The 72,089-nt window shown below is 38.5% G+C and overlaps 2 long non-coding RNA genes across 3 annotated transcripts; one reads left to right on the top strand and one right to left on the bottom strand.

Moving 5' to 3' along the window:
- Positions 1 to 29,203: 29,203 nt before the first annotated feature.
- On the bottom strand, positions 29,204 to 40,891 carry LOC131495837 (uncharacterized). Its single transcript, XR_009254149.1, has 3 exons — positions 40,709 to 40,891; positions 40,309 to 40,443; positions 29,204 to 29,441 (listed from the first exon to the last, which is right to left on the bottom strand). It is a non-coding gene; the product is annotated as an uncharacterized LOC131495837 (long non-coding RNA).
- LOC131495836 (uncharacterized) lies at positions 40,398 to 62,619 on the top strand. 2 transcript variants are annotated; one of them, XR_009254147.1, is made up of 3 exons: positions 40,398 to 40,439; positions 58,927 to 59,211; positions 62,361 to 62,619. It is a non-coding gene; the product is annotated as an uncharacterized LOC131495836 (long non-coding RNA). The 2 variants fall into 2 exon arrangements; XR_009254148.1 differs by having other exon boundaries at positions 62,350 to 62,619.
- Positions 62,620 to 72,089: the final 9,470 nt, after the last annotated feature.

Genomic DNA, 72,089 nt, shown 5'->3' with positions numbered 1-72,089 from the left:
GAAGCAGAGGGACTTTACTGGTAGGAATGTAGAAAGCAAGTTCTGCATGGATGATAAAAGGGAAAAAAATATTTGGGCTTATAAAATGAAGGTCATATTAGTAACCTCTGTGAGGTGTGTTTTTATACAGAAATGTTCTTTTCTTAACTAGTTGACAGGGGTTACATTTGTCTACCTTTTTAAGCAGTAGCAAGACCATGAAAAGTAACAACTGTTCCTGGGGTGTCACTCATCTGGTAGGAGGGATTAGTCTCTCAGTCAACTACTACTTCTTGTTACACTTATTATCCACTTTAGGAATATGGTGTAATAAGTGTACTACTCATTAGCACACTGTCAGAGCAGAACTAGGTTCTAGCGCCCTGACAGTTTATGAGAGCTTGTTAGGCCCACTCAAATCTTCAGCATCAGAGATGTGTGACTCTAAATAACATCTAAGGTTCCTTCCTACCCTAAGGTGTCATGGTTTCCTTTCCTTTCAGGTTTCATTTACTCTCTCCCATCCTGTCATTTATCTCCATCTCTGTAGATGGTACCCAAACTTGGATCACTGCAACTCAGAAGCAGACATCCATGAAGCTTTAAAAAGTTGTGGTCAAAAATAGATGAACAGAGGGAAGGGAAACAAAAATAAGATAAAAACAGAGAGGGAGACAAACCATAAGAGACTCTTATTAAATTCAGAGAACAAACTGAGGGTTGCTGGAGAGGTGTTGGGTAGGGGCCTGGGCTAAATGGGTGATGTGCATTAAGGACAGCACTTGTTTAGATGAGCACTGGGTGTTCTATGTAAGTGATGAATCACTATATTCCTGAAATCTTTATTACACTCTATGTTAACTAACTTGAACTTAAATAATAATAAAAATAAAAAGTTATAGTCAGGTAGAACACTAGAATATAAACTAATGTATATTATACGAATACTGATAGAATATTTAATAGTAATCCCTAGATTGAAAACACAAACAAGCAGATCTTTCATGCTTTTATTTGGTCTGCCACATACGAAGTTTGCTACAGGTCCAGGTAGTAGACTTTTAGAGGCTACTTTTCCAGAGTTGGTCACAGGCTAGTGACTCCTCCTGGTGATATGGCAGGTAGGAGGAGGTAGCAATGGTGTTATAGCTCTAAGACGTACCCTCCCAGCTTTCAGCTTTCTATCTTTGACCAGGTTGGGGAGCACATTGAGGTGGGGGTATATTTTTATTAGCAGCTTTTGAAGACCTTCTGATATTCTGACTTGGGTTGAAATTCTCAAGAACTACAGGGTTAAGTCTTAGATTTGTCTAATACTGAGGGGGAGAAATGGAAGTTATTTGCATTGGAAGCACTGTACAGATGTCTGTGGATTAATGACTTCTCTTTTTACCCTTTCTATTCCTCTTTCTGCCATTTCTTCATCTTCTACCCATTCCTCCAAGTAGAGTATTGTAATTCTTGTGGACAAGAACATGTGATTTATCTTTGTATCTAACAAAGCACCTAGTTCCGTGCCTGTAACATATAGATGTTCAGTATTTGCTTGTAGGATGGATGGATGGATGCCCTGAGACTGGACAAAGAAGTGGGGAGATTAAAAATCTCCTAACTATGTCTCTTACTAGCTCTGTGAATTAGGCAATTTGTCATCTTTAAGCCAGAATTCCATATTTTCCTAATTACATCCACCTTATGGTTTGTTATGGGGAGCCAATGAGATAACCCTCAAGTACTTTGCTAAAGTTCTTAGTGTTATTAACTTGCTCAATATATTTACCTAGCTGAGGGAAGATGTGAATAAACGTTAAGATTGAGAATAAGGAAACTCAGGGAGCTTATACTGGATAATGGCCGGATTCAAGCTAGGACTTAGAACTCTGAATTCTATAGGTTTGGGTCAATAATAACCCCCAACTCAGTGCCTAGTGAAGACAAGGTGAGTAAGGAAAAAGTTGAGAAGATTGAATCTGATCATGGGTGAGAAGGTTTGGACAAATACTTAATTATTGCCAAAAACAAATACACAAAACAACCAAAAGAAAATACAATCAGGAACAAAGGATAAAGCTCCTTACAATATAATTGGAAACAAGCCTTGTATTTTTAGGGGAATAGGCTTTGACCCAGCAAGTACTTGATGAATATATTGGATTACTATGTCATTATAAAGGGCTTCAAAGATAAATAAGAAGTCCATAGTTGCCAGTCTAACATATAAACAGCTTGGAAGTTGTCATTCTTGTCCCCATAAGAAGAAAGTAACTGAACTGAAAATCAATCACTCTTTTTAGATTGAAGACAGAATAGAGGTCACAAGGCAAACTGCCACCCTGAAAACTGGAGATGCCAGTAAATACAAAGAGCCACAATTTGCCTGGAACAGAGGCTGCTGCAGGAACCAGCTAGGAACACTTAAGAATAATTGCCTAGTTGATGGAGACAGAAGATGGACTATCTTGAAAGATGAATCTTCTGGGGGCCCAGCCTTAAGGGGAGAGTCCCCATACTTTCATGAGTATTACAGTCAGGAGTCCCACCAGGTTTTCGAGATGAAGACTCAAGAAAAGTTCCCCTAGGCTTCTGGCATGAAGACATAAAGCAGGCATCAAAACTAGACTCCATTATGGCAAAGACTTTGAAATTATCAGACTAGGAATTTAAAATAACTATCATCAGGGCACCTGGGTGGCTCAGTCGGTTGAACGTCCAACTTCAGCTCAGGTCATGATCTCATGGTTTGTGGGTTTGAGCCCTGAGTTGGGCTTTGTGCTGACAACTCAGAGCCTGGAGCCTGCTTCAGATTCTGTGTCTCCCTCTGTCTCTCTGTTCCTCCCCAACTCATGTTCTGTCTCTCTCACAAAATAAAGAAAATAACTATTATTATGTTAAGGGCTCTAATGGAAAAAATAGACAACATGCAAGATGGATACTGTAAGCAGAGAGATGGAAACTCTAAAGAATAATCAAAAGGAAATGCTACAAACAATTAGCATTGTAAAATAATGAAGAATGCCTTTGGTGATCTCATCAATAGACTGGACATGGCCAAAGAAAGAACCAATGATTCTGACAACAGGTCAATAGAAACTTCCCAAACTGAAAAGCAGGGAAAAGAAAGAAAGAAAGAAAGAAAGAAAGAAAGAAAGAAAGAAAGAAAGAAAGAAAGAAAGAAAGAAAGAAAGAAAGAAAGAAAGAAAGAAAGAAACAGGATTTCTAAGAACTGTGTAAAAACTATAAAAGACATCAACATATACGTAATAGTAATAAACCAGAAGACAAGAGAAAGGAAGAGTTAGAATAGTTGAAACAATCAGGCAGATAATTTTCCAAAATTAATGACTGATACTAAACTATAATTCCAAGCAGCTCAGAGAACATCAAGCAGGAAAAATACCAAAATTCTATACAAAATACCTAGTTGTATTGTATTCAGATTGCATAAAAGTCAAAGACTTTTGCAAGTCAGTCTTGAAGGACGTTAGAGGGGGAAATACATCTTAACTATGGAAGAAAAATGCTAGCAATTATATCATACTTCTCTTCAGAAGCTATGCAAGTAAGAAAAGGGTAGAGTGAAGTATTTTTAGTGTTGAAAGAAGCCCATAATCTAGAAAGGGAGAAGACATGTGAACAAAGGATTACAGTGTTTATTCAATGACAGGACAAAGAGACAACTGTTTATTCGTTGAAGTCAGTCATATGAGAGGATGACTGTAATAATAAAGGAGAAGAAAAGGAAATATAGGCCAAAAAAATAAGCTTGTAAAATGAATATAGTCATATAAGAGATGTTCTAATTCTTATTTTCTCCAGTCTTATTACTTTTTCCCCCATGAGGACCACCTCTATGAGACAACACAAAAGCCAGACTTCTACAGAGCTGTGGATACTTATGGAAGAGACTGTGACGAGCGGAGTGGGGTTCAATGTTAACCAGACAAAGGCCACAGGGTTGACCCTTTCACAGTCAATCCATTATTATCTGGGTTTTGTAATGCTAGTAGTTCTGGGGAATTCAGGGAGATACTATGTTTGAGAACTGATAAAGTGGGTCAAAGGCAAAGGGATCTTGGCAAACTCATGGTATACAGTGAGAAGATAGAGGAATAGGCTGATGGAATTAGGGTGATCAGGAGACTGACATCATGGTAGGGCACAGAATAAAGGAGGATATAAGAGAGGTTAAAAAATGAAGAGGTTACAGAGGGGATTTTAAGATTAGAAATGGAATAAATGCAATGCAGAGAGAGTTTAGTTTGTACACACTAGGCCAGGTATCAAAGGGCACAGGACAATAAGGATGTGTATGTTCAAATGCATCTGTTCTACTGAATGTATGAGTCAAACGGATCTTAGGGGGTAGAGGGCAAGTCTTGCTCTCTTTGTACATTTGCCTTTCATTGTAATAATTTTTAAATGCTATTTTGACTATTTTTATTATTTTTTTGAGAGAGAGGACAAGTGGGGGACTGGGGTAGAGGGGGAGAGACAGAATCTCAAGTAGGCTCCATGCCCAGTGAGGAGCCTGACTCGGGGCTCGATTTTACAACTGTGAGATCATGATCTGAACCAAAATCAAGAGTCACTTAACTGACTGAGCCACTCAGGCACCCCCTGTAGTACAGTAATTTTTGATCCTCTGGTATAGATACTTCCAGTCTCCATGTTTTATCTATTCATCAGAGTATGGGTATTGCTTTTTTATTTTATAGAGATTTATTTTGGAGTATGGAAAAAAGGAAAGGACTCCATAAATCATCGTGGTAAATTGTCTCATCACTTGGCTTAAAATCTCAATTTGCCAACTAGAAAGCTAGAACTCTCTGAAGCACCACCAGTTGAGCTGGGAAGGTCACTTCAGGAAGGAGTTGACCACTCAAGTGGCAGAGGAGGATGACAGGAGACCCAGTGTGTCTGGGAAATTTACATGGCTGGGAGCAGGATGGACAAGATGACAACATTTGATTATTTAGGACGAGGTTTGATTCTTGGCAAATGTGAAATAATAGGCCACACTAATCATTACCTCCTAGATTGGTACTGCCCTTGCATTTAGTTAGAATAGACCATTGCCTGTGTGGTATGGATGGAGGGGCATAATGAGGAAATGTCATCAAATCTTAAAATAGTATAACTGAGGGACCTTCAAGATCATCTAGTCTAGAAACTCCCCTCCCTTGTGTCATGAGGGTGCTTCAGCTCTCAGGGCAGCCTTGCAGGTCCCTATTTGTTTCTAGGGGTGACGCACAGCTATCATGTTCTATATGAGTTATGACGTGAAAAGATGTGGGAGGACTAATTGGTCCAACCTCATCATTTTCTATGTGAAAATCCTGAAGGTAATAAACTGAAGTAGATTGATCAGCTGTTCTGGGCAGAGCCAGAACCACAGTCCAGACTTCCCAAATCTAGTTCTCAACTCACCATGTCTTAGTTCTTCATGAGCTTGAAAGTTTTTCTGCATGTACAGTCGTTCTATTAAAGTAGGACATGGTCTTTTAAGACTTACATTAGATCATGTCCATTTCCTTCTTAAAACCCTCCAAAGGTATCCAACTGCGTTGCATAAAATCCAAACTTATTCTGGGCTACAAAGAGGTCCTGACCCCAGCATACTTCTCCAGATTTATCTTCTTTGTCACCACACCGCAGCCACACTGGCTGGAGCACCCTTCTCCAGACCTCGCTGCTTCTCTTCCTTCAAGGAAAGATTCAAATGTCCTCTTTTCAGTGAAGACTTCCCTGCTCGCTGCAGCTCACCAAGAACTTTCATGTCACCTCGGTTTCTTTTCTTCATAGAACTTAGCACTACACTAATGGCCTTGCTGGACTGTTTACTTCTTTTTTTTTTTTTTTAATTTTTTTTTCAACGTTTTTAATTTATTTTTGGGACAGAGAGAGACAGAGCATGAACCGGGGAGGGGCAGAGAGAGAGGGAGACACAGAATCGGAAACAGGCTCCAGGCTCCGAGCCATCAGCCCAGAGCCTGACGCGGGGCTCGAACTCACGGACCGCGAGATCGTGACCTGGCTGAAGTCGGACGCTTAACCGACTGCGCCACCCAGGCACCCCTGGATTGTTTACTTCTTATCTCTCTCTCCCACTAGCATGTAAGCAGAAACCTTGCCTGAACTCATCCCTAGAATAAGGCTTGGCACACGGTGGGAATTTCAGTAACTTTATGAATTCATGAGCTCTCTCCCATTAAGATGTGAAGCACCCTAAGAGAGTAATATGTGAAGTCATTATCAGTTATCAACAGTGTGTTGTGAATTTGTTTATCAGCTTCTTCCCAGGGCACCAGCCATCAGGCATTCATGACCATCTCCAGCAGCTCAGTGGGGAAACAAAAGAGGGTTCAACAGGACTACAGATTTGTAAAGAGGTTTTGTTATGGGGAGGTGAGGAAGAGAGGCTCAGCTGGGAGGCATGGTCTGAGAGAGGGTGCAGGCAAGTAGAGGACACCTGACAGGCTCCTGGAGCATTTACCATCATGATCACTTTCATGCTCCTGATGCTCAAAGCTGACCCCAAACAGGGAACTCAGAGAGGCAGGCAGAGGGGGCCTGGACGACATCAGGGCATTTGTTCCAACTTTCATGTGACCTGCTTTTAATGTCATTACCTGTGCAGCATACAGCACAAGCCTGCCTCAACCATCAGGACGCTTGTCCCTCTGTACCACTTGCTAAGAGGAAATTCAGAGAAACCACATAAGCAATTACTAGCTGTAAACTGGAAGAGGAATCAAAACCAATGGATTCCTACAAGTTCTGGAGGCCTGACTTGCTGGAGCCACTCATAGGGTGGAGCTAGAGATAGAAAAAAATGGGAAGGGAGAGTGAAAGGCCAGGAGAGAATGAGGGAGGGTGGCAGAGATGCTCCCTCAGGAATTAAAGAACCGTGATAAAGGCTTTGGGAAACAACAGCAGCAATGACAGCCTTACTCAGGCAGGAGAAATTCATAAATCTTAGAATCACCCCACAACACCTAGGTAGGAACTACTTAACAGGCAAGACTCTGAATAGATGGCACCACTCACAGCTGCACCCACGGAAAAGGCAAAGGTTGGATTTATCCGGAGTTTCTTAGCTCTCAAATTCTCTGCTGGATTTCTCTTAGTGGTTCTTTCGAAATAAGGCTGTGCCCTTCCCATCTAATTATTCTGCAGGCCTGTGGCACAGACTTACGTAAGACATATGCAAAGAAATAACAAGATTTCTGGGAAGCAGATCTTAAAGGCTTATTTTTTTAAACTGCATTGCTAAATTTAGGGAAATGATTCAGATGACACCCCCCTGCATCACATGCATACCTCTCTGTCTAGTGTTCTGTGCACGTTCCACTGTTCTTCTTGGCATTTTATTTTTTATCCAGTTTCAGCAAAGGGCCTTGCATTTGTCTGTAAAGGTTCTTTCCATAAGGATAGTTTGCCTTTTTTTTTTCTTTTGGTGAAGTAATCAGTTGGACTAACATGAATAAAATATAAAGCCAGGCATGACATCTCTCTACACAGATCGGAAATTAGGGAACTGCATGGTACATGAGGGAAAAATGTGTTCCTCCTCCCAGGAACTGGGGAGGTTTGGGGTCTTGACTGTCACAGAGCATCCATCTTCGAAATGTCACAGAGCATCTTTGAAAACAAGCACTTGACATCAGATTCATGCTATTGTCTCATTTATTTGGGTTTTTTTTTTCCCCCTACTGCCTAGACACAGGGGGCTATGTGGTGACCCCCCCCCACACACACACACACTCCGTGAAAAACCCAGAATAAAAAGAGGTCTATGTCCTAATCCCATGTGACAAATGATAAAGCAAATGTTTCCAAGCATGTCATTTCCTCCTTCGGCCTCGTCTTTCTCATCTACACAATTAATGGGTTGGGACGGCTCAGCCTTTCCCAAACTGATAACACAGCACCCTAGTGGGAATACACAACCTCGCTTATATTCCTTCTTTTTGTCTTTCACAAGGCTCAGAAGCACTTTAAAGACTTAGCATGTCCTGTAATAAAAAAAACAACTTTACTAGGGCACCTGGGTGGCTCAGTTGGTTAAATGTCCAACTCTTGATTTCAGGTCATGATCTCCCAGTTCATGAGATCGGGCTCTGCGCTGACAGTGTGGAGCCTGCTTGGAATTCTCTCTCTCCCTGTCCTTCCCCCACTCATGCTCACGCGTGTGCATGCGCGCTCTCTCTCTCTAATAAGTAAACTAAAAACAGAACTGTATTGATCACATTATTTTCCAAACTACTTTGACCATGGAACAGCCCTAGTACCTCCCTCTTCTCATGTTCCTTCTCCCCCTCCCTCAACCCTTTTAACCTCTCTCTCACTGAGCCCTAAGGAACCCATCTGGGGATGTCCTGAACTATAGGACTCTGTGGGTGACCTTGTAGGCTCCTTCCAGTTCCAGATGCAGTTCATTTCTGCCATGAGGGCCTACTTCTTGCCAAACATATGCTAGGTGCAATAGGAGATCTGAGTCCTGTCTACAATCTGCTTATAGTCATGGTTTATTTTAATCCATATGATACAGAAACAGGCTGCCTAATTAGCTGATGACATCACTTTGGAGGCTGAGCAGGATGTCCCACAAACAAAGGATTATTTATAGTTTATTGGTTGATAAACAACAAAGGAGTTAAGGCAAGCTCTAACTTGTGAGTTCAGAAAGATGTAGTTCACAATGAAATATCGACGGGAACCTACCACTGTTTTTCCAACTAATCCCCTAAACGCTGGGCTAAGGGAGCTCTCTCCTGGTTCTGGGGACAACCATGGTCAAGTGTTGTCAAATGTCATGCAGGTCTTGTTAGGAACTGCTGCATATCACAGTCATGCCTGAAATCATCTGAGAGAAATAAACTTGAATTGAGAACAGGAAGACTCTTGTTTAATGGTAGAACAGCTTAAAATCTGTTTCAGTATATTTTATCAAAACAGTTCTCCGATTTGGGATTCTCTCTTCTGGGCAAGGCAACTTTAAATCTGCCTCAAGCTTTACAGCTAATGGTACCACCCACCCAGTCTCCATATGGCCCCGTGACTAAGGACATTTATTGTAACTTTAAGGTGGCCCCTGACCGTGCACTATAGGCACAATAGTGCTGGAAATCATGTTATTAGTGATACAGGTTAGAGCAGAAGCTACAAAGGGAAAAAGAGCTGGCAGAAAAGATGCTGCTTCAGGACACATGGATGACAGATGGCTCACCTATGCTTGTGGAACATTTCTTGAACAACAAACAGCTCCCCTTTAATGAGCACTAAGACAGACCATTTCTGCTTCTTCTGATACAGCGTTAACCCAGATGACATCTGGTTGGAAGAGCAGTAAATGAAAATGCAAACAAGGACACAAAGATGTGGGGAAACTGTGGGAGGGGAGGAAGGTGAGGAGGATCACTTATGAGCGATAGGCTCAGATGATAAAACTGAGCAAATGTAAACTGGAGAGAATCTCAGGAGTATCGATGTGTCAGTTTCAAGGCAAGGGAGGGAAACAAAATGCCCACACCCCTTCCCCCCATATGTGTAGCAGCAGGCAAGAGAACATTGTTCTCTACAAACAGTGGGTGGGTAGAGAAGGAGAGAGAGAGAAATAGCAGTGACTGTGCCACTGGGTATCTTTTTTCATCCAAGACTGGACAATCACCTGAAGTCAAGGGTGGCAGGGAGCCCTGCTAAATCCACCTGCCCAGGGGATTCCATTTTCTACCGAGTCTTTCTCATCCATTTCTGTGAGGCAGGTGGGGTGGGCTGCTCTATGTCATGGGGAACTGGACAGGCGCTGCCCAGAGGTAGCACCAACACACTGGGTGTGTAAGTCCTAGGTCCCAGAGTGCCAGGAAGGACAACCAGCTGCTAAGTTGTAACTCCAAAGCCCCCTTTCTAACTCCCTCCCCCAGACCCACAGCCCCTCTCATCTGGGACTGTCTGTCAGCACTTTACACAACTTTGTGTTTGACTTTATGCTGTGATTGCTCTGCAAACTTCCTACCCCAAGGACCTCCAGCCATTTGTCACCTTTTTTCTGCTTGGATGATCAATTACTAGATAAAAAGCCAAAGATCTCTGCTTGGGCTGAGTCCTTGGGTATCCCTGGCATTCTTTTCCTGCAGAGGCTACCTGACATTGTCACCCCCTTCCTAATCCTTTCTTACTCACACTCTCCCCCACCCAGCTCCCCCTTCTGGGAGATGGCCTTACTTCCATCTGCAAAGAGGGCATATAAAAATTAAAACCAGGCAGTTGGATTTTGTCACATGTTAATCAGAATGCATACCTTGTTGAACCTGGATTTACAAAGGAAGGCTTAGACCAGCACAGGGGAGTAGGGGCTGGGAACAGTTGCTTGGCAGAACAGAATGAGAAAAAACAATCAGCATTCCCAAGGGTAACACAGTAGAGTGGGAATGAAGAGGAAAGGTAAAAGAGGAAGAAAAAGGAAGGAGCCAACAAGGTAGCTAAAGTGGGCTGACATCCTTGGGTGAAGAAGCCAGTGAAAAATCCCTGTGTGCAAAACTAAAAGGCTTTTAAGAGGAGTGAGCTGTGTTCAACTGGAAGTTGTTTGTGTTGCCAGGATAAATACCCCTCCCCCTTTGCTCCCCATCAAAAGCCTCTATAAAGTCTACCACAAATACAAGTGTTTTGTAGAATTTGAGGCATAGACAGCAGAGTGTCCACAGGACACAAGAGGATCTCAATTGAACCAATTCAGTGAAAGCCAGGATAGAGGCTCAGAGGAGCCTGTGAAAATTCCAGTCCCTGAGAATCTGTAGAAATCAGTGACAGACTTTAAAACCTTCACAAAGTTTAGAATGATATTAAGCCAATCTTATCTCAGTTTAGAGGGGCAGAGAGGATCTCAGTGAATGGATGTCAAGATTAAACAGGGGGGGAAGGGGGAGGGGGTGGTGCTTCAAGTGTAAATTTCTTCAGGTTTGCCTCCAGTCTACAAACATATCTGTGGCTCTACCTGTTTTACCTCAATCTCATTCATCTCAAAGATGTAGAGATGGTGTGATGTGGTAGAAAAATGAGGAATTTAGGTGACAGATTGGTTTTTGAATTTTGACTCTAATTTCATTGGTTGTGTGGCTTTGAACAGGTTGCTTAACCTCTCTGAGCCAAGGTCAACTTCCTCATCTGTAAACCGAGGAATAAATACAACTCTTGTAAGGTTGCTGGGTTTACATGACCCAGTGCATATAAAAATAATACCACATTTCCTTATTTTCTCTGAGGCTGTTTCACCAATCCTCATTTTTGGTTCTTCTTATTCTCTCCTTATCATTGACTAAATATGTTTAAAACTTACTTTCATAGGACTTGTGTTTCCTACTGCTCTATTTTTTCTTTTCCAAGGTAAACGTCTTGATATAATTATCTGAACTTCGTCCACTGTCTCAATGCCCAACCAGTCCCCAGGTCCGTTCCCACTGGCTCTGCCGCAGACCTCCATGAAAGTTCCCTTGATTGGATCACCAAGGACCTTCAGAATGGTCAGATCCAGAGAACTCTGTTCAGCCTCTTTTTACTCTCTCAGTGATATTTGCCACTAAGATCACTCCCTCTTCTCTTTGAGACAGGGATCACTTCCAACTCCAGCTGCTACACTACTATTCCAGAGTCTTTATTTTATGGCCTTTTAAAAAAGGTTGTGTCCCCCTCTCCCACCCAGAGTTCCATTGCACCCTTTAAAAATTCATATTCCATATAATCATCCTGGGATATATTAATCACCACCCAAATGCTGATGACTTTAAAATAATTATTTTTCTGAGAAAGCACTTTCCTAAGCACACATCCATTTTTTTCTGGCCACCTACCTCCTCAGGTCTGCAAGCATTTCTTAGAGTACTTACTATAAGCCAGGATCTTCACCAGGCATATAAAATGGAATGGAACACACCTCCCTGGGACATCAAGGGGATATTGCATGCTTGAATTCATTCCCAGTTTCCCCAGATATTCCCCCCTCCATTAATAGGGTAAGAGAGGAAACCTCACACTTTTGAAGCAGGGCCATCTCTCCTTAAGAAGGATAAGATTTATCTCTGCACTAGTACTAGGACTTTGGACGTCCTAATGGCCACAGACGAGGACCAAGATAGAGCCCCAGATACTCATGCCTCCATATACCCAAATGCTCACAGACTGACATTCACAACCTCTCACCAACATCTGTCTTGAGAGATTCATACCCAAAATATATAGGGAACTCACACAACTCATAGCAGAAAACCAAATAACCCGATTTTTAAAAATAGGCAAAGGATCTGAATAGACATTTCTCAAAAGAAGACCAATGGCCAACAGTACATGAAAAGGTGCTCAACATCACCAACGGTCAGAGAAATGCAAATCAAAACCACAATGAGATATCACCTCACACACGTCAGGAGGTCTATTACCAAAAATACAAGGGTTGGTGAGAATGTGAAGAAAGGGAAACTTGTGTACTACTGGTGGGAAAATAAATTGATATGGCCATGATGGAAAAACAGTATAGAGGTTCTGCAAAATTAAAGATAGAAGTACCACATGATCCAGCAATCCCATTTCTCAGCATATATCCAAAGGAAATGAAATCCAGATCTCAAAGAGATATATGTACCCCCGTGTTCATTGCAGTATTATTCACAATAGCCAGATATGGAAACAACCTAAATGTCTACCAACAGATGAATAAAGATGTAGTACAGATGTACAATGGAATATTATTCAGCCACGAGAAAAAAAGGAGATCCCGTCATTTGTGACAACATGGACGGAATGCGCAGGCATTATACTAAATGAAATAATCAAGGCCCAGAAATACTGCATGATCTCACTTATATACGGAATCTAAAATAATTAAAATTAGGGGCGCCTGGGTGGCGCAGTCGGTTAAGCGTCCGACTTCAGCCAGGTCACGATCTCGCGGTCCGTGAGTTCGAGCCCCGCGTCAGGCTCTGGGCTGACGGCTCAGAGCCTGGAGCCTGTTTCCGATTCTGTGTCTCCCTCTCTCTCTGCCCCTCCCCCGTTCATGCTCTGTCTCTCTCTGTCCCCAAAAAAAAAAAAAATAAATAAATAAATAAATAAATAAATAAATAAAATAAAAAAAAATAAAATAAAATAATTAAAATTATAGCAGCAGAGAGTAGAATACTGGTTGGCAGAGAGTGGGGGTGGGAGGAGGAGAGAAAATGAGGAGACAGTCAAAGAGTACAAAGTTTCAGTTATGCAAGTTGAATGAGTTCTGGAGAGCTACTGCACAGCGTGGGGCAGATAGTCAACAAAACTGAATTGTGTGCTTGAAATCTATTGAGAGATTTTAGAGTAAGTCTTTGGACTACACACGCACACACAAAATGATAACTATGAAGAAGTGATGGGTAAGTTACTTACCTTGATTGTGGTGATCTTTTCACATGGTTTATATATGTCAAAACATTATGGGTGAGGGAAATGAGGAGACCTTGGACAAACGGTACAAACCTCCAATAATAAAACAAGTTCTGGGGATTGAATGTACAGCATGGTGACTATAGTTAATTTGAAAGTTGCTAAGAGAATAGATCTTAAATGTCCTCACTGTCAAAATGAAATGGCAATTATGGGAGGTGATGGAGGTGTTAGCTAACACGATGGTGGAAATCATTTTGAAATATATAAGTGCATCAAATCAACACATTGCTCCCCTTACACTTACAAAACTATAGGTCAATCCTATCTGAATAAAACTGGGGTAAATGTACATTTTAAATATATGGTTTTTAATATGTCAAAGATCTCACTGAAGTTTTTTAAAAAATTAAACAACTGCTTTTGGTCCACCCAAAACAGTCTCCTTATGGCTTCAATCCCCCTGGTGTCAGTCATCACAAGAAGCCTCAGACTCCCAGGTCACCTCTCATTTCCCATCTTTCATCCCTATATGATTCTGTAACTCCAGTTCTTTTCCCAGATCCCACTTTTTCCAAATTCCCCAAACTATCTGCTGTGCACTCTTAAACTCATGGCCTATCATCAGCGAAAATCCCCTATGTCCCCATCCTCTTCTCTAAGCAGTCCTATCACATGCTTCCTCTAAAGAAAGCTTGGCTCCCCCCCCACCCCGCCCAACAAGGACAAACAAGTCCAGGAAAGGAGGGGCTGTGTTTCCTCCCACAGCCCTCAGACATCTGGACTTGAATGCGGGATAAGGTCCTCCTTGTTCTTCACTGCTACTTTCAGACCATTTTCCCCCTCTCCTCCCAAAATATTCCAGCTTGGAATCACATGTCATCAGACTAGATCACCCACTACCCCTCACGATAGCTATAACTTAATGATGTTGGGCTCCTTGTCATTTTCTACAGCGTTACTTTGGTCTTAATTTTTGCTGAGTTTAACACGCAAGAAAATGAAACTTCATGCATCCTGGCCACTCAGTTCACTAAATGCTTCTATTTTGATCATCCTGTCCTCCACCCTCCCTCAAGATCTCACTCCCATGTTATGTGTCAGTCACATAGCCTTGTCATAACAAATCGTTGCAACAATTCCACCATACCAACCCCATGCCACCCCCTCCTTCAGCTAGCTCCCTCTAGAGCCCCAGATGCAAAAGCTCCTCTGATCCCACCTGGACCTGTAATCCGTGATTCTGCTATCTTTTAACTGCCCTCGTCCCTTCATGTCCCCACCCCCTTTCCTCCTTAGCCAGCTAGCATTCTATAGTCAATCCTTAGTAATTTCTCTCTCTCTGTGTGTGTGTGTGTGTGTGTGTGTGTGTGTGTGTGTGTGCGCGCGCGCGCGCGTGACTTCCTATACCCCTCATCTCATTGCACTTACTTGGCTAAACTCAAATTTGATTATTTTGAAATGCCACACAGGCCTATGAACTCAGTGCAGCTGGAAGTGGCTAGAAACACACACACAAGGGTGTTGATTTATCTACATTATATTTGTGCCCCTAACCTCAAGGGGGTCCTTCAGGCTTCCCAGCAGCCACCCTGGACTCCCCCAGTATGTTCCCCCTCCCACCCTATGAGAGGATTCAGTTCATACCTTCTCCTTTCTCCTCACATGTCCAACACCTCTGCCCCCATACTCACTCTCAAGAGAGGACCTTGCTTCTTACTTTCCTGACAAAATTTGAAGCAAATTAGAAGAGTTTCCACAAACTCACACTACCTCATCTACCCACCTTCAACCATCTGTACCCATACATGCTGCCTTCTTCCTGTTATGAAAGATGAACTCTCTGTGCTCTTCTCTACAGCTGGCCTCTTCCTTGTGTCTTGAAGAGTATCTGACTGGGGAAGGTGTGGGGGGAGGAGCTGTGCATGGGTGGGTGTGGGTGTATTGTGGGTGGAGGCAGGGGCTATTTTCATTTTCTTGTTGTTACAAATAAGACTGTCATGCAGCTCTTAATGATTCTTAAATTTTGGATTTTTCCTGAGGATGGATTCTCAAGAAGTGTAAGATGGAGACAGACTTTATATTTTTACAGTGATATACTATAGGGGGAAGGGAGGGAGGATGAATCAGGGAAATAAGCAGCTGATAGCTCACTGTTGGAAATGAGGAGGAAAACTAACCTGATGAAACAGGAACTTTAAAAGAACCAACAAAACATACAATAAAAACATGAGCAACACTTATGAAATATGTCTGAGGTTATACAGTCAATCCAAGTAACTTTTATATCCATTTCTTTCTCAAAAAAAAGTCCATTTTTTCATGTTTGCAGTTTCGCTTAGAGAAATAAGCAAAGAATAAAGCAATAAAAAGCTAAAATATTAATTTCTGCTTGTACTATTTGTGCCAATTTCCAGGAAACACTTCTGGAAAAAGGTTTCAGTGTAGTTTTTTTCATCAATAAATTTTTGTGAAATTGAATTACGAAACCTTAACATTCCAAGAACTGTACAAGCACCTACATAACCCTGAGATCTTGGAAGATATTGGAGGGAGAGAGGGAGTGTTGGCATTTCCCTTTCATTATTTCAGATTCTTCTGTTATAAAAGCAATATATCTCCATCTACTTAAACAAAAACTCTTCTGTCCCTTAACACAATAAAGTCATAGTGAAGGAATAAAAATATATAAATCCACAAGGAACAAGAGAACTTAGAAGGAAACTATAGATAATATGATTTGGCAGTTTTGGAAGAGATCATTTCTCCTGAGTCCAAATACCAGATGGAGTTGCAGCGACAGACTTTGCAGAGTGGAGTAAGTGCCAGCCCACATGCCTGCAGAGCAAAAGGTAACCTGCCTAGTAGGTTCCTAGAAAGGCTTAGCATTTGGAGACCCAGGCGTTACTAAAGATGAAGGTGAGGCAGAGGACTGAAAATAAGGGGCTGGGTTGGAAGCTATAGAAGGAGCAGATGGATCCTCCCAGGTCCCCTTTCCAAAACTAGATAGCCAGATAACCAACCTCTGAGAGAGATCAGAAGTTGATGCTCTAGCAAAACTGAATAGGAGGGATCCCAAACATGGAAGCCCCAGTCACTGAAAACAGGAGAATTTGGAGAAAGTTTGCATTTGAACAATGGGAGTCTCAATTTCCTTTCCTGGTCTTGCTTATAGAACACACACATGTGTACCATCCCACTTTCCAGACAAAATACTGGAAGATACTTCTATTGGGATATTGAATAGCTCCAAAGACTTTCATATATGGACACATGTGGTTCTCTCAATGCAGAGTTAGCTCCTAATTCTATCATGGTGAAATCCAACAGCCTATAAGACCTATACATGCATATAAAACTTCTTACCAAATTTTTAGTACCTTGTTTTAATTAATTTGTTTTTAAGATTTACATCCAAGTTAGTTAGCATATAGGGCAACAATGATTTCAGGAGTAGATTCCTTAATGCCTCTTACCCATTTAGCCCATTGCTCCTCCCGTAACCCCTCCAGCAACCCTCTGTTTGAATGGTCAAAAAATGATAAGGCATTTAAGAGAACTTCTAACATCAAAAAGAGAAACAACAAATGAGAAAAATGAGTCAGAAAAGGAAAAAACACTACAAAGAACAGAAGAATTATTTACAGTATCCTGAGAGAGGAGAAAAAAAGAGCACCCCTGCATTCATGAAACAAGACAGAGTACTGTGGGAAGGGAACTGTACTCGTTAAAATGCAGTAAGCTCTACTGTAGCAACACATGCTCAGTTTTCAAGGACTTAGGACAACCAAGTTTATCACTCACTTATTATACCAAGTCCAAAGCACTTAGAAGTTGTTGTTCTTTATCTGCAACTCAGAGATCCAGTCTCCCTTCATTTTATGGCACCACCATCATCGCATGTAGCTTATAAGAACACCACATCAGGAGGAGAGGGATAGACTGAGGCACAGTAGCTTTTAACTGCCTCAGTCTGGGAATGACCTATGATACCCTGCTCACACACCATTAGCCAGAACACTAGTTCAAGTCTAAGTGAAGCTGGGAAAGAGAAGCACGTGGAATATTTGTTGAGCCTAATATCCCTGCAACAGGAACTATCAAGAAAGAGCTTTTCAGAATAGGGTAGCTGAAATGAAAAATTCTAGATAATTTAGAGGATAAAGTTGAGGAACTCTATCATGAAATTATTTTTTTAAAGACCTAGATAAGCAGCACTTTCAACAATAGCCAAATTATGGAAAGAGCCTAAATGTCTATCAACGGACAAATGGATTCCATTATATATACAATGGAATACAACTTGGCAATGAGAAAGAATGAAATCTGGCCATTTGTAGCAACATGGATGGAACTGGAGAGTATTATGCTAAGTGAAATAAGTCAGGCAGAGAAAGACAGATACCATATGTTTTCACTCATATGTGGATCCTGAGAAACTTAGCAGAAGACCATGGGGGAGGGGAAGGGGGGAAAATTACAGACAGGGAAGGAGGCAAACCATAAGAGACTCTTAAATACTGAGAACAAACAGGGTTGATGGGGGTGGGGGAGAGGGGAAAGTGGGTGATGGGCATTGAGGAGGGCACCTGTTGGGATGAATTTAGAGAAAGTTGGGTGTTGTATGGAAACCAATTTGACGATAAATTATATATAATAAATTACGTACATACATAAATAAATAATAAAAGACATAGATAAAAAGTTTAAAATGTCCAAAACACTTATCCAATTATTATCCAACATACATCCAATTATTAGGAATGCCTTAAAAAGTACAAAGAAAAGCAATGGAATTTTTCTGTGAAGTAATAACAGAAATCATCCACAAACTAAAACCTGCTACTCTCCAGATTAAAAGAGCCCACTGACATGGGCATTTATCCTTTGTGCAAAAAGTTGTGGTCAGGAGTGCTGTAATATTCAACAATTTGCGGGCAAAATAAAAGCCCAAGGAGGCATGGCTGGCATTTGGTTTGACAGAAAGGAACAATATGACTGGCAAGCACCTCACAGAGCCTGCTTGGTTCATTATGCAATAACTCTATTTCCATGACACTGGATTATCTTCACAGCTACTACACTGAATGGTTACAAATATTCTACAGAACAGATACCATATTTTACTTAACTCTTTTACTATTGACTTTAATGTTGTTTCCAATCTTGTTATAAGACTCTTGTGAATATCTTAATGTCTAAATTTTAATTTAAATTTTGGATTATTTTCATAGGATGGATGTTTCCTTAAAATTATTTCCAAAACTGTAAAAATGGGACCAAACCTTAATTTATATGTTCAGGACTCTTAGTAGATTTTACAAAAACCGACTTCCACAATTACACCAATTTATATAATGCATCCAGATGTACATGCCCATACTTGTCTAGCCATAGTTCACTAGCATTACAGATTCCCATGGGTATTTTATTTTGCTAACTTAGAGGAAGTAAATGCCTTTGTATATATCTTTCCATATATTTGTTTACAATGATTTCATTTTAGTGAATTATCACTCCAAAAACCACTTATTTTTCTAATGCTTAGTTCTTAATACTTTGCAGGACTTCTCTATATTAACCCTTTGATACTTGCCTTTTAGTTTATTTTTTAATATATCAAAGTTTAAAAAATCTTTATGCAATCAAATCTATTGACCTTTTCCTTATTAATCATAAGCACATCTTGATACAGAAAGTTGATAACCACCTAACTTCATGTTATTTTACTATGATTAATTTTTAGTAAGTCCATAATAAAATATGTTCAGTATTTATTTAACTAGTGCCTGTGTTGCAGCACTGGAGGGTCAAGATGTATAGAAGAGATCCCTGCCCTCCAACAGTTTAGTTGCTAATTCATCTCAGCACCCCTACCAATTGTTAGCCCATCTCAACACCACCACTATACAGAATGTGGTCTGCATATGGTCCACCAATGTCTCATATTTCACAAATTCTTATATGTAAATCTACCCTATCAAAATTCCAATGGAATTAGAAATAGAACAATCCGAAAATTAGTATTGAACCCCAAAAGACCCCAAATAGATAAAGAAATCTTGAGAAAATAAAACAAAGCTGCAAGCATCATACTTTCTGATTTCAAGCTATATTACAAAACTATAGTAATCAAAACACTATGGTATTGTTAGCATAAAAACAGACACAGATCAATGGAATAAGGAACCCAGAAATAAACCCACACTTTCATGGTCAGTTAATTTACAACAAAGGAGCCAAGGATATACAAAGGGGTAATTAAAGACTCTTCAATAAAAGGTGATGAGAAAACTGGACAGCCACATGCACCACCATCTTACACTATACACAAAAATTAACTCAAAACAAAGACTCAAATGTAAGATCTAGAACCATAAAACTCCCAGAAGAAAACATAGGCAGTAAGTTCCTTGACCTCAGTCTTGCTGATGATTTTTTGGATTTGACACCCAAAGCAAAGGCAACAAAAGCAAAAATAGACAAGTGGGACTACAAAGTCAAAAGCTTCTGTACTACAAAGGAAGCCATCAGCAAAATGAAAAGGCAACCTACAGAACTGGGGAAAATATTTTCAAATCACATAAACTATAAGAGGTTAATATAAAAACATGTATAAATAGTTTATATAATTCATAGCACAAGCAAAAATCAAAACTGAACAATCCAATTTTAAAAAATGGACAGAGAATATATTTTCACTCATATGTGGATCCTGAAAAACTTAACAGAAGACCATGGGGGAGGGGAAGGGGGGGAAAGAAGTTACACAGAGGGAGGGAGGCAAACCATAAGAGACTCAAATACTGAGAATAAACGGAGGGTTGATGGGGGTGGGGGAGAGGGGAAAGTAGGTGATGGGCACTGAGGAGGGCACCTGTTGGGATGAGCATGGGTGTTGTATGGAAACCAATTTGACAATAAATTATATTTAATTTAAAAATGGGCAGAGGATCTCAATAGACATTTTTCTCATAAGGACATATAAATGGCCAACAGGTACATAGAAAGGTGCTCAACATCACTATTCATCAGGGAAATGCAAATCAAAATCACAATGAGATACCACCTCCCATCTGTTAGAATGGCTATCATCAAAAAGACAGAAGATAACAAGTGATGTTGAGGATGTAGAGAAAAAAGAATCCTTGTATACAGCAGATAAGAATGTATACTGGTGCAGCCACTATGATAAACAACAAAAGTTTCCTCAAAAATTAAAAATAAAACACCATCTTGATTCACCAATCCCTCTTCTGGATATATATTCAAAAGAAATGAAAGCAGGATATGAAAGATATTTGTACCCATGTTCATTTCAGCATTATTCACAGTAGTCAAGGTATGGAAACAACCCAAGCATCCATTGGTAGATAAATTAATAAAGAAGATTCAGTGTGTGTATATACACACAACATACATACACAATGGAATATTATTCAGCCATGAGAAAGAAGGAAATCCTGCCACTTGAAACAATTATGTTTCCAACATAAATAGAACTTGAGGGTATTATGCTAAGTGAAATAAGGCAGAGAAAAAATGTCCAGTGGTATCAGTTAGGTATGGAGCAAAAAAAAAAAAAAAAGCAAACTCACTAAAACAGAGTAGAAAAGTTGTTGCTAGAAACTGGGGGAAAATAGGGAAATGTTGGTAAAAGGGCACAAAATTTTAGCTATAAGACAAAATCTAAGGATCTAATGTAAAACATGGTGACTATAGTTAATACCACTCTATTGCACAATTGGAAGGTGCAATTGTTTTATCTTCTTGATGAGTTGACCCCTTTATCATTATATAATGACCTTCTTTGCTTATTAGCATTTTTTACTTAAATTCTATTTTTTCTGAAATAAGTACAGCCACCCCTTCTTTCTCTTAGTTTATACCTGCATGGAATATATTTTTCCATCCCTTCACTTTGAGCCTGCCTGTGTCCTTAAATCTGAAGTGAGTCTCTTATAGTCTCTGGTTACCATTCTGACCTTATGCTTATTATAGTCACCCTGGCTTCCAACAGTTAAGGGCTGCCATCTGGCCTCTGCTTTTTCCAGAATCTGATCCCATTGCTATGAGGGAGTCCAGATATGTGACCATCAGTTCTAACCTACAAAAGACAGCTACTACTGAGATTCTCAAATTTATTGACGTCCCCCTCACCAGTATATTCCTTATTGCCTCACTAAATGGAGTGACCTCTGGTCCCTCCTGAGAATTTGGGCAGCTAGTGGGTTTTCTGATCTTATATAGCAGATCCAAATCAACATACCCACCTTCTCTGAGCTTTCCAATTTTTCCTCCATCATTTGCTACAGCAGTTCTCACATTTTTACTACCCTTTGTGGAGGTCATTGCTTTTTCCAATCTTCTGAAAGATAACGCAACAATTTGGAGTCAACTTCTAGGCTCTTGATAGGGTATTGATTTATGGCTGTGACGAAGTGCTCCCATATCCACAAACTTTCCCTTAAGCAATTTTATATTCTGTTCCCCCTCGATCAAGCATCCTCAGGGTCCTTAGACACACTCTCCCAGCTTCTGCCAATAAATTTTCATTAGGTCCTGAGGCCCTTTCAATATATAATATCATCTCTCCCTTGGCTAGCCCAGCACTTTTCTGACCAAGCTATGCTGAGATTTGATGTTAGTTAGGAGTCTGATGTCCAGGAGGGTAATTGGGAGCATATCCTGAAAAGGACCCTGCACCATTTTATAAGGCCTTATTTGAAGTCTCTTTGTAGTCTTCAAGCAAAGTGGGGGTAGGAGTCTCTATCTTTGATAATGAGAAATAGGCCGCTTCTGCAGAATCAAAGTGTTTAGAATAATCAAAGTTCAAAATGCATCTACGAGGACATCTCCCTCCCAAGTCTCAGGATTACACTGTCTCCCCATTAAGTCCCCATTGTTGGCTTAAAAAACTTGCCGAGGCTGAAAACTCAGTCTTTTCAAAGTTTGGGCACAGGACCTAATTGCAATAGTGCAATCTTCAGCTGTTTTTGCCCCAACTCCATCCCAACTACAGGAATTAAGGCCTTCTAACTCATGTTTTACTTTAAATTTTTGACCAATAAATCTGAGTCTGTAATTTCCTTTCTTCAACTACCCATCCAGTTCCAGAGACCTTATGGTCATTTTTTTCTCATGCCTCTCGAGGAGAGACATTGCACCAATTAGCACATCTCCTTCCACCTGAATCCCATCCCAGCTCATTACAGATGAAAATCTTAGCAATCACACTGTGTAGCATAACAGGGAAGATCAATTCTTCACCTACCTTCAGCTGTGGGGTGCTCATTGCCCTCCAGCCAGCAAGGGAGCCAACCCCAGAGTTCCATTCCTGGGGTTGGCTTCCTAAAACCATTTCTGATGTCAGTTGTCTTCAGTTGGGTTCCCGAGTAGCCAGGACTGAGATGAAGTTTCTTTTAAGTGACTGGGAAAGTGCTCTCAGGATAAGAGGTGTAAAAGCATAGTAGGACAGAGGTAGAAAGCTTAAACAAGAGACTGGTACCTCTTGTTTGCGGAAGACTAGTTTCAGTTTAATTCTACAGAGGGACTGAAATTGCACCACAAAGTAATCCCACCTTGAGGCAAAGAGGCCAGCCTTTTATGCCATGAAGCCTGTTGCCATTGGCTGAGACCTGCCCTGGGCAGTAGGGGGTGTTGTCTCCTGGGCAAGAAGACTGCTGTTTGGCTGAGGAGGGCTATTTTCAGGAGTGGGGGCAGCTGTGAATTATTATCAGTCAACACAGGTGGCAGCTAGGGGGTGGGCACATTGCCTGTAAAGAGGATCCAGGTGGGGCACTAAAAGAATACATTACGCTGACATTTAATGAGTGTATATGGTATGCTAAGTCCTTTTTCATTTACAGTCTCATTTAAACTTCAGAATAACTGTAGAAAGGAGGTATTAAGATTGTCTCCATTTTACAGTTCGGAGAAATTCATCTTGAAAGGTTAAATGATTTTCTCATGGCCACAAAATGAGGGTCTGTGTTTTCAGGTGTAATAAACTTGTAGATAAAAAGGAATGCCACGGCTTACGTATTTCTAAAATGGGTGCACACAGAACCCATTTATGTCCATATCTTTGGAAGTTTAAAGTAGGGTCTCTGGAGTTAGCCAATTGAATTCAAATTCTGCATTTTAAGTGCTTTGCAATACTGTTGCCTCTTGCATACAATTGTGAATCTTATTCCTTAAATATTCTAGGTCTTGTATGTTGAGTGTGTGTGTGTGTGTGTGTGTGTGTGTGTGTGTGTGCATCAACTCAGGTACTCATAATATTCAATCGCTTGAAACACCCCATTTTCCAACTCATTTGAATAATAGGTGTTAAAAATTACGAAGAAATTCTCTGTTAAGTAATGGAAAAGCCAGAAAACAGTCTAGATATGTGATTGATAATCATATATTTAGCTTTTGGCTGTATGTTAAGCACTTTATAACCAATTTCTCATTATGAAGCAAGTACTGGTATCATATCCCATAATAAAGAAAGATAAGAAAACTGAGAATCTGGGAGATTTATTAACTTGCTTCAAATTATAGAAGTAGGAAGGGGTGGGTCTAGAACTGAACCAAAACCATCATCTGACTTCAAAACCACTATTGGATGTTAATGAGAAAATGGCACATCATAGATTCACATATAGAAAGACAATCAGTGATACAGACCTCAGTATGAGTAAAGGTAATTTTCCACCTTCTCAACTCTTTCACAAGAGCCAAATCTGAAAGCTATGAAGGAGACGGAAAATTTCAAAAAGCACTCATTCACCCAGCATATCACTGAGAAGAACACTTCTGAGACAAGAAAGAATAATCATTAATAATGACCTGCTAAAATAAAAAGTATTTTTCTAGAGGCAGTGCCCCGAGCTGACACAGGATTGAGTGGCTGACTCCACAGCTTGAGTGAAATCATCAAATCAGTTTCTCTGGCCAAGAGGAGATTGAGGTTTTGTGGCAGGGTTGGTACCTGTTACCATGGAAACCAAGCCAGCCACTTGCCCTGCAAAGTGGCCTCTGCAGAATGCTTCTGAAGCTTTCTTTGTTTCCTCTCCCTATTCACACCTCCCACTTCCAATGAATAAATCACTTGCTGAGTCCCTCTATGCTCTGTTCCCTGGGATCACTCTAAAAAAAAAAAAACAAAAAAACAAACAAACAAACAAAAAAAAACAAAACAAAACAAAAAACAAGAAAAACAAAGTTGTCCCACTGTGGGCAGAAGGACATTTCTGTGGTCCTCTCACAAGTTACTTAGCTTTTCTAAGCATCAATTTCCTCATTTGTGAGATAAGAATGACCCCCTTCCTTGGATTGTTGTGTGGGGAAATATTCATTTTATAAATAAATACATTGTATGTGCACATGTGTGGGGGTGGGGTGGGGATATGTACCCATCAGCCTAGGATAAAAACATTTCTGAATAAGTTCAGGTACCTTCCCCACACCTCACCCTATTAAAATGATAAAGAACTGGGGTAAGTGAATATTACTTCCCTGTTCAAAATTCACACTGGCTTTCTAGGACCTGTGAGATGAAGAACAAACCCTGCCTTTTATTCAAAACCTTCCACAGTATGGCCCCAAAGTCCCTCTCAGCCACCTTTCCCATGATACTTCACCTCTCACTTGTCACTGAACATGATGTGTATTTGCTCACTTTTATGCTTTTCTCATGCTTCTGTCTCTATTCCTCCTGCTCCCTCTCAATTTTGCCAAAATCTCATCCATCACTTTAGTCTCAGAGAGCGTGCAAATTCTATGCAAAACAAATCTCAGGAAGTTACAGAAATTGTGTGTATTCCATTCCTTCAGTGTATCTTATCATTTGTTGTGGGTGGAACTCCAACTTAAAAATGTTCCTTAATGTTACAAACTATCTATTTTAAGTATACAACTTGATGGATTTTCATGAAGTACACACACCCAAGTAACTACTTCCCCAATCAAGAATTAGAGTATTCTAGGAGTACCTGGGTGCCTCAGTTGGTTAAGTGTCACTTTGTTTCAGTTCATGTCATGAGCTCATGGTTTGTGGGTTCAAGCCCCACATCAGCTTCTGCACTGAAAGTGCAGAGCCTGGTTGGGATTCTCTCTCTCTCTCTCTCTCTCTCTCTCTCTCTCTCTCTCTCTCTCCCCCCCCCCCCCCGCCTCGGTCCCTCCCCTGCTCATGTGCATTCTCTCCTCTCTCTCTCAAATAAACAACAAAAAAGATCCTTAAAAAGAAAGAAATAGAATATTATAAATACTTAAGTAGCCTCCCTCACTCCCCCTCCTAATCTCTACCCTCTTCTTCAAAAGTAACTACTATCCTAATATCTAATATCATAAATGAACATTTTCCTTTTTCAAAACTTTATGAATGGAATCATACAGTATATATTCTTTTATATATATTCTTTTTGTATATGACTTCTGATCAATACCATGTTTGTAATGTTTATTCATATTGTCACATGCACAGTAGTTCATTCTTTGTCGTTAATAGAATTTAATCATGTATAGTTCACTCTTTGTTTATCTACTCTATCCTTGATAGGTATTTGGGTAGTTTCTAGTGGGCTACACAGGATACATGCTGGAAAGGTATTCATCTGAGTCACATTCATCTCATCAATCTTTGGCCCAGACACCATGCAAGGCGACTGCAGAGTTGGGTACAGTGTACTGAGATGTGGGCATATACTCGTTTTTCTCCTTCACCCCCACTTTTCAGTATTAACACAGCACAGTATGAGAACTTTCTTGAACTTGGAGCTGCAGAATTATGAGAGTCAGTAACAAAATGTCTTATGAAGTTATGTTAATGGGCCCTTAAAATAGCCAGATGGGCCCGTTAGGTTTTTTCCCCTCTAATCTTTAATAAGATGTTCAGAAATTATGAGTGCGTCCCACAAGGAGGAGAGACCTATTTCCTTATGTTTTTCCTAAACCATTGTGGTTCACAAATTACATAATTCTAGAATGTTAGAGCTGAAAGGGACTTTGAGCTTATCTATTTTAATGCCCAATTTTCAAATGATTAAAAAAGAAAGAAAGAAAGAAAAGGCAGCGAGTTATCAGTGTGTTTTCTAAGGAAAAGTATGTTAGGGTCAGAATGAGGTCTAACACCCAACTAGAAGAGTCCTGTTCTCCACAAGATACCATCCCGAGCCACTCAGAAAATTTTATAACAATAACATGCCAACCTCACTTCTCTAGAAACATGCAAATCTCCCCACTGATCAGTGGACGAGTATCTACTTTCCTTCTAGGCTGAGGCGGGAGTTCCACTTTGGGTTCACTTCACATATCCCTTCACCAAACACCAGTGCCTCTTTACAGAAAAGCCACCAATAGAAAATCTGAATGTACTATGCTCCAAAACCTCAGTAGAGGATATCTCATGGGGATGTGGGAGCAGACACCATCCACCACTTTCTTGAGAAGTGTTGACAGGAAAAGGGCCTGTGCAGTTTACCCTGAAGGAGCAGGGCAACAACAGCTAACCTAGACTGAGTGCTCATTATGTGCCAGCTACATCCTAATCTTTGTACGTCCATTAGGTCACTTAATTCTCACAGTTCTCAAGTAGGTACTCTTATCTCCCTTATACTGATGAAGAATCTATGGCTTAGGGAGGCTAAGTCACTTAGGTATGTTCCCACTAACTCTTATGAGGAAGACAACTTAATTTTCCCAGGGGAAAGTTGAGGGCACAAGAAACCTTCTGGAAGCTCACATGCTGTAGTTGTGAAGGGCAACAGCCACAGCTTCAGGAAGTATGTCCTCTGGTAGGGACAAAGGCTCTTGGCATAAACTCTGTATGTAGCTTTGCTATGTGTATATATATATAATGTATGTGTAGGTATATAATATACATATGTATATATGTATATAATATATGTAAGTGTATAATACATATAATAATTTTATAAATATATGTATTTTCTGCATGTCAAGTAGCTTTTCCATATATATACATATATATATATATATTTTTTTTTTTTTTAGAAATATACTTTTTTTTCTTTTTTGTCTGTGTGGCAAGTCTTCCATTGCCCAGACCAACTTCCTAAGAAGTGGCACACTTATTTGGTACACCCAGAGAGAAAGTGGCATGGTGAGTAAAAGTCCATGAAGCTTATAGGTAATGTTAACATTCCTTCATATCTTTTGGTAATTGAACCAATGGTGTGGGGTGTTGCTTCTGAAATACTCTGTTTTTTATAGTATCCTATTTTCTGTAAACTGAAAGTAGGACATATGAATGGCTAAGTTCATCTTGCTATAGAACCAGGGAGAGTCCCTCATAGGTATAGATTTTAGACAAAATGTTGGCTTTCTCACCCCAGCTCCTGTCAATATAGCCAACTGAATGGCTGTGGCCAGATGAGATTCCTCAAGACTGAGCCTAGAGTGGGCATTTCCTGTGGGAGGCAAAGGGGGAAGCTGGGAGCCAAAGGGACAAACTAGAAATTCAGAGTCAAGCTAGGACCAAATTATAAGATAGGATATATATACAGACAGGCCTACAGAGATAAAATAGAGGTCAAGGTGATTAAGTTGGGGTTGGACCTGGTGAAGAGTGCCAGAGGTCAGGAAATGCAAGGGCTGAGAATTCTCAGGCAATTCTCTTGAATTCAGGCTGGAATCTGCAGCTGACCCATATAAACTGACACATGCATACTTAGGGTATGTGCTGCAGCCTTCTAAGTGTTGACAATCACTACCCCACACTGCACCTGAGCATACTTCACACATTCCTCAAGCCTTGAAAGAGCCACAGAGATCCACCCTAATTCTTTACTTTCTGTCAGTGAAGAAGAACCAGTTAGGGGAAGGAGCCTATTCCTGGGAAGTCTCTTCTGTTCCCTGTGCTTCCTTGAGTAATGTAATGGGCGATCACATAAGACATTCCAGCTCTGGTCCCCCTTCCATCAAGCAGAATAATAATAATAATAATAAGAGCTTGAATAGATAAAATTGTTATATTCCAGGCTCATTCTGGGTGAACAAAAACATCTTCCTAGGAGCCTTCTGGACTCAGATCTTCAAACGTATCTATAACTTCTGTGCTTGGGCATTGATTGAATTGATCATTCTACATCTTAGCTTCTAAGCCCTAACTTCCTGTTCATCTATTTCAGCAGTGACTGACCCTTGGGCTTTGTATTTACCTTGCTCTGTTGGGATCTCTCTCCTAGTGGTATTTGGTATTTATGACAGCTCTCCACCCCATTGCTTGCTTCATGAAATACAGTTTCAGCCATTTCTTTCTTAAGATCTCCTTTGTCCCCCACTCTCTCTTCTCTTTTTCCTCAGAATTCTTCCTGATATTTTACCTTTGTATTTCTATCTTGGTGCCAACAGAAGTAATCAGTGCAGAAAGAGCACAATTACAGTACCGGTAAGTATTTGGCACTGTGGTGAACTCAGAAGCAAATAAAGATGCCTCAAAGAACTGGCACCTAATGGAAGACGTAAGAAATGTGAAGTATATTATTTCCCTGTGGTTGAAAAAATACAATCTAAGATGAGTGGTCATTGCTGGTAATGTTCTAAAACTCCACAAGATGAGGGGCACTGGGAGGCTTAGTCAGTTGAGTATCTGATTCTTGATTTCAGCTCAGGTCATGATCCCAGGGTCATGGGATCAAACTTGGTGTTGGGCTCCACACTGAGCATGGAGCCTGCTTAAGATTCTCTCTACTCCCTCTGCCCCTCTCCCCTGCTCATGCTCTCCTCTCTCTCTCTCTAAAATAAAAAAATAATAAATATTAACATCCACAGGATGAAAGTAGCTTCTCAGAAAGTATTGTCTCATTCCAAATTAAATTAAATTTAGCAAGCACATTTATTGATTATTTACTACATGAAAAGTATTCTTTCATGTAATACCTTTACATCAAAGTAATGTACAGGAAGCAAATGATCAGCAATCTGTGGATTCCATCCTCCAAGAGCTGGCCAATCATGGAAGGGACAGTCATCCATTCACACGCTTCACATTCTAGACCAGTGCTTCCAGTAGGAGTTTAATGCAATCCACATATGAAACTTTAAATTTTCTAGTAGTCAGATCAAAAAAAGTAAAAAGAGGTATAAATTAATTTCAATAATGCTTTATTTATCTAATATATTTCTAATATTATCATTTCAATATGCAATCAATATGAAATTATTGAGTATTTTCCATTCCTTTTGTCATACTAAGTTTTTGAAATCTGATGTGTATTCTGCAGGTATACCACATCTCAATGCAGATGCAAAATTTTCCTCAGAAATAACTTGATCTGTGGTTGAGTTTCATAAAATTTACAATGGAAAAAGCAGATTTATATACCCAAGTTGTTCTATCCAGACATGTTGAAGAGTTTTGCAATAACTGAGTCAACTGTCAAAACATCAAATCCCTTTAATATCTCCATTCACATTTCTAAAACTGGTTCATCTTTTATAGAAGAATTTCTTTGACTTTAAAACAAATATATTTCAGGTTCAGAATCATGTTTGTCCAAGTTAAATAAACTCACTAACTCTTGTACGATTAGTATCAAATTCCAAAGGATTTTATATAAATTGAAAGTAACTCTAAATTTATAAATATTAAACTGTTATTCAAAATTTTCTTGCAGTTTATCCAGCTAATTTATGTAATACTGCCAATCATGAATAAAACCTTATACATTTTGGTCCATATTAGAGAAAGTATACAAGTTTTAGGATTGATTTATATCACGAAAATGTTCAATTTCAACATAAATGCTTGCAGATTTATAGGTCTCATATAACTTCTCTCCTCCCCTTAGAGCTTCAAATTTAGGCGTTCCTTGAGAAACATGATAGTGAGAAATCATAAGTCAGTAACACACTGACATTTTCATCTTTGATCACTAAATATTTAGCAAGCATTACTTCTGTTTCCAAAAAATTTAGTTAATCGCACAATAAACCTTTATAAAACTCTTCTACTATTCAACCAAAATGAAAAGAACACAAAGTTATTAAATTTATTGTCTCCTACTTCTTTCACCATTTCATAAACCAACAATGATTCATGTTCATTTGCACATATATACTGAAAAATTTTAACTGTATCCATGATACTTCATACTGTGCTTCTGAAAACTAGGCACAAGTATTTTCAATATATATTAAAAAGGAACAAAAAAATGAGTTTCTCATTAGCAATTTTTAAAATTTGAATCAGTTGATCTTTGATGTTGTTAGAAAGTTCTCGTATGCTATGAAAAATTATTTGGTGGCTTTAACTAGAGATATTTCGCTTTTTGTAAAATACATGTTTTAGTCTTTTCTTCATAATTTTCTAACAAGATTTCTAAAACACATAACTTTTTATACCATCTCTCCATCTAAAAGTGTTCATGTGTGCAGGTGCACACAAGAATTCAAGTTGTTTTATAGCTGAACAATGTTACAAACTCAGATCTTGCTAAAAATCATTTAAGAATGTTTTGTTGGTCATTTAATCATGGTTTTCAGGCAATTAACTTCATTGATCTTCTTTTGACTATTGATCAAATTTACTATTTATTTGTTGACCATGTCCATTTTCTTATCTTTAAAATGCTTTTTATGTGACAAATAGTTTTTTGGTTTTTTTGGGTTTTGTAACAGCAAATTGCAATTCAGTGTGAAATTTGCAGCTTTCCTTCTTTCGATCTATCTTTTTTCTTTACTTTTCTGGGCATAGCACTAGTGTTTGCATTTTCATTTGACTCTACATCAGTATTACGCCCTTGTTTTAAATTTAAAAATCCATCCATCCTTATTTTTTTAATCTGGAAAAATCATTGAATTGTATTATAATTACAATAATGTGTTTCAATTTAGTTACCAGTTATAATTTACATAGGTACCACTATAACCCAAACTGCCTGCATAAAATATTCAGATAAATGCATTACATTACATTGGTGCTTAGAAAAAATATCATTCAGGGGCGCCTGGGTGGCTCCGTCGGTTAATCATCTGACCTCGGCTCAGGTCACGATCTCGCGGTTCGTGGGTTCCAGCCTCCTGTCAGGCTCTGTGCTGACAGCTAGCTCACGGCCTGGAACCTATCTTTGGATTCTGTGTCTCCCTCTCTCTCTCTCTCTGTCCCTCCTGTGCTTTCTCTCTCTCTTTCTCTCTCTCTCTCAAAAATAAATAAAACATTAAAAAAAATTAGAAAAAATATCATTCAAATGGAATCAGTAGGTTGACACTGATTAGATCAGTGATGTGTTTATGTGTAATACTAGAAATGACACACAGGCCTAACACACACACTATACTATGGCAATAAAATCTGAGACAACACAGTGGTTAAAGTGAAATATGATCCTACCAAAACAATAAATCTGTGCTTAATGGAGAAATATTTTACACTACTGCAGTTTTAAAATTAAAATTAAGCAAGTTTAAAAATTCAATTCCTCAGTTGTATTAGCCACATCTCAAGTGCTTAACAGCCACATGACTAGGTGGAAGGCAACCTCCATCAGATTCTCTACCTTTGTCTCCTCTCTTCTATCACTTTTTTTTTTTTCCTTTCTCCCTTTCCCAGAGGAGAAAGAATTGTTAATCCAGTTGGGTTCCAAGTCATTGAACCATATTTCCTAGTTGTTGTTTCTTCCATTTATTAGTGCCATGTAGATGGTTGGGTAAATTAAACCACAGTCAGCCTTCTGGTGTCTCTAGTTCCTTCTTCTTTATAGCTAAGAATCTGCCTCTTCACAGCTGACTGGTCTTAACCTCTCTCTCTGTCTCTCTCTCTCCCCCTCCCTCCCTCCCACTCCTTCTATTCAACTAAGTGGGCACATTGACTGAGGGCTTCCCTATCGGAAATATGTCCTGTCATGTTGCATTATCTTCTGTCTTTGTCATTCATACTGATATAGACTGAATGTTCATGCTCCCTCCCCAAATACATATGTTGAAATCTAATCCCCAATGTAAGGGTATTTGGAAGTGAGGCCATTGGAAAGATCATGAGGGTGGACCCCTCATGAATGGGATTAGTGCTCTTAGAGACAACAGATAGCTCCCTTGTGACATGGGAGGACACAGTGAAAAAAGGTCATCTATAATCCAGGAAGCAGGTCTTCACCAGACATCAGATCTGCTGGCACCTTGATATTAGAACTTCCAACCTTCCCAAACTGTGAGAAATAAGTTTCTGCTGTCATTCAGTCTAGAGTATTCTGTTATAGCAGCCCCAAAACACTAAGACAGACATATTCCTAAGTGCACATCCTTGGCTTGGTGGCTTTGTCTCCAGCAACATGCCATTGACTAGAAGTTGGCAAGTCCCAAGATTTGGATTTAGGGAAAGGACAGATCTACAGTGGCCTTTAGGCTTGGCCACAGGACCCTACCTAGGTCATTAGGGCATGGCACTGGAGATAATTTTAGTCAGGACTCTCTGATGCAAATGAGCAAATCCAGTGGAAAGTAGCTTAGGGGAAGAAAAAGAATTTATTGCCTTATACAATCAAACTATGGAAGGGCAGGAATGTAGCTATTTTATCCTTGGGGGTGACTATAACTGGATAAATATGCCTTCTGGACTGTCTTTTGCCCCTGCTTTCCTCAGCAAATTGGCTTCTTTCTCTCAGACCAGCATCTTCTGTAAGCTAGAATCTGAACACCTGCATCTTTCAGCTTTCCCTCTGGAGAAAAAAAAAAAGAATCTCTTTCCTTAATTTGTATTAAAAAAAATCCCAAAAGGGCCCCAATGGCCTAATTTAGATAATCTGATCCCCTGGGAGAGTTGGAAGGGGAAGTAGTTCCCAAAAAAACAGTAGGAGATGCTGTTAGGAGGAGAAGTGTGCCAGAGAGACAAAGAGATGTCTATTGCCAGGAATTACAAACACTAGCCCAATTTCTAATAAGTCCATTTGTATTTCTTCCCTCTGTTTAAATACTTTAGTAACTTTAGGAGGGCAATGTGATTGGGCAAAGTCAAGATCTTTTTTCTGGAATCTTGAAATTAATACCAATATTTCATCCATGCTTCTAGTATAGCTCAATAAATGAATTCAAACTTCAGAATGCTTATTTAGAATGCTTCAGGAATGTGTATTGATGCATATGATTTTTTAAAAAACACATTTTTTAAACACAATTTAAAAAAGGGGGGTGGCGCCTGGGTGGCTCAGTTGGTTAGGTGACCAACTTCGGCTCAGGTCATGATCTCGTGGTCTGTGAGTTTGAGCCCCGCGTTGGGCTCTGTGCTGACAGCTCGGAGCCTGGAGCCCGCTTCAGATTCTGTGTCTCCCCCTCTCTCTACCCCTCCCCTGCTCACACTCTGTGTCTTTCTCTCAATAATAAATAAACATTTAAAAAAATTAATAAAAAAACATAAAATGAATATGATCTGATTATTAGTGATTGAAGTGATTGAAGCTCTTTGTGTTGTAAACTAAAAGACAAAAAAATAAATCTGGCTTACAAAAAAAAAAAAAATTGTGAGCTCGTGTAATTGAAAAGTCCAGGAGTAGTTTTACATTAGACATGACTACCTCCAGAGGCTCAAACAATGTTCCCAGGCTTCAGTCTCCTTCTTCCATCTCATCTCTGCTTTGCTCTGTCTTGGCTCTTTTCACAGATGGATTCTACCCCCATGATGACAATAGTGCTGCCTGAAGCTCCAGACTTATATCCTGTCTTCTTAGCAAGTCACAGTGGAAAGAACCTGCATCATTTCCAAAAGTTCCAATAAACTTCCTAGAATTGGCTCTAATTGCCTCTAATGACCTAATTGCCTCTAATGAGCCTGGCAGGGGTGGCATCAACCTCACTAAAACCACCTGAACTCAGAGAAGGAACTATCAATTCCCTAGGGAAAGTCAGGGCACTTTTACCAGAAAAGGGGCCAGTGGTTTCTGGGAAAACAAAAATGATCAATCTCTGATACATAGATAATTTGAAAACTAAAAATAGTAATCCTTAATTTCCCCATTCAAATATAACTATTGTTGCTATTTTGGCAAATTTACTCCCATTATTTTTCATATATATATATATATATACACACACATATATATATTTCTATATAATTGTAATTATAATCTACTTAAAAATTTTTCTGCTTTTTCTCTCTTATCATTCTATAATACACATTTTCCATATCTTTCTATAATTTTCCTAACCATAATTTTAATGAATACATATAGATGAACTTGGATGTCAAGATTGCTTCCTTTGCTTCAAAAAATAAAAATAAACTTGCGATAAACATCATCATGCATATAGCTTTTTTCATGGTTGGATTATTTAGAACAGTTGAATTTCCAGAAGTTGGATTATTGGATCAAAAAGTATATATATATTTAAGTTCTTTGTAAATTTTGCCCGTTTCCCAAAAAGGAATGTAAGTATTCATAAAGCTATCAACAATGAATAAGTATTATACATATATAAAATGTTGTAAATTCAAAGTACACTCTTAAAGATGCTGAAGGTAGCAGTTCCTTCAGGGGTAATAAAAATGCTCATGAAGAGGATTTTTTAACCTTTTATTCTATGTCAGTTTTTCATAAACCAGTCATATACTACTCAATTATGCAGTTGCACATTTGTTCTTTTTGGAAAAAAATTATGCTAAATGTACAAGAACACAAATGTAAAGGATATTATTTAAGAAAGTAATATCAGTAACATGGTATTGGATTATTAGACATTTGAACTAATTCTCATTTCACTAATACCTTCTGCACAATATAGTTAATTGAACATCTGGGCAAAAATTTGCCCACAAGAACATATATCACAATGTTGTTAATAACACCAACACAGTGCAGAGTTTTAGGTGTCTTTTACGTGCCTCTTCTGAGTTTTAGGTGCCTTTCTCTACGAGTTTGCTAAACATCTCAAACCTGAATGTTTTAAGGCATCTCAAACTTGTGCCCAAAATGGAAATCATTCAGGAAATATCTGTTTGGTGAGTGAATGAATGAATGTTGACCAGTAAATCTACTTCACTTCCTATCATCCATTATGCTGAATAGCTTTTCATCTACCCAGTTACCCAAACTAGAAACCCCATCATCCTAGAGTCCATCTTCTTATGTACACTTTTACTTGATTAATCACGAAATTCTCTTGATTCTCTTCATCCTGTTGTCCCCACTCTCCAAGCCATTTCTATTGTCCTAGTTCACTCCATCATCATCTGTCACCTGGATTATTGATACAACCTCATTGAGACCTCTAGTCTCAGTCTTTCTTCACCCTCCTAACGTAGTGAACTTTCTAGAATTCAGAGCCATCATGGTAGCCACTTTCCATGTCAAATTCCACAGTGGTGCACCATGCATACACAGGCTAAAATCTAATATCATCTGACCCTTGACTATCTGCCTTTGGCCCACCACTTGCACTTCACACTGTAGCTCAACTAAACTGATTGCATCCCTCTCAATCTGCACTAATCTTTCATATCTTTTTATTTTTGCATATGATTTGCATCTGCCTGCTCAGAATACTCTCTCTCTCTACTTTGTGAGTCTGATAGCAAATTTTTCCTTTTTCTTCAAAACTCATGTTAAGAAAAAGTCCTTTGAAAATATTGAAGGGGAGGTCGGGTGAGGACAGGATCAGCTATATAATTCTGATGAACAGCTCTGAGTAAAGGTGTTGGTTGAAGCTATCGGAGTGGAAGAATTCTCAGGAAAGCATGAAATGAGAGACAAACAGTGCGGGCCGTGTTAGAAGGCAGAGGAAGAAGAAAATCAAGAGGAGCATAGGTGGATGCAATCTTCCATAAACCAAAAGAGGGAAGAGTTTTAAGCAGAATGAGATAGTAAAAACTTTAAATGCAGCAGAAAAATGGAGTAGGATAATGGCCTCAAAGCATGCATTGGCTTTGATATTTAAGAGGCTTTCATGTAGTCTTAGAGCACCTTCAGTGGAAGATGGGGGCAAAATATGACCAATGTGGGCTAGTTGAAGAAGAAATGGAGTCGAAACTGTAGACTACACATTCCTTTTAAGGGCTGGAAGAAATAGATTGAAAGAGAGCCATTTGGTGGTGACTTGAGGAGTGGACAGAATAAAGGAAGGACTTTTTTTTTTTTAAGAATGACTATTAGTAAGCAGAGAGAAAGCAGCAGGGGAGGAGGGGGTGATTAAGATACAGATCTGAGACCCAGGAATATCCCTAAAGAGACTAAATGGGATGGGACCAATGGACCAGAGGGTGGGCCTCTCATACAGGAGAAAAGCACCTTAGTCTCTAAGAATGTAAGAGAAGAGAAAATGCTGGGTGTGTTTGTCAACTTCCAAGATACTGAACAAGGCCTTGCTAACGTTTGCCAAACAATCAAAAGATAAGGAGATCCCTGAGAGGATTTCTACATACTTCACAATATTAGTCCTGGCCAATTTAAGCAAGGAGCGACAAGGGTTTAGTGATATAAGTGAATATGGAAAATGAATCTTTGTGAAGGAAATGGGGAAAGGTAGTGTTAGTTTGGAAATAATGTCATGAAGATGGCGAGGGAAAGAGGGGAGAATAATACATGTGGCTAACATAAACTGAGGACAGTGTGGTCTTTGCAGCCTGCCAGACAGACCTGGGAGGAATGTTGGCTCTGCCACATACTAGCTTTGATCTGAAACTAGTTTCTTAACCTTCTCTGAGCCTGAATTTCTTCTTCCAAAAATAGAGTTAAAAACGCTTGCCTCTTGGGATTGGAATGGGGATTGGAGATAATATATTTTAAAAGGTGCAAAATACTTACTTTTTCTCACCTTCCATTTCCTCATTTCCCGGAAATATCACCTAGAGATATTTATTAACTATATAATAAAAATCTTCATTAAGGTATGTGCTGGAGAAGCTTTTTTAAAAGACATATGCATAGATAAATTTCTTAAATGCACAAATAGATTAAGATGGTTTACTTAAACATAGTACAAAAAATTAATAGGGTGAGGCAAGAAGGGAGTGAAAAGTAGAACTTATAGCTTGTGATTATAAAAGTATTAGAAACATTCTTTTTAAAGATAGTGTTGGTAGAGAAATCAATCAGTAGATAGATGATGATGATGATAGATAGATAGATAGATAATGACAGACAGACAGATATCATCCATAGGAAATAGTGTAGAGTGAGAAGAGAGAGCCACTTTTCTGGTGTATATCAACATTTTATGTTATATCATTTTATCATCATAAAGTAGGATCAAAAATTGATTCATCTCAGTATAAGCAAAAGAACATGGATTTGGGAAAAAGGCAACCATGGGTTTGAATATTCACTCTGTCTCAGACTATCTGGGTGATCTTGGACAAGTGAAAACTTCCTTAAAAGTCTCAGTATATTAGTTTCCTAGGCCATAAGAACGTACCAAAAATTGGGTGGCATAAAAAGAACAGAAATTTATTGTCTCATAATTCTGGAGGCTAGAAGTTCAAAACTAAGATTTCAGCAGGGTCAAGCCTTCCTGAAGGCCCCAAGGAAAGATCTGTTCCAAGCCTTCTTCTAACTTCTAGTAGCCCCAGGTGTCCCTTGGCTTGTAGAAGCATCATTCCAATTGTCTGTCTTCATGTGGCATTATCCTTGTCTCTGTGTCTTCACATAGTTGTCTTCTTATAAAGACATCAGTCATGTTGCATTAGGAGCCCACTCTACTCCAGTATGGCTTCAGCTTAACTTAAATCATTACAGCTGCAATAACCCTATTTCCAAATATAAAATTATATTCTAAGGTAACAAGGGTTAAGACTTCAACATATCATTGGGGGGGGGAGCATAATGCAAAGCATAGCATTTATTATCTTCATTCTTTAGGTGGGAATAAAAGTACCCTCCTTTCAAGGTTGTTATGATAATCCTGTGTGAATATATATATTAAAAAAAACCTAGCACAATATCTGACACACAGTATATGAGAAAAAAAAAGAAGAATAAGAGCCAGATATCAAAATGATAACTTTGGTTGTTACCATTTGATTCCTTGTTATTTGCCAAGAGCTTTTGGTGGAGAGGTCTTACCAGGTTCTGTGATTCTTTAATATTGCATTCGCAGGTGACCTTGATTCAATATTTACTAGACACTTACTATATATTTGGCATTGTACCAGGCACAAAGATACTTAGGGGGAGGGGACTTGAGGCCACTTCTGTGATTTTCTAAGGTTGTTTGTACTACAAAGCCAACTCCTTATCCCAAAGCAGCACTCAAATCTACAAATTATGATCTAGAAAAGGGGTCAGCAAACTATGAGCCATGGGCCCCAAATTTGAGCCCATGTGTTTGTAAATAAAGTTTTATTGAAAGACAGCCATGTCTATTTGTTTATGTATGGTCAATGGCTACTTTTGTGTTACTTTATTTTTTTTTTTTTTTTTTTTTTTTTTTTTTTTAATTTTTTTTCAACGTTTTTTATTTATTTTTGGGACAGAGAGAGACAGAGCATGAACGGGGGAGGGGCAGAGAGAGAGAGGGAGACACAGAACTGGAAACAGGCTCCAGGCTCCGAGCCATCAGCCCAGAGCCTGACGCGGGGCTCGAACTCACGGACCGCGAGATCGTGACCTGGCTGAAGTCGGACGCCTAACCGACTGCGCCACCCAGGCGCCCCATACTTTTGTGTTACTTTAGAGAGTTGAGTAGCTGTGACAGAGTTAGGCTCACAAGCCTAAAATATTTAGTAATCTAATCCTTTATGTAAATGGTATATTTCTCAAAGTTCAGGCCTTGGCTGATACTCTTCTTGGTCCACAAGCCTATTAATTTTCAGAGCTTCAAGTTCATCTATAGTTTGGGCCCTGGCAACTTTGATTTTTCTGGTTTTGAGGCTCAAAACCTTGAGTTCATTCATTCATTTGATCATTCAAATGGATCCTTTGTGATGCAGTCTAAGCAAAAGAAAACCTGAAAAAGATGGTGTCCATATCTTCAAGGAATTTATAATCTGGGAAGGCAATCAAGTCTCTACACAAATGAGAATCACTAAAGGGAGTAGATAATAGCTACAGATAATGGCTTTAAAAGTGGTGAAGGCATGGAGAGGAGAGAAAGAGATAACTTTTATGATCACTATCCATCTAGTTGCTGATGCCAGAAATCAGTCATCCTGGACTCTTCATCTTCAATTACCTGCCACTCCATCCAAGTTTTGTTAATTCTATGTCCAAAGTATCTCTCAAATCCATCTGTATCTCTTCATCCCCACTGCTACCATCCTAGTTCACATTACTGGATCAACACCAACCTACCAACTGATTTCCTTCCTTTAGTCTTGCCTTTCAATACATTCTCCACACCATCATCAGAGTGATCTTCATAAATTTTAGATCTAATCATGACACTTTGCTACTTCAAAAACCTCTGATAGCTTTTTGTTAGGATAAAGTGTAGTCCGTGTCTTGTCTTATAGAGTTCTCCAGAAACTGATTTCTGGTTTCCTGTACACCTCCATTTTTTTCTTGCTGGACTATCCCATGTTCCACCCAAACTGGTGTTTGAGTGTTTGGAACTTACTGTCATCTCTCTCAACAGAAGCATTCCCTCATACTGTTTCTCTTACTGGAGCTCTGTCCCCTCTTCTCTCTCCTCAGTTCCTTACCTCCTTTTGCCCAGCTAGCTCCTTCATTCTTCAGGTCTCACATCAAATGATGGTTCCTACAGGAACCTTCCCTAACTTACTAGTCTAGCAAGATTGTACTAGTCCCTCCTTATCTCTGCAGGATACGTTCCAAAACTCCTGGTGGATTCCTGAAGCCATAGGTAGTACTGGACCCTGTATATACTGTTTTTCCCCCCCGATACATGCATACCTATTGTAAAGTTCAATTTATAAATTAGTCACAGTAAGAATTTAACAACTCATAATAAATTAGAATAATTATAATAATATACCGTAATAAAATATATGAATATTATTCTCACTCTCAAAATATTTTTTTGCACTCTACTCACCCTTCTTCCTGTGGTGATGCACAAAGTGAGGTGAATGAGGTAAGCATTGTGACCTAGCATTAAGCTACTATGCCCTTCTGATGATAGGTCAGAAAGTGGATCATCTGCCTCTGGACTGTGGTTGAGAGCAGGTAACTGAAACCAAAAGTAAGGGGGGACTATTGTACTTGATATTTACTGAGAGCCTCCAGCACTTTCCTTATGTAACAGCTACTCCCTTGTTTACTTCTCTCCTCTTGCGATAAGTACTGAAGTTGGGAAAAACATGTTCCCTCTACTCCTCACCCCATTTCCCCACACCTAACTCACACCCAACCCCCTCCCCTCTCAGACTTGGCATCAACAGGCGCTCAATAAATGTTCCTTGGATGAAAGGGCAGGTAACTTTCCACTAGCTCACTTTTCTCTGTTGCAGACTGTAGGTGGGTCTCAGTGCTGGGGCAAGAAGGGGAACGAGAGAGTGGGCGTGCCTTAGAGGAAGAAGATTTGAAGCCTGGTTGGCTGGGAGGCTTATCTGTCAGGACCAGGGGCGGGGCCAAGAACACTGTTTATTGGCTCCGTGGGGATGGGCGGAGTAGAAATGGCTGTCCTTGCTGGGCAGAGAGAGCCAGTGAGCTGGAATGAGAGAGGCACGGCCTGCAGGGGCGGGCAGGGGCTGCACCTGGAGCGTAGCTAAGCGACATCCTCCTTGGGTGGCTCAGGTGTCAGGTGCAGAATAAGTTGTTAATTGGGAAGCCGAATTCGTAGAGTCAACGCAGGGACAGGAGGGAAGATAATTCTTCATGAGCAGGGAGAAAGAAACCTTTCAGAAGCCAGGACTCCATTATTACACTTAACTTTTCTTTCTCTGTTCCCTCATCCCACCCTGCCACATCATCTAGCCCTTGATTTATTCAGGAAACCTCCTAAACAACTTAGAAGCAGTCCACTGATGCCAAAGAATGATACACCACAGCTTGGATGTTAATGCTACCAGTTAGAGATGTATAGTTGATTATAATTTCTTCAAGTATTAGTTCGAACTAGGGTGATTTTTTTCACCCTTGCAGATGCACGAATACTGTTATTAGTAAATGCAAAGTATATAGAAGCGAAAGTTGTGGGAGAGGAAGAATTAGATGAGTATGTAACAATTACCCAGCATTTTATTTTCTTTGAAAGAACTAATGATACCTGCCTCTTCTTGCATTAGTTAGGTTGCTGTTTAAGATGCTTTTAAAATTGTCAAAATACATCTGAGATGAGGTCTCCACATCCTCAGTTGAAAATTGGGGAAACTAGAATAGTGTACCTTTGAAAAAAAGCACACCTAACCAAGATAATAAAATATGTAGGTGGATAGAAATCCAGCAGCTTTCTTCATAAGATTCTAAACCAGAACTGAAGAAAGACCATCTGCCATCTCATCTGTGTCCACCTTTTTAGAGTCATCTCTGATTTATTCATTCTGCATTCTAGCCAGGCCAAACTATACAGTTTCTCCAGACTCATCTCATTTTCTTCTATTTCCTATACTGCTCCTTCACTATTTTTGCCTCAAAATTCAGCAAATATATCACCTCACCTAGAAAATTCCAGTGTCTCTTTTCTCCAAGTACAGGAGTTTCCTCTACCACCATAGTGCTCTGTGATACTTATCTCTGATGGTGCTTGTCACATTGTGATGTAATTTTTCTTACCAGTTTCTGTACTGGATTGCTAGGGCAGTATCTTTATCTTGGTATTCCTATGTCTGGCTCAGTATCAGTGGATATTCTGTAGATATTGGATGGACGAATGGATGGACAGATGATGGATGGATGTACAGGTGAAGGGATAGCTAGAAGGATGGACATACATGTGGGAGTGAAGGGATAGATAAACAAATGAATAGACTGATGTTTGTACTAAGAGATATATAGGTGAGTAGATAGAAATAAAACTGGTTTACAGACTGAATCTTGATGGATGCTCTGGTTGGGAAAGACTGAAAGGATCTTGATACCAGCTCAAGTAGATTGATGAAAAGGAAAGGGGAGGTAGTTGAGAATGGTTCAGTGAAATCATTCTTTCTATTGGAAAAAATATTGATAAAACATGTACTAAAGTTAATAAATGCCACATTGTAAGGAGCAGATAATACCAGTTTGATATCCTTAGTGTTCAAAATGCAAAATTCTAACATTTCCCTTCCCCTTTCGTCTCCATTTCTTTTTTAATCTCTAGTGTAAATATTATTAAACAGTCAATTGGAATATCCAGTAAGGAAACCCACATTAGTGTGATTATTTTTGAAAGATATCTAAAGTCTTTTTTTTTTGGTGCTGTTGTTAACTAAACCAATTGACTTCTGTGCCTCTAATCCCTGAAAGCAATCATTTTAATAGCAACAACCCTTTTTCTCTAATAATGCCTGACACGCGTAGAGCTTTATAAAATTTAGAAATATTTGTATGTACAATGTCATATCAATAACTCTGTGTGGTTACTTGAAATTGTTCATATTTTATAGATGAAGAAACTGAGACTCAAAGAAATTAGGTCTTATAGCCACATGGGCTAGTGTAATAGATGGAACTAATGTTCACAATTCTTTACTCCCTTCTGATTTTCCACTACAAAGTAACTTTGCAGTGTCTCCCAGCAAAATGAGTACAGTATTCATCTCTGACATACTGGCTTTGGTCTTGGCCATGTATTTGTTAGCCAATGGATTGTGAATGATCATGACATGAGCAGAGACCTTAAGTCCGTGTGGCTTACCTTGACCTCTTATGTTTCCGCTGTTGCCATAATAACATGTTCTGGATAGCTGTTAATCCCAGAAAGAGATATCTGGAGGGGACCAATCCTATCCTAGCTTGGACCCAAACCTAACTGGACCCAGGTGAGTCCAGCTTGGCCCAGCCACATACATGTAAGATCAACTAAACCCAAGCCAACCTGCAGATTTATGAGAAAAGAAAATTAATACTTAAACACAATCTTACCATATGATCCAGCGATCATTCTCATAGGTATTACCCAAATGAGTTGAAAACTCATGTCTACAGAAATGTTTATAGCAGATTTATTCATAATTACCCCCAAATCAGCATCAAGCAAAATGTTCTTCAGTAAGTTAATTGATTAACAAACTCTGGTAATCAATACAATGGAATATTATTCAGTGATAAAAGGAAATGAGCTATCAAGCCAAGAAAAGACATGGAGGAGCCTTAAAGACATACTGCTAGGGGCGCCTGGGTGGCTAGGTTGGTTAAGTGTCTGACTTCAGCTCAGGTCATGGTGTCGAGGCTCCTGAGTTCCAGCCCCGCCTTGGGCTCTGTGCTGACAGCTCAGAGCCTGGAGCCGGATTTGGATTCTGTGTCTCCGTCTCTCTCTGTCCCTCCCCAGTTCGCGCTCTGTCTCTTTCTCTCTCTCAAAAATAAATAAACATTTTAAAAAATAAAAAAAATGCATATTGCTAAGTGGAAGAAGCCAATTTGAAAAAACTACATACATACTGTATGATTCCAACTGTATGATGTCTAGAAAAGGCAAAACTATAGAGACAGTAAAAATATTAGTGGTTGCCAGAGATTCAGGGGGAGGCGTCAGGGATGAATATATTGAGCCTGAGATTTTCAAGTCAATGAAACTATTCTGTATGATACTAAAGCACTGGATATACTATGACATTATGCATTTGTTAAAACCCATGAGACTGTACAACACAAAAAAATGAATGCTAATGTAACTATGGACCTCAGTTAATAATAATGTATCAATATTAGCTCAACACTTGTAACCAATGTGCCATGCTAGAATGCAAGATGATAATAATAATAAAGCATGTACTCCAGGCCCTGCTATCTTAGTCATTTACATTTTTTTCCTGGCCCCTATAGAATAATTTGTGATTCTTTCATAAATTTTGAAAGACACAATACAGAAAAATTCATTCCTCAGCAAACATTTTTTGAACATGTTTCCTTAATTATAGAAGTACTAGCACACAGAAGTTCAATAAATTTCTGATGAAACTTTAAACTTACATTACTTTGCAATAGACTGTATTTTTGCTCAAAATATTCATTGCCTCTTCCATGGGCCCCTGCCTATGGGAGGATGAAATGTCTCTGCTCATTGTAGCAGGTATGGTCATGTGACTTTCTTTGATCATTGAAATATAACTGGAAGTGATAGTCCTGCTTCTGAATGGAAACTTTAATAGCCATTCTATAGTCAGTCACCACCAGTTTCTTTTTCCTTCTGACATGAGACTATTATGTTTCAAATGAGGGCTGCTTTTTCATCATGGGTTCTACAGTGAAGAAGATATTGAATCAATCCTGACCCCACTATAGATGAAAAACAAACCTTTGTTATAAGCCACTAAGATTTTGAGATCATTATTGCCACATAGTCTGAACCAAGGGAAGAAGCACTAATTATAGTTTCTTCACATTTTTTAGATTAAAAAACACTTAAAAGTTATTTTTCCTTTTTTAATGTTTTTTATTTTTGAGACAGAGAGATAGAGTGTGAGCAGGGGAGGGGAAGAGGGAGAGGGAGACAATCTGAAGCAGGCTCCAGGCTCTGAGCTGTCAGCACAGAGCCCGATGTGGGGCTCGAACCCACGAACCGCGAGATCATGACCTGAGCCAAAGTTGGACGCTCAACCAACTGAGCCACCCAGGCACCTCTTAAAAGTTATTTTTCTGGGGCGCCTGGGTGGCGCAGTCGGTTAAGCATCCGACTTCAGCCAGGTCACGATCTCGCAGTCCCGTGAGTTCGAGCCCCGCGTCAGGCTCTGGGCTGATGGCTCGGAGCCTGGAGCCTGTTTCCGATTCTGTGTCTCCCTCTCTCTCTGCCCCTCCCCCGTTCATGCTCTGTCTCTCTCTGTCCCAAAAATAAATAAAAACGTTGAAAAAAAATTAAAAAAAAAAAAGTTATTTTTCTAACTTTCATATTATGGGCAACATTTTACAAGTTAAGAGATAATCAAAATAGGGTCTATAAATAAACGTCATTTGTGCACTAAACAGTCAAGAAGTGTCCAAACTTCTAGTTGACAACTTAATACGTATTGTGTGGTTAATAAAATACTATTTGATTTAAACTGATGTGTACTATATGTTTTAACATTTTACAATACTTGCTTTTTAAAATTTTTTTAAATGTTTATTTTTGAGAAAGAGAGAGAGAGACAGAGCATGAGCAAGGGGAAGGAGAGGCAGAAAGAGAGGAATACACAGAATCTGAAGTAGCTACAGGCTCTGAACTGTCAGCACAGAGTTTGACACAGGGCTCAAACCTACAGACTGTGAGATCATGACCTGAGCCGAAGTGGGACACTCAACCTATGAGCCACCCAGACACCCCTACAATACTTGCTTTATTCATATATCTTAACCATGTATTCACCCAACAATCCACATGACTTTTTAAAGTATTTTAAAGTAAGCGGCAGGCATCAGTGCACTTCACCCCTAAACACTGCAGCATGTATATCACTAACTGGGGTTATATTTTCTTAAGATTTTTTTCTTTCGAAGTAAAATTTATATGTAATGTATAAGTTGAAGTGTATCACTCAGTGATTTTTGTGAAACACATATTCCTATGCAATCCAAATACCAATCAAGACATAGAGCATGGCCATCACCCAACAAAGGTTTCACTGTTTATTTTCAGCCCACAGATTTGGTGTGTGTATGTGCTTTTGAATGTTGCATCTATTTTTATTCTCAAGTATATGAACTTTATATATCTCAGGAGAGATTTAAACATATTCCTAGAACTCAAACTGATACGTCATGTTTACATAGCTTTTTAGGTCTTAGGAATGATATACTTTAAAAGGAACTGGGTTCTGAAACATAAAACTTTAAGCATCTGATAACCTGAGGATTTTTTTCTGGGCCCTTATTATTATTTCTCTGCCTTTGCTTTCTGGATAATTTTGTTTCTGTACTGATCATCCGTCAGAGGGAATGTTTCTATCACATCAAGTAGTATCATCATCATTTGTACACAATTGAAACTTTGGCAATCTATGTTCTACAAAAGACATTGGTGGTGCTGGGATATATTTTTCTGATGCTAATCACAACACAGTTATGTGGGTTTAGAGTGGCCGGGACTGAGACTGGTTAGTAAAAGAAGGATAACCACAAATAAGAGAGAAATATAATGGTTTATACTACATGCTTTGTGGCTGTACACATGTGACAGACTAAAATAATGAGCAGAAACAGCATCAGTAGATAAGCTGAGCCAGCATCAAAAGACAAGGGAAATATAAGAAAAAATATAGGGTTATTTTTTTTATTAAAAAAAATTATTCTTGGGGGGGGAGAGGAGCATAGGGAGAGAGAGAATCCTTTTTTTTTTATTAAAAAAAGTTTTTAATGTTTATTTATTTTTGGGAGACAGAGAGATAGAGCACGAGCAGGTGAGGAGCAGAGAGGGAGACACAGAATCCGAAGCAGGCTCCAGGCCCCAAGCTGTCAGCACAGAGCCTGACGTGGGGCTCGAACTCACGGACTGTGAGATCATGACCCGAGCTGAAGTCGGATGCTTAACCAACTGAGCCATCCAGGCATCCCAGAGAATCTTTCTTTTTTTTAATGTTTACTTATTTTTGAGAGAGAGGGAGCACAGAGCTCAAACTCATGAACCATGAGATCATGACCTGAGCTGAAGTCAGATGCTTAACCTGCTGAGCCACCCAGGCACCCCAAGAGAGAAAAATCTTAGGCAGGCTCCACACTCAGCAGCGAGCCCAACTTGGAGCTTTATCCCATGACTCTGGATCATGACCTGAGCCAAAACCAAGAGTTGGTCACTAAACTGATTGAGCCACCCAGGCATCCCAAATATAGGGTTATTTTTATGTGACCTGAAATGTGGCCTTAATTTCCTTCTACTGTTTCCCTGTCCCGATCCTTTATGTGGCCTTAGTAGCCTAAGATAACATATGCCCATGATGCAAAAATAAACATAGTGGAATAGTAGTCTGGTTATATCTTTATTATATAATATGGATGTAAAATGTTCATTCCTAAAATCTGGAGATTTGAGAGATTATTAATACTGTGTGCATACAAAGAGAGGTTGCTATTAATGGAAATTAGAACAGTGAAAAATGATTTCTACTTATTAAATTCACATAGAAATATTCCAGTTATCATTGTCAAGGTATTTATCTTTCAGGAATAGGCACCAAAATTTAAAATATTGAAATATTATTTTATATAAATTATTAATTAATTGAACTAATACACATCCTTTTATCCAGGGGATTCTTTTAAAATAATTTTTTCTTAATGTTTTTATTTATTTTTGAAACAGAGAGAGACAGAGCATGAGCAGGGGAGGGGCAGAGAGAGAGGGAGACACAGAATCTGAAGCAGGCTCCAGGCTCTGAGCCATCAGCACAGAGCCCGATGCGGGGCTCGAACTCACAGAGTGTGAGATCATGACCTGAGCCAAAGTCGGACACTCAACCGACTGAGCCACCCAGGCACCCCATCCAGGGGATTCTTAATAAAACCAAGTTTGGGTAGAATGGAATTGATAGGCAATGTATAAATCCTGCTTACCACAGAGAGAAGGAATTCATGACGGAATGAACGTATCTCACCACATTTTATTCTTAATTACTTAATAACGATCTTCCTTACCTATAATTTAAAAGGTCAGAAATAGAAGAATTATGAACGAGGTTACAGGCAACGTGGACAATTTATAAAATCATCTAATGGAGATTTAATGTATAGCATAGTGAATATAGTTAATACTGTATTGTATGCTTGAAAGTTGCTAAGAGAACAAATGTTAAAAGTTCTTACCACACACACCAAAAAAGGTAACTATTTGAGGTAATAGGTGGGTTAATTAACCTTATTGTGGTAATAATTTGGCAATATATACATATATCAAATCATCACATCGTACACCGTAAACTTACCCAAAGTTATATGTCAACTATTTCTCAAATCTTGAAAATAATATGAAGAAGAATAAAAAAACAGAATCTGGGAAAACAAAGAAACAAATTATCTAAGACCTTTTTACTATATGTTCTCTGAAGCTTCCTTTCATCCCAATTGACTCTCTATGTGCCTTGTTGCTGAAATATTCCTTGGACTTGGCATGTGAAGCTTAGCTTAGACACAAGTTACTAGAGGTTATAACTATAATAAAATTATTCTCTCCAGCCCCTACTTATCTCCAACCCCATCACTGAAAATTAACTGTATCCCTGGCATTTATTGAAATATAGAAATATTTTTGTTTTATAATTAGAAATAGATTTAGTGGAAACATGATTGTTCTCTTTAGATATCTGAAGAGTTGTCATTTCTAAGATGAATTTCTTATATCTCCTTGAGACAAAATTAAGAGTAGACATAACTGTAGGCCAATTTGGGGCTCACTCTAGGGAAAGCATTTCTAATAACTAGAACAATCAGATGGTAGGATAGACTATCTAATGAATATGTGATATTTCTATCACTCAAACCATTTGAAATGTCTAGGAAGAAATTAGGTGAGCATGTATATGAGTTTCCTTCATTAAGTTGATTAAAGATGACTTCCAAGAGTTTTTTCTTTCATTTCTAAGAATCTATAAACTAAAAAACAGTAGAATGACCCTTCATTAAAATTTTGACTTGAAAATACTTAAACCTAAGTACTTTACATCATATTTCATTGATCTAGCCAATCATCTACATATCTATTATATCAGCTTGGGTATCATCATCAAGAGTTTGCAGATGGTAGATATATTTCTTACTGTGAATAAGCTTGCTCTGGGTTTATGAGATCAGATAATTATGGAATGAAATTACACTGTTTATCTCATTTATCAGTTGAATATCCATCAATGTATATCCCAGGCACTGATCTGAACATATGAGACAAGAACCTCAAAATACTCACAATATCAGAGCAGGGTGCTTTTGAGAATTAGAGAGACCACCACATTGCTAACAAGAAAACTTGTGTATGTGATGGCAAAATTCTACAAGTGGCCTTTAAGAAGTTCTCTCTTGGGCCATATTCATATTCTATGCTTTATTCAGTTTCATATTTCCTCTCTAGCAGGGTACTATAAAGAGCTTGTAGGAAGACATTGTTATCCTTGCTGATATTATCTTAGGACAGCCAAGGGCATACATTATCACACCCCTCTCTTTCCAATAATAAATAACTTCAAAAATAACATGGCTTAAGATCTCTGTTAAGAAAATTAAACTTTAAACTTTGAATTTCAGGAAAGTTTAATATACCTGCACTATATTTGTAATTCATGATGTTCCTAAGTTGAATTTGTGATTATTCCACTGAGTCTATATTACAATAATTCCCTGGTTGAATCTATTACGCTCATGAGATTTGGTGGCTTATTATTAAAACTGTTAGAGTTAATTATATTTATTGCACTGATCTTCCCTGAAGGAAACTTGAGAATTGTCTTTCTCATCCTTAATTAGGAAATCATAAAATGCAATTCTGAGGACAGGGGAATTGTTTTCTTTGGCTCAATAAGACTGACCTACCAAAATCTCTCTTGATATCAGGTAAAAAAATTAACTTTACTACTAAGCTACAAAAGGATATTCTATTAAATAAAAGATTAGTTTCTTCATTTTACCTTTTTAAGGGAAGAAAGGTTTTCATCCTCTGCTTAAATCATACCTTTCATTTTAAATAACAAAATTGCCTTGTAAGTTATAATGTTCCATTAGTTTGCTAGGGCTGCCATAAGAAAATACCACAAATTGAGTGACTTAAATAACAGAAATTCATTTACCTAAAGTTATGGAAGGTAGAAATCTATGATCAAAGTATCTGCAAGTTTCGTCCTTCTGAGGAATGTGAAAGAGAATCTGTTCCAGGTCTCTCTCAGTGGCTTGTAGATGGCCACCTTCTCCCTATACATGTATGACTCTGTGTTCAGATTTCCCCTTTTTATAAGGACAAATTTGTGCCCAAATTTCCCCTTTTTATAAGGACAGTAATAGTATTGGATTAGGACCCATCCTAATAACTTCATTTTAACTTGGTTGACTATGTAAAGACCCTATCTCCAAGTAAGTTTATATTCTGCAGTACAGGGGATAGGAATCCAACATCATCTCTTTTGGGGAGACAAAACACAACCCACAATAAATGTCAGCAAGGAAAATGTCCTACAATGTGAATTATTTTTCCAGCAACATTTCTGATTTATTAAAAAGAACTGGAGTTACCTTTGCAGCAATTTTTCTTCTTTTATCCCCCCACCACATTTTAACTGGAGAAGATAATGTGGCCTAAAAATATATAAAGTAAAAATGGTCAAAACCACAGAGAAGTAGACAAGTTCATAATTGTAGTGAGAGCTTTTTATATATACCTCTTTTAGTAATTTATAGAATAAGCAAACAAAAACTTAATGAGGATATAATACCAGAAAAATATACTCAAGATATTTGACCAAATGAATAAATATAGGACACTCTACTCAAGCACTTAAGAATATACTTTCTTTTCAAGCACACATAAAATATCTACAAAAATTGACTACAAGCTGGACCAACAAAGCAATTCTCATCAAAGTTCAAATGAATGAAATTATACAGACTAGATAGAATACATTATTGACCCCAATATAGTTAAGCTATAAATCAGTAATAAAAGATAACCAGAAAATTCTCATATATTTGTAAATTTACTATATATCCTCATAACCCATAAACAAAGAAGAAATCCTAACAGAATTAGAATATATTTGGAGTTGAACCATATGAAAATGTTAATTTCAAAATTTATACAATTTAGCCAAAGAAATCCTTAACAATTTATAGCCTTAAAGGCATACAGTAGAAAAGAAGAAAGACCAAATATTAAATGAGAAAGCATTCCATTCATCTAGAGAAATTAGAAAAGGACTAGAAAGAAAGAAAGACTGAATATTAGTGAGCAAGCATTCTATTCATCTAGAGAAATTAGAAAAGGACTAGAAAATACAAGAAAAGTAGAAGAAATAAAATAACAAAAATAAGAGCAGAAACTAGTGAGAAAACACAAATCAACCAAACAGAAAAAATTAAGGACTAGTAAAACTGAGAAGACACTAGTGAGAGTTTTTAAGGAAAAAAAAAAAAGAGAGAGAGAAAACAAATGTCCAGTATAAAAAATGAAAAAAGAGACAACACTACAGATCCAGCATGCATTAAAAATATGGTAAAAGGAGAACCTAAGCAACTCCTTCAGACAGAAATTCTTAATGCCTTATTCTCTCTACACTCCAGCTTTTAGAGACTGCCAAAATTACTGCTTAAAATAAGTGGATCATTGGGTAGACCTTGGACACTTTTATCCTACAGACTTTTTGGCAGTAATAATATGGTAGCTATCTCCTTGTTATTAATGCAGATGAAGGCCACAGGAAGTTCCTACAATTAAATTTGGGGGGTAACCTCAAGTGCCTTTTAAATCAAAAGTGCTAGAGGCGCCTGGGTGGCTCAGTCAGTTAGGCATCTGACTTTGGCTCAGGTCATGATCTCGCTGGTGGGTTTGAGCCCCGCATCGGGCTCTGTGCTGACAGCTCAGAGCCTGGAGCCTGCTTTGGATTCTGTGTCTCCTCCTCTCTCTGCCCCTCCCATGCTCATGCTTTGTCTCTCTCTGTCTCTTAATAATAAACGTTAAAAAAGATTTTAAAAATAAAAAAATTTAAATCAATAGTGCCAGTTTTTTTCTCACTCAAATATAACTAATGACCCAGACAAATAGTAAAATTTAAGACCAATTTTAAGCTTTATCATCTTTCTCTCTAGTGAAGGTGGAGTAGCATACAAAGTGCAAAACAAAAATGCCATTAGGAAGCCAAATGTTAGAGAAATCTGAATCAGTAAGTTCCTGAATAATTAAAGTTCTTTTATTATCTAACACAACTTAAAATATTAAACTAAGGGAGCCATTAGCAAGAACTTGGTAATTTTATGTAGAAGTTGTAATGGACTTTAACGTATGTAACTCAGCAATATGCAAATTTTGTGTTGTTAAAATACTTTTTAAACTTTGAGAGAATCTTCAGTTTTATCTCTGCATAAATCAAGATAATAACCGATGACTTATCACTGCAGAATATTTGGGTTCAAGAAGACATCACTTGTAGTTCTACATGCTCCTTACCATACTGACATTGCCATAAATTAAGAGCATATATTATGAAAATAGGAAACATGAGTTTTCCATTGAGAAGTATTTCATTTAAGGGGCTCCAATTTAGAGTTGCTTTGGCATGAGTTGAAGAAATGAGTCTCATCTGTCAAAATCTTCATGTATGGGAATTGTAATCCACCAGAAAAATTAAAAACTTCAGGTTTGTTTTGCTTCTTTGAAAAAAACAAAAGATACAGAAAAGTTTAAAGAATAATAGACCAAAGACCTATGTATCTGCCACACAGAATTAACCAATATTAACAGTAATATTTTCTTTAGATTTCTTTATCTCTATGGGGGGGTGGGAGATAAAGAAATAAAACTTTACAAATTACATTTTAACTCCATATAATCTCTTTTCTGATGCTGATGTCCTCTATTCTTTATTTCTCCCCAGAGGTAAGCGCTACCCTGAATTTGTTGTCTGGTCAGTGCTTTTGTTTTTCAAGGATAGATTTAAATACCTACGAACAGTACATAGTGTTTACAGTGTTACTTCCTTATTGCTCTGCAACTTGCTATTTTCACCCAACATTTTCTAAACTTATCCATGTTAATATTTAAAACTCTAGGGGCGCCTGGGTGGCTCAGTCGGTTAAGCGTCCGACTTCGGCTCAGGTCATGATCTCTCAGTCTGTGAGTTCGAGCCCCGCGTCAGGCTCTGTGCTGACAGCTCAGAGCCTGGAGCCTGTTTCAGATTCTGTGTCTCCCTCTCTCTGTCCCTCCCCCGTTCATGCTCTGTCTCTCTCTGTCTCAAAAATAAATAAACGTTAAAAAAAATAATAAATTTGAAAAAATAAAAATAAAAAAAAACTCTTTCATTTATTTTTATCTGCTATTTAGTATCCCATCATATTATTAAACACAATTCATCTATCTTTTTTCTTACTGATGGGTATTTAGGGTGTTTCCATATTTTTGCTATTACAAATCATGTAGCAGTTAATATTCTTTTTTAAAAAATATAGTTGTTTTGTTTTTATTTTAGAGAGAGTGAGAGCAGGGAAGAGGGGCAGAGAGAGAGAAAGAAAATCTAAAGCAGGCTCTACGCTCAGTGCAGAGCCCAACCTGGGGCTGAATCCCATGACCCTGGGCTCATGACCTGAGCAGAAATCAACAGTCAGACACTCAACCAACTGAGCCACCCAGGTGCCCCAATATTCATACATATACACATATATATGTATATACGTACACACACATATATATGTGTATATATACATGTGTATATATACATATGTATGTATATATATGTGTGTGTGTGTATATGCATATATATCCTCATTTATGTTAGGATTTCTTGAATGCAGTGGTCTCCCACTTTGCTGACCAGACTGCCCTACCAATAAGAATTTAACTGCCTAACCCCAGTATTTCTATATTATTTATAAATTATATAAATGCTCTATTACACAAATATATAACATCCATTATCAAATGTAAAATTTTTCTTAAAAGATGAAATGAATAAATACAAGCTTCTATTATTTTCTTCCCACATTCCATTTGAATTGCTAGATTATAGGATATAGATATGTATAGTTTACTTACACTACTATCATATTATCATATTATATTATCATATATCAATATAATGCCACATTATTATTGGTAGTAGTAGTATCCCAACAACTATACTAATTTGCATTTCTTCAGAATATGAAAATTTCCATTTTCCTACATCCTTACTAACACTTGATATAAACATATGTGTCAAACATTTTATTTTGATAAGATTTCAAACCAGCAGATAAGTTGCTAGAATGGTTTAACGACCTCCTATGTAAATTCCACATAGATTCACCAACTATTAATACTCTTGCTACATTTGCTTTCTTTCTCCATCCTTCTCTGCTTTCCTCTTTCCTTTCCTTTCCTTCGTATATATTTGTATTTTATTTACATATTTTTTCCTGAATCATTTGAATATTGTTCATATTATGACTTGTCAGTCTTAAGTATTCCCATATGTAACTCCCCAAAACAAAGGCATTTTCTTTTGTAACCATGGTACAATTATCAAATTCAGGAAACCTAACGTTGGTATAGAATTATAAAATTTCACCAATTTTCCCATCAAATCCTTTCTAGCAATTTTTTCTGATCCAGGACACGTGTTGAATTTAGTTGTCTTGTCTAAGTCTCCTTTAATCTGAAAAAGCTTCTGAGACTTTTTTTTCTTTTTCATGACATTGACGAATTTGAAGAGTATAGGCCAGTTATTTTGTTTCCTGTTCTAAATTTAGATTTGCCTAATGGTTTGTGCATGATGAGATTCGGTTATACATTTTTGGCGAGAATCTGACATAAGTGAAGCTTTGTCCTCAGTGAATCACATCAGGAGATTGTCAATTCTTTTAAGTTTTCCAATCTAATGGACATGAAATGGAATTGCATTTTATTTTGCATTTTCTTGATGGATCATGACACTGAGCATCTTTTCCTATGTTTACTGGCCATTTGAGTTTCTTCTTTTAGAATTGGTTTTTCATAATCTTTTGTCTATTTTTCTTTGATTCAGATGTTATTTGAGAGTAATGTGTCATAGATGTCCTTCCAAACTGTCATTTGTCTTTTATATTTAGTTATGCTTTGCTTTGCAGATCTTTAAAATTTTAATGTAGTCTAATTCTACCATGTTTTCCTTTACGATTCCTTCGGTGTCTTGTTAAAATAAATTCTCTCCTATTTTGTAAAGATCTCTTATGGTTACTTCTTATAGTTTTTAACATTTTATTAACATTTATGTCAAATATAATACAATATAATATAATAAATATATAATGACTTTATTACTCCAAAATTACTTATTGTATCACATGTCTTACTAACTAGTTAGGCTGCCCTTTCTGATTTTTTGTCCACCCCCCCCCAAAATTATTTTGATTGTTTGTGGGCCTTTAAAGTCCGTAACATTCATATTGGGGTTTTAACTGGGAACCCATTGACTTTGTGAATTAAGTTACAGAGAATGCAATCTTTATGATATTGAGTTCTTCCAACTATGAACATGAATCTGATATATCTTGTTTTCAGTCAGGTTCTACATTATGTTGCTTGATAACATTTTATAATTTTCCCCATGAGTCCTGCTAATCTTTCATTGGATTTTATTCCTAGAGATCACAGTGGTTTTATTGCTAATGTGAATGTTACCTATTTTTTTGTTACATTTTAAATTGATTATTGCTTGTGTATAAAAATTTATTGATTTTGGAGGCGCCTGAGTGGTGCAATTGGGTAAGTGTCCAACTTCAGCTCAGGTTATGATCTCACGGTTTATGAAATCAAACCCCTCCTTTGGGCTCTCTGCTCTCAGTGCAGATCCCATTTTGAATTTTCTGTCTCCCTTTCTCTCTGCCCCTCCCCCACTCATTCACACACACTCTGTCTCTAAAATAAATAAGCATTTAAAAAAAATTATTGATTTTTATAGGTTAATCTTGTGTTTAGTTCCAATGGTTTGTCAATTTTTTAGACTTTTTTGTAGACAGATATATCATCTGCAAATAAAGACAATTTGTCCCTTCTTTTCAAATTTTTGTACTTCTTTTTTTCTTTTTCTTTGACAGGATCAGATAGGGTCTTTGAAAGGATCAGATAGGTCCCAAGTACAGTGTTAAATAGTAGTAGTCATAGGAAGAGGCCTCCTTGTCTTGTTCCTGACTTTAGAGAGTTTCACCATTGTGATGTCAGTTGCAGGTTTTTGTTAGGTAGCTGTAGCAGACATTTTTGGTCTAGTATCACATCCCCTCCATCTCTAATTTTAGCTGCATCTATAATGAACATAGTTGACTTATTCTAACAGCATCTCACTTCAAGTGTACGCTGTGTGTCTCTGGTGACTTTTTTCCCCTTTATGGCCTCTCTGCAGGCCTTTCCAGAAACCACAGGAGCCCACTCAGTCCTTGTGGGCTGTACATTCTAGAAGTGCTGGGCTAGGAGTGTTAATGCTCCTGGGGTCGCCCCTCAATCAATTGTGAATGGGAGCTCATAGGTAGATGCCCCAGCTCCTAGCCTTTCCTTTGATGGACCACTCCTTTCATGCTCCTCAGGGCCTCAGTGATATAAATATTGAGACCTTGCTGCTTATAACAGCAGTCTTTAAAACACACCCTTATATTGACTTACTTTCCTTGCTGTGTCATTCTCCTGAAACCTCACCGCTGCTTCCTGGGGTCATCTCCCAAATAAAGCACTTAGTACTTTGGTCCTTGTCTTAAGCTATTTTCAAGGAATTTCAAAGTATCTTTTTATTTCATAGTTTCTAAGAGCTTCTATCATGAACTTCTAGTGTATTTTATTGAATATGCTTTCCATCATATCTGTTAAGATGATCCTACATTTCTTTCAGTTTAATCAGTTAATGTGGCTAATTACTTCAATAAAATGTCTTGATGTTGAAACATCTTTTTTGGGGGAGGGGTGGGTTAAGCCCTTCTTGGTCATGATGTGTTTTTTATTTTTTGGGTTTGGTTTCTGTGTGTGTGCGTGTGTGATTTTGTTGTATTTTTTTAAGTTTTATTTTAATTCCAGTTAGTTAACATACAGTGTTATACTAGTTTCGGGTGCACAATATAGTGATGTCACACTTCCATTCAACACTCTGAGCTGGTCACAACATGTGCATCATCACTTGCCATCAGGGAAATACAAATCAAAACTACAATGAGATACCACCTAATACCTGTCAGAATGGCTAAAATCAAAAACACAAGAAACAACAGGCGTTGGCGAGGATGTGGAGAAAAAGGAAACTACGTAAACTATTGGTGGAAATGCAAACTGGTGCAGTCATTCTGGAAAACAGTGTGGAGATTCCTCAAAAAGCTAGAAATAGAACTACCCTGTGACCTAGCAATTGCACTATTTGGCATTTACCTAGAGAATACAAAAACACTCATTCAAAGGGATAAGTTCACCCCTATGTATATAGCAGCATTATTTACAATAGCCACGATACAGAAGCATCTCAGGTTTCCATCAACTGATGAATGGATAAAGAAGATATATATATATAGATAGATAGATATAATGAAATATTTTCAGCCATAAAAAAATAATGAAGTCATGCCACTTGCATGATGTATTTGGTTTTGATTGTTCATTTGTTGACTTTTGGATTTTCATTTTTCATGCTGGATTTGATATGCTAATATTTACTTAGGATTTTTGTATTTACATTTATAAGTGAGATATGGCCATAATTTTCTTTTTGTTGTCCTAATCCAGTCTTGTTATAAAGTTCCCTTCTCTCTTTGTTCTTCTCTAGGGTGGCTTATATTAGAAAAGGATTGTGTTCTTTGAAGATTCAGTGAATTTCATTTATTTTTAAAATTTTTTAAAATATAATTTATTGTCAAGCTGGCTAACATACAGTGTATACGGTGTGCTCTTGGTTTTGGGGGTAGATTCCCGTGATTCATCGCTTACATACAACACCCAGTGCTCATCCCAACAAGTGCCCTCCTTAATGCCCATCAGTGAATTTAGTTTAAAACCACATAAGCCTAAGGTTTGTGGTTTTTTGTTTTTTGGTTTTTTTAGGTTTAGAGGAAAAGAAGATTTTCAACAATAGATTTTTTTTTTTTACTGGTTATTGCCTTATTTAAATTTTTAGCTTTTTGATGCCACTTTGATGATGTATATATAGTCTTATGGAAAGTTTTCCATTTCATTTAAGTTTTTAAATTTGTGGGCAAATTTAATTTATTGAAATGTTTATTCTATTCTAGTTTTCAAGTTTTCTACTGTAAATACAATTTTGTCCTTTTAATTTCTAGTATTTTTGTGTTCTCCCTCCTTTTCCCTTTATCAGTTACTAGTGTTTTCTCTTTCTGATTAGTGTATTCAAAGGACCAGCTTCTGGTTGTGATTCTTTAGTCGTTTGTTTTCTATATTATTTATTTATTTCTATCTTGACTACATCCTTGTTGAGAGGCTGTATCTGGTTCTATCTGCTATTCTAGGTACGAAGCTTTAGATAAGCCATCTCACAGGTTGGGATCACATTTTCTTCCAGCCCAGCTCCACTATTTACTTCACTTACACATAAGTTGAGAATTAGACTCCCAGCCACATCAGCCAATTCTCTGACCCAGAACCCAACAAGGGTACATTATTAGCCCCAATTACTGCATTGTTTCTATTCAGTTATGGTTCACGAGGATTTTAATCTAGCTTCTGAGCACAGCTGTATTTTAATTGTTCTTCCTTTCTTATATTTTATTTATCATTGCGTTGCCATGTATTTTGGGAGTGGTGGTTAAATTGTAAATTCACAGAACCATCTTGACTGAAAGTCAGGCAATCATTTTTCTAATTCTTTGTAGAATTAGAAACTATTTTAACTGTTTAGAAAAACAAATAATTTCATAGTTCCAAGAGTAAATTTTAACTATTTCTGTGAATAAAAGTTATCCTTTTTTGCCTTAGAATTTTTAAAAGATAAAATGAAGCTGTATCAAATCTGTTCAGAAAGTATGTAAGACCAGAGGACCAGAACTTCAATAAAAAGCCAAGAATAGCTGCCCAGTGGCCCCAGGATGGGTATGGAGGTAGCATGGCAGTTAAGAGATGCCCAGGACACAGAGAAATCATATTCAGAGGAATACCTCCTGAGCCAGCAGAAGATGCACCAGAAATCCAGCCTCCGCCTGGAAGTTCAAGCAGAGTCTTTGCCACTTTCCAAGATTGGCTGTCTCTCTGCGGATCCCTCAGGTAGGCAAGTGCTTCCGGTGGAACTCAGGAAACTGATGAAACTGACTACCACTCACAAAGGGAAACCACTGTAGGAGCCCCTGTCACTTGTGGTTCCCAGTCTGACTTATAGCATGGGACTTAGAACCACCATCCTCTGGGCACTCAGAAGAACTTCAGAAAATCCTGCGGAGGATGATGAAAATATTATCCATATTGATTCATCTGATGAAAACCTAGAACCAATCTCTGGAAAATACTGCTCTTAGCAACATAAGAACTGCAGGAAATCTTTTCAGGACTTTGGGAGCACATAAAGAATCATGTAGTAGAACATTCCTATTGCTGCCCCCTCTTGTAGCCAGGAACCCTCGCGGGCTGCCAACCTACACCTGCACAAGTTGATTCATTCTAGGGACCAGCCTATAAGTGCCCTGAATGTGATAAAGGTTTCATCTTCACAGATATGTGGAGGCAATGATGTAATGTACACAACATGGTGTGTGCTAATATGGCTGTGGGAAATGGTGTCTTGAAAAAGTCCTGCTACACTGCATCAGAACCATCACAGTTCAGATGGGTGAAATACAGGAAAAGAGGACTCCAAATTATACATTTGTCCTGTTTGTTGCAGTGATTTTGCAAACCAAACCCTCTATCTAAACATATCTAAACCCTCTATCCAAACTTGATCCATCGACAGGTCAAGCCATACAAGTGCCAAGAATGGCCTTTGTTCGTTTGGTCAGGTTAAAAAGTCACCAACAGGAGCACCTGGGCAGCTCAGTCAGTTAAGTGTCCAACTCTTGATTTTGGTTCAGGTCATAATCTGACAGTTGAGATCAAGCCCCACGTCAGGCTCTGCACCGACAGTGTGGAGTCTGCTTGGGATTCTCTCTCTCCCTCTCTCTCTCTCTCCCAAAATCAATGAATAAACATTAAAAAAAAAAAGACACCAGCAAACACACTCTGGAGAGCACTCCCTCTACTGTGATGAGTGTGGAGGGACCTTCACGAGGCTGGCATACCTTCGGCCCCATCAGCAGATTCCTAGTGGAGAGAAACCATATTCCTGTGCTTGTTGTGGCCATTCTTTCACTGAGTCAGTGCTCTGAGGAGGCAGGAACAGCTTCCTAAGGTGGAGGAATCCTGGTGGCAGGGACAGATAAGTTTATTATCACCTTTTGTTTTTATCTCCATTAAGATCTATTAACTAAATCAAGGTTTCTAATATGGTCGCTAACTTAGGCCAGATTTTTTTCCCAGACTCTGTCCCTTCATGGATGGCTCAAAATAAATCTAAGAATGTGGTTTATTTTCCCCTTGTAAATGCTATGGTCATTTCTAGCAGGAGTAAAGTAGGTATTTTCAGGTGCAGAGAACACTGTTATTAATGACTGAGAATTGAGTTTTTACAGTTAGCAGACTCCTTATCAAGAAGCCTGGCCCTTTTCATAATTTGGTGTCTTGCTTGGTACTTTCAGGACTAGTCTTTATTGGAGTTTTCCATTATAGTAATCTCTCTGCTGTTTGCATGCTGTTTGGGATGCAAATGTAGTCTCTTTCCTTGAGTATCTTGGTACTTTGGTTTATTTTTGCCATTAATTGTTGCATTTTTTTTCCAAAATAAAATATTTTCTTAAAATTTTTGACAGTATTTATTTGGATGAACTTCAAACTACAGGTACAAATTTTATGTATTCCAGGAGTAATGTTACCTTTTGAGAGAGAATATGACCCATATTAGTAGTGAACTTCCCATATTGGTAAGTAGTGGATTCACTTATGTATTTTAAGAAATCCACTCACCCCTTAGGAGTATGTGTTGTCTTAGTCATCTTCTGTGGTGTTTTTTTTTCCTTTTTAAAAATCATCAAAAAGAGAATATTTGGTTGAGCTTACTTTGTAATTCTGTTATGGTTCTTTCCTATTGTAACTGACTTAAGCTCCTGGGTTAGGGTGCTGGACACACATTTGGAAATGGAATCAATCTAATAAAGATTCTTAAATTCAAGCCAATTGTTGGGCTTTACAAAGTCTATGGTCTCCTGAAGTCCAAAGGAAAACATCAGTGATGTGGATTATTTTGATAGGATTCATATCTTATTGGATTCTCAAGGAGCCTGTGATTCAAGAAAAGGTTCAGAACTACTTTACAAAATTTATGGAGTGACTTTCAGCCTCATTCACTCTGATTTCATCATTGTCTTTTGTTCTTTATGAATTCTCTCAGAACTGATGTATCATTATGAAAGCACCATCTTTAATATTCCTCTAATGAATGTCTTCTTTTACATTTATGAGTGTATTGGCATTAACTTCTTTTGAATGATGTGTGTAAGATTTTTTGAAATTTTGATGAAACTTGCATGCTAAAATTGCAAACTTGTTTTTGCTTTACATCTTTACACAGTTAATAACTGGTGATGGTAGAAAACAAGCTAAAATAAGCAATATGGTGATGGAACAACTTGAAAGCATAGGTAAATAGTTTCATTGAAATGGAAAGGGGAATTATGAATGGCTCTTAGAAGACAGAAATGGCTCTGAGTTGAGAATTTTAAATGTACTCTTAAAGCCATTTTATCAGGATAAAAAGAAAATATAAACATTTCCATTGTAATATCTGTTCTAAGCATTGTTTAAGTCTACCATAATTTCTGAAATTAATAGATCCCATTAAAGTGATGATCTTTAGTAAGTGTAACAGATAGAAATCAAATCACATAAAAATGAAAAAGAAGATCTAGTAGAATGGAAAGAGCTCTGGGCTGCCATTAGGGGCTGTGCAATTTCCAGCTTCCTCGCTTGCAAAATAGTGATTTCTAAGGTCCAGTGCAGTTCCAAAATTTCTTTGCTTAAGTGACAGGATGAATTCTATTTCCACTGTGCTTTCAGCTACCTGAAGTGACATAAGTGATTATCATTTAATATTCATGGTTGCAAGAGGGTCCGGATACTATTTGTTTCGCAGTAGTACGGTAAACTGAACAACAGCCACCAGCCGTGTCTGGAGATAGTACTTGCCGATGCTAATCCTTGGAACCTGTAAATGTTACCTCTTAAAAAAGGGGGCAGGTGGGTTGGCAGATGCAATAAAGGATTTTGAGATAGAGAGATTTCCTGGATTGTGTGGGTGAACTCTAAATGCCATCATAGTGTCCTTACAGGAGACAGGCACAGAGAGATTTGACACAGACAGAAAAGAAGACAGTACGAACATGGAGACAAGAGACTGGAATGATGCAGCCACAAGACAAGGGATGCTGGCAGCCACCAGAAGCCAGAAGAGAGAAGGAACCGAGTCTCCCCTAGAGCTTCTGGAGGGAGCTTGGCCCTGCCCACATCTTGATTTTAGCCCAGTGATACTGATTGCAGACTTCTGGCTTCCAAAACACTGAGAAAATAAATTTCTATTGTTGTGAGATACTTAGGTTGTGGTACTTTGTTACATAGCCAGAGGAAACTAATACAAGTGGCTCACACACACATATGCAGACATCCAGGCGTTATGATTGTGGACCTAATTATATGGGGGAAGATAGATGCATACCGACTGCATTTCTGTGTTGTCTGTTTAGAGTTATACAAATCCCAGGCTGATGGAGAATTATTAAACATATGTCTCCAGATGTACGTCTTATGATTGCAGAAGTATCAGGGAGGTGCCTCTCCCAACTATCCCCCTCCATTGATGCCTAAAGTCCCTTTTTTTAGGATACACCTTTTGCAGTCTCAAAATGGAAAAACTAGGTATCTATGTATTTATTTCCTACCACTTTCCTTTCAGGAACGTGAATTGAGGAGGACCAAATAGGGGCTTCAGTTGCCTCACATATGCATCTACATTACCCTCTCATTCAACTCCTCTCCCTCATTGGCCCTCTTGGTCCTTAAAGACAGGAATTCAAAGGTGAGAGTGAAAAGGAGAAATGGGGAACTGCCAACTGCAGAAGGCTGAGGGCAGGGCAGTGGGAACAAATAGGGTTTAGGCGAAGAGACAGTATTTATAGCAGAAGGAGCACTAACTTCCCAGTGAGCCAAGGGAGGAAGCTGGGTTTGGCCTTAGTTCCACACTCTGCCCCCACTTTGAGGTGGAGGCAGTACAGCTAGGCAGATCTGAACAGGTGTTCTGCTTCTATGCTTACTAGCTAGGGAATCTTGGATACATTGCTTATGCTTTCCACAACTTTGTTTTCTTATCTGAAAAGTGGGGATAACAACACTACTTTCCTAGGACTGTGTTGTAGATGCTACAGAATTAGAGATTTCTCCACTTACTAGGGATGACCATGTTTTAGTTCATTTATCTCCATGGATTAGGAATTGCAGTATTCCGCCAAAAAAGGTAATCAAAAGGGTTTCATTGTTTTCTGTGTCTCACATCCATGAAATACAGCCAGACCAACACTAAACCATCCTACACACCTAGAAAACTGATTGGAGGATTAATACAACAATCTGCACAACCTGAACCACAGAATTCAGCAGGTACGCGGTGCAGAGAGGTGAACTTGGGGAACGAGAAGGAGCAGGAAGGGAGGTGTTTTTGCGAGCGGAGAGAGGACAGAGACTGGGGGCGGGGGAGAATACGGGAAAAGCACCTCTCCCCAAAAGCAACTGGAGAGAAAGTGGAAAATTGGAAACAGCCGCAGGGACTAAGCTAAAAAGGGAGAAAGGAGAAAGGAGAGGGTTTAAATTCCAATAAGACTGTAAACAAGGGGAGCACAAAGTCTGCAGCTCGATACCTGGCGGTGCTCTGATGGGAAGGGCGAATCCCCAGGAGCAGAGTGGGGTCCGGGAGGTTCTCAGGCCACACGGGGAAAAGCGGTTCCACTGCTGGAAGGACATTTGGTAGAGACTGTTGAAGCCACCTGGTCCCAGCAGACCCCAGAAAAGGGCCACGTTCGCTGGTGCTGGAACAAGGTCATTAAGAGTGAACTCTGGTGCCAGATGTGTGTTGTGATTTTCCATAATCCCTGAAACGCTGCTGCTACACTATCTTGTGAACGTTTTCTGGGGCGGGTGGCACCCGGCCGCAGTCTTGAGGCAGCAGCAGCAGCAGGGTCCAGCAAGCGTTCCTGGGTGCAGCCAGCATTTGGCCATTGCTCCGTGAGACCCTCCCGCAGAGGGGCGGAACGGGTCAAAGCCACAGTCCTTCAGAAGTAAGGGACCGGGGAAAACAGCCGCATCTGAGACAGAACTCGGCAGAGAGGTGCTGCCTGGGGCCTGTTCACAGAGAGTGAAGAAGCGGGGAGTGGACGAGAGCTGAAGACCCAGGACGGGTGTGTGACTGCTGATCCGGGAGAACAGACTGGGTAACTGGCTGGTGCCATTTTCACCTCTCCTGCACAGGTGCATGTGCACTTACGAGTGCCACAACGATCCACCCCATTAGGCTAGTAGTGCCATCTAGTGGGGAGCTGAGCTGTTACACTGAGCCCCGCCCAACTGGGCCAACCTCGTTCTTCAAAAACACAAGTCTCACCGCCTGCTTAGTTTATGGACCAAAAAGCCCTTCATAGTCTGACTTCTAGGGGAAAATGAAGTAATTTCAGTCCTACTTCAATCTGTTAGCAGGTCCATCTATTCAATTTTCTTTCTTTTTTTCCTTTTACACTTCTTTTCTTTTTCTTGAATACAGAAGGAGAAAAAATTCATTTTTATTTTCAATTTTTATTAAAAATATTTTCTTTAATTTGTATTACTATATTCTTTACTTTTGTGTAAATTTTTTCAAATTCTATTTTACTTCCATCATTTTATTTTAGCCTACTTCAGCGTATTCCCCTTTTCAAATTTTCAAACGATTTCCTTTTTTTCTTTTTCTTTTTCTCTCTTTTTTTGTTTCTTTTCTTTTTCTTGAATGCAGAAAGAGAAAAACTTCACTTTTACTTTCAACTATTAAAAACATTTTTCTTTATTTTTTTAGTTTTTTTTTGCTTTTATGTAAATTTTTTCAAATTCTATTTTACTTCCATCATTTTATTTTAGTCTACTACAGTGTATTCACTTTTTAAAATTTTCAACCGATTTCTTTTTTCTTTTTTCTTTTTCTTTTTTCTCTTTTTCATTTCTTTTTTTCTTGAATACATAAAGAGAAAAAATTCATTTTATTTTTAATTTTTATTAAAGATATTTTTCTTTAATTTTTTCTACTATATTCTTTACTTTTGTGTATATTTTTTCAAATTCTATTTTACTCCCATCATCTCATTTTAGTCTGCTTCAGTGTATTCATTTTTTCAAATTCTCAAATGATTTCCTTTTTTTTTCTTTTCTACCCCCCCCTTTTTTTTTCTCTAATCTGTCAAACCACTTTCAACGCCCAGACCAAAACACAGCTAGGATTTAGCATCATTTATTTGATTTGTGTGTGTGTGTGTGTGTTTAATTTTTTTATTTTAATATTTTTTAATTTTATTTTTTTAATTTTAATTTTTCTGCCTCATTAATTCCTTTTCTCCCTTCAAAATGACAAAATGAAGGAATTCACCCCAAAAGAAAGAGCACGAAGAAACAACAGCCAGGGATTTAACCGACACAGATACAGCAAGATGTCTGAACCAGAATTTAGAACCACGATAATAAGAATACTAGCTGGAGTCAAAAATAGATTAGAATCCCTTTCTGCAGAGATAAAAGAAGTAAAAAATAGAATAAAATTAAAAATGCCATAACTGAGCTGCAATCACGGATGGATGCAGCAGGGGCAAGGATGGATGAGGCAGAACAGAGAATCAGCGATATAGAGGACAAACTTATAGAGAATAATGAAACAGGAAAAAAGAGGGAGATTAAGGCAAAAGAGTACAATTTAAGAATTAGAGAAATCAGTGACTCATTAAAAAGGAAGAACATCAGAATCATAGGAGTCCCATAAGAGGAAGAGAGAGAAATAGGGGTAGAAGGGTTATGTGAGCAAATCATAGTGGAAAACTTTCCTAACCTGGGAAAGACACAGACATCAAAATCCAAGAAGCACAGAGGACCCTCATTTGATTCAACAAAAACCGACCATCAACAAGGCATATCATAGTCAAATTCACAAAATACTCAGGCAAGGAGAGAATCATGAAAGCAGCAAGGGAAAAAAAGTCCCTAACTTACAAGGGAAGACAGATCAGGTTTGCAGCAGTTCTATCCACAGAAACTTGGCAGGCCAGAAAGGAGTGGCAGGATATATTCAGTGTGCCGAATCAGAAAAATATGCAGCCAAGAATTCTTTATCCAGCAAGGCTGTCATTCAAAATAGAAGAAGAGGGGCGCCTGGGTGGCGCAGTCGGTTAAGCGTCCGACTTCAGCCAGGTCACGATCTCACGGTCCGTGAGTTCGAGCCCCGCGTCAGGCTCTGGGCTGATGGCTCGGAGCCTGGAGCCTGTTTCCGATTCTGTGTCTCCCTCTCTCTCTGCCCCTCCCCCGTTCATGCTCTGTCTCTCTCTGTCCCAAAATAAATTAAAAATGTTGAAAAAAAAAAAATTAAAAAAAAAAAAAACAAAATAGAAGAAGAAATAAAAAGCTTCCCAGACAAACAAAAGTTAAAGGAGTTTGTGACCACTAAACCAGCCCTGCAAGAAATTTTAAGGGGGACTCTCTGAGGGGAGAAAAGATGGAAAAATATATATATATTAAATATATATATTATATAAATTATATACATATTATATAAATTATATATATAAATTATATATTATAAATGATATATATATCAAAAGCAACAAAGATTAGAAAGGACCAGAGAACACCACCAGAAACTCCAACTCTACAAGCATCATAATGGCAATAAATTCATATCTTTCAGTACTCACTCTAAATGTCAATGGATTCAATGCTCCAATCAAAAGACATAGGGTAACTGAATGGATAAGAAAACAAGATCCATCTATATGCTGTTTACAAGAGACTCACTTTAGACCTAAAGACACCTTCAGATTGAAAATAAGGGGATGGGGAACCATCTATCATGCTAATGGTCAGCAAAAGAAAGCCGGAGTAGCCATACTTATATCAGACAATTTAGACTTTAAAATAAAGACTGTATCAAGAGATGCAGAAGGGCATTATATCATAGTCAAGGGGTCTATCCACCAAGAATACCTAACAATTGTAAACATTCATGCACCAAATGTGGCAGCACCCAAATATATAAATCAATTAATCACAAACATAAAGAAACTCATCGATAGTAATACCATAATAGTAGGAGACTTCAACACCCCGCTCACAGCAATGGACAGATCATCTAATCAAAAAATCAACAAGGAAACAATGGCTCTGAATGACACACTGGACCAGATGGACTTAAGAGATATATTCAGAACATTTTATCCTAAAGCAGCAGAATATACATTCTTCTCCAGTGCACATGGAATGTTCTCCAGAATAGACCATATACTGGGACACAAATCAGCCCTAAGTAAGTACAAAAGGATTGAGATCATACCATGCATATTTTCAGACCACAATGCTATGAAACTCAAAATCAACCACAAGAAAAAATTTGGAAAGGTAACAAACACTTGGAGACTGAAGAACATCCTACCAAAGAATGAATGGGATAACCAAGCAGTTAAAGAGGAAATTAAAAAGTGTATGGAAATCAGTGAAAATGATAACACCACAACCCAAAATCTCTGGGACGCAGCAAAGGCGGTCATAAGAGGAAAGTATATAGCAATCCAGGCCTTCCTAAAGAAGGAAGAAAAATCTCAGATACACAACCTAACCTCACGCCTTAAGGAGCTGGAAAAAGAACAGCAAATAAAACCCCAAACCAGCAGAAGAAAGGAAATAATAAAGATTAGAGCAGAAATTAATGCTATCAAAACCAAAAAAAAAGTAGAACAGATCAATGAAACCAGAAGCTGGTTCTTTGAAATAATTAACAAAATTGATAAACCACTAGCCAGTTTGATCAAAAAGAAAAAGTAAAGGACCCACCTAAATAAAATCAAGAATGAAAGAGGAGAGATCACAGCCAACACAGCAGAAATAAAAACAACAATAAGAGATTATTATGAGCAATTAGCAATTATATGCCAATAAAATGGGCAATCTGGAAGAAATGGACAAATTCCTAGAAACATATACACTACCAAAACTGAAACAGGAAGGAATAGAAAGTTTGAACAGACCGATAACCAGTAAGGAAAACAAATTAGTAATCAAAAATCTGCCAAAAAAACAAGAGTCCAGAGCTAGATGGCTTTCCAGGGGAATTCTACCAAACATTTAAGGAAGAGTTAACACCTATTCTCTTGAAGCTGTCCCAAAAAATAGAAATGGAAGGAAAACTTCCAAACTGTTTCTATGAAGCCAGCATTACCTTGATTCCAAAACCAGACAGAGACCACATTAAAAGGAGAACTATAGACCAATTTCCCTGATGAACATGGATGCAAAAATCCTCAACAAGATATTAGCCAACTGGCTCCAACAATACATTAAAAAATTTATTCACCACGACCAAGTGGGATTTATACCTGGGATGCAGAGCTGGTTCAATATCTGCCAAACAATTAACATGATCCATCACATCAATAAAAGAAAGGACAAGAACCATATGATCCTCTCAATAGATGCAGAGAAAGCATTTGACAAAATACAGCATCCTTTCTTAATAAAAACCCTCAAGGAAGTAGGGATAGAAGGAGCATACCTTGAGATCATAAAAGCCATATATGAACGACCCAACGCTAATATCATCCTCAACGAGGAAAAACTGAGAGCTTTCCCTCTAGGGTCAGGAAAAAGACAGGGATGTCCACTCTCGCCACTGTTATTCAGAATAGTATTGGAAGTCTTAGCCTCTGCAATCAGACAACACAAAAAAATAAAAGGCATCCAAATCAGCCAGGAGGAGGTCAAACATTCACTCCTCACAGATGACATGATACTCTATATGGAAAACCCAAAAGATTCCACCAAAAAAACTTCTAGAATTGATTCATGAATTCAGCAAAGTTGCAGGATATAAAATCAACGCACAGAAATCGGTCGCCTTCCTATACACTGACAATGAAGCAACAGAAAGAGAAATCAAGGAATCGATCCCATTTACAGTTGCACAAAAAAACATAAAATACCTAGGAATAAATCTAACCAAAGATGGGAAAATCTATATGCTGAAAACTATAGAAAGCTTATGAAAGAAATTGAAGAAGAGACAAAAAAATAGAAAAAGATTCCATGCTGCTGGATAGGAAGAACAAATATTGTTAAAATGTCAATACTACCCAAAGCAATCTACATATTCAATGCAATCCCTATCAAAATAACACCAGGGTTCTTCACAGAGCTAGAACAATAATCTGAAAATTTGTATGGAATCAGAAAAGACCCTGAATAGCCAAAGCAATCTTGAAAATGAAAACCAAAGCAGGAGGCATCACAATCCCAGACTTCAAGTTATACTACAAAGCTGTAATCATCAAGACAGTATGGTACCGGCACAAGAACAGACACTCAGATCAATGCAACAGAATAGAGAACCCAGAAATGGACCCAAAAATGTATGGCCAACTAATCTTTGACAAAGCAGGAAAGATATCCAATGGAATAAAGACAGTCTTTTCAGCAAGTGGTGCTGGGGAAACTGGACAGCGACTTGGAGAAGAATGAACCTGGACCACTTTCTTACACCATACACAAAAATAAACTCAAAATGGATGAAAGACCTCAATGTAAGACAGGAAGCCATCAAAATCCTCGAGGAGAAAGCAGGCAAAAGCCTCTTTGATCTTGGCCGCAGCAACTTCTTACTCAACACGTCTCCAGAGGCAAGGGAAACAAAAGCAAAAATGAACTACTGGGACCTCATCAAAATAAAAAGCTTCTGCACAGCGAAGGAAACAATCAGCAAAACTAAAAGGCAACCGACAGAATGGGAGAAGATATTTGCAAATGACATATTAGATAAAGGGTTAGTACCCAAAATCTATAAAGAACTTATCAAACTCAACACCCAAAAAACAAATAATCCAGTGAAAACATGAGCAAAAGACATGAATAGACACTTCTCCAAAGAAGATATCCAGATGGCCAACCGACACATGAAAAAATGCTCCACATCACTCATCATCAGGGAAATCCAAATCAAAACCACAATGAGATACCACCTTACACCTGTAAGAATGGCTAACATTAACAACTCAGGCAACAACAGATGTTGGCGAGGATGTGGAGAAAGAGGAAGTGGAGAAAGAAGCATTGTTGGTAGGAATGCAAGCTAGTGTAGCCACTCTGGGAAACAGTATGGTGGTTCCTCCAAAAACTAAAAATAGAACTAAAAACACCTACAACCCAGCAATTGCACTACTAGGCATTTATCCATGGGATACAAGGGTACTGTTTCAAAGGGACACATGCACCCCCATGTTTATAGCAGCACTATCAACAGTAGCCAAAATATGGAAAGAGCCCAAATGTCCATCAATGGATGAATGGATAAAGAAGATGTGGTATATATATACAATGGAGTATTACTCAGCAATCCAAAAGAATGAAATCTTGCCATTTGCAATTACGTGGTTGGAACTGGAGGGTATTATGCTAAGTGAAATTAGTCAGTCAGAGAAAGACAAAAATCATATGACTTCACTCATATGAGGACTTTAAGAAACAAAACAGATGAACATAAGGGAAGGGAAACAAAAATAATATAAAAACAGGGAGGGGGACAAAACAGAAGAGACTCATAAATATGGAGAACAAACTGAGGGTTACTGGAGGGGCTGTGAGAGGGGAGATGGGCTAAATGGATAAGGGGCACTAAGGAATCTACTCCTGAAATCATTGTTGCAGTATATGCTAAGTAATTTGGATGTAAATTTTAAAAAATAAGAAATAATTTTTAAAAAAGGGTTTGATTCTTATCATTCCATATCAAATGTGGTGCTGGTGTCTAGATCTTACCCGCAGTGTTTCTGCCCGTTTCCCAGAGGTTCCTTTTTGCTGGGTCCTAGAGTTAGGATAGCTCATTTGGCAATGGGGCAGATGACACAGGGGTTTCCTGAATACCAGCTGGGCCTCTGCCAGCCTCAATAGTAACCACCGACTAGGGGTGGGCATGGGGATGTGGTGACAGGAAGTGGAGAAGTGTTCCAACCCATCTGTCAATTTTCCTAGGGCAGAAATCAGGGCTCATGATGACATCTAGTGAGTGACTGCTCTCCTACTCATTAGGAGTGAATTATTCTCTGTATTATGGTTTGTTAGTTATTGCTGCATTAACAAATTACCAACCAAACTTAGCAGCTTAAAATAACAAGCACTTATTATTTCACAGTGTTTCCAAGGGTCAGGAATTTGGGAGCCGCTTAGATAAATAGTTCTGGCTTCAGGTCTCTTAGGAGGTCTTAGTCAAGTAGTCAGCCAGGTCTGTAGTCATCTGAACTCTTGACTGGGGCTAAACAGTCCCCTCTAGGCTCACTAATGTGGCTGCTCCAGATGTCTTCACCACCAAGCCCTCTTTATAAGGCTGCTCATGACGTGGTAGCTGGCTTCCCTCGGAGCAAGTAATAGTGGGGGCGGAGGGCAAGGGGGAGAGAGAGAGAGAAAGAGAGAGAGCTATGGAAGCCACAATGCTTTTTATGATCTAGCCTCAGAAGTTGTGCACCAACACTTCCACCTTATTCCATTGATTAGAACCAAGTCACTGAGTTCAGCCCACACAAAAAAGAAGAGAGATTAAGCTCACTTCTTAAAAGGAAGGGTATCAAAGAATTTGTGGGTATATTTTTTATTTTTATTTAATTTTTTAATTCTTTGGGGTTTTTTTATTTCAGCTTTCTTGAGGTATGTTGACATATAAAACTCTAAGATAAAGTATGCCTTGTGGTGATTTGATATACATATACACTGTGAAAGGGTTCTGTCTTTCTAGTTAACACATCCATCAT

Source organism: Neofelis nebulosa, chromosome 15 (genome assembly GCF_028018385.1).
Source record: "Neofelis nebulosa isolate mNeoNeb1 chromosome 15, mNeoNeb1.pri, whole genome shotgun sequence".
Taxonomy (NCBI): domain Eukaryota; kingdom Metazoa; phylum Chordata; class Mammalia; order Carnivora; family Felidae; genus Neofelis; species Neofelis nebulosa.
This window is presented reverse-complemented; position numbering and strand designations above follow the sequence as displayed.